Below are 72089 nucleotides of genomic sequence, written 5' to 3'. Positions count from 1 at the left end.
TCCTTGCAACTCACAGATATTCTTACTATTTAGTGGAATTTGCACTCTATAAGGCAATTCCATAAAAATCAAGGCATCCACGAAGATCCTCAGAAGTCACACACCTGCATTTCTGTGTGTACGGATGTGGCTGTTCTGACAGAAACAATGGGGGGAAGCCCACTTCTTGCTTTACACCCTATAATACTTTTTGATTTTTACTCCAAGTCAACATGCTACCTATTCAAATGAAATTTATTTTTAAAGAAAGGAGAAGAGCTAGGCATTTTGGTAACATAGTAGAAGAGCTCAAAAAGGAGCTCCCATTTACATTTCCTTCTTTGTTTAGTCACCCTGGAGAGGTCTTGTGGAGACCTCCGGCTCTGGTCATTCTCACCCCTAGAAACAAGGATTTCAGCCTCAGGGCCTCTCATGCCCTGGGTGTGTGCCTAAAGTCTTAGCTTCAGGGCAATGTAGTGCCCCAACCATTGCACACGTTTTCCTGCTGTCCTCTCGGTGCCTGCTGTCCACCTCTGTAGACTTGGATTGTGGTGACCGATAGTCAACACAAAGCTAAGATTCCTCGGATGCCTGTCCGAGCCTGGCCCAAAGTGCCAGCCCTGGGTCCTGGTCCCCAGGAAGTACGCAGGGATGATCCTCTTTGGAGACCTTGGGTAATGGGCATAGGAGAAACAAATGAGAAAGAAAGAGGTGTCTTTTCCCTATAGTTACTGCTGAAATGTTCCAAACAAGAAACAGACAAGAAAAACGATGGAACTGGAACAGAGAGTCTAGAAATGATCTGGCCGAAATCTTTTAGATGAGAAAACAGGCCTAGGGTTTGGAAATGACTTGCTGAAGACACATAGCTGGGAACGGAGGGCCTAAGACCCCTGTGAGATTATCCTGCATCTGGTCCCACACTCTTTGCACACCACTGGAGCTCCTAGTTCAGCTGTGTGTGGCTTGGCACATCCAAAGCCTTTGCTCAGTGTGCTTTTAATCCTTTGAGGATCACTTGAAGAGGCACAGACCTGTCTGCAGTTGCAAGTAACGTGGCAGGAGCTCACATTTTTGCAGGAACAATGCAATTATGCTCCCTCAACAAAGAAGAGTAAGTCATCTCCAGTAACAGCCAAGCCAGTCTCTCTCACCATGCTGGAGGAAAAGACGCCACACATCAAAACCGTATCTTCAGGAAATAGCTGAGTGGTGCTGTGGGAAGAGCCCTGGCCCTGTTCTGAGCTCCCAGGGCTCCCTCTTTGGGCCCCAGATATTCCATCAGTGTTACTCCAAATGGCCAATTGTCTCTCACCAGGAGGTCTGGTGGCACTGAGGAAGCTTTCACCAATCAAGGTGCAGCTTAGTAAATGGCAAAGGTTCACAAGCCAAGAACAAGCCACGCCTTCTCACTGAGGGAGAGTAAAGCAGGAGGAAGGCCATGGCAGAGAAGGAGAGCTGTCTAGCAAAACATTCTTCTACCTGGATAGGATTTGGATAGGGGCTGGACACGTGGCTGCCCAGTTGGATACTGCATTCACCAGCCTTCCTTGCAGCTAAGTGTGGCCATGTGACTACATGTAGGCCAATGAGATATGAATGGAAATGCTATATGCAACTTCTGGATCACCTTCAATTTAAAAGAAGATGTCCTGGAACATTTTCCCCTTTCCCCTTCCCTTGACCTGTGACATGAATGTCCTTGTGATCGAGTCTTGACCATGCAGACAAGGATAATGCCCTTGGTGATGGCAGAGAAATAGGGTGGAAGGAACCTGGATTTCTGAATGGTGCATGGAGTAAAACCACTCACCAACTGGACCTCTGGGCCATTAGTGACAGGGAAACAAATCTCCATTTCTTTTAAACTCTATTTTTGGGGTCTTTTGGCTATAGAAGCTTATGCTCTGATTTAATGGGGAGAACACAATAAGAAGTGGGTGATATTTTGTGTAACCCTAGAAGGTCTCTAGGCCATAACAGTCAGAAGTCCCATTGTTTTGTAATATTACTGGACTGGGCAAGGAGTTTCTCTATAAAGCTATTTACCATCTCTTCCTTTTCTGACAACTTCCTAAATAAATAAACGAATCAGCTTTCTCATATAACCCTTATAACAGCCCTGTCAACAGCATTTACTCTCCTTTTATAGTTGAGGAGACAGACCCAGAATGGAGAGGTAATCTGCCCAAGATCACATACTTAATAAATGATGGGGCTGTGATTTGAACTCAGGCCTCTGTAACTCCAGGGTCCAGGCTCTTTGCTCTGTGGCATGCTGCTCTTACCAGTAAGCCAGAAAATGTTTCTGAAAATTGGTGCTTGCTAGGCCTTGGTGATTTAAAAATCTTAATATCATAAATAGAAAGGACTTGGTTGTTTCATACAGGTAGAGGCTGACAGAAAGCTGTAATTTCAGGCTGTACCCATTTGTAAATGACCAGTGATCTGACAACTCATTTACATTCTTGTTATTTAGAACTCAGATGATATGTTTCCACAGAGCCAATGTGATTCGTGGTGGCACATGCTCAGGCTAGCTCCCAGATACCTCTGTGGTCATGGTGTGACTTCTGGATCTAGGCAGCAAGGAAAGAGTCATAATAGAGATTTTGATTCTCCAGTGACCAGATGCCTCATGCCTGTCTGCCCTGTGCTTCTGGCCTGCCTTGCCTCCAAATTGCTACCTTGTCTACATTTCAACCAAACCCCCATGACTCAGTCTAGCTCAGTTCACATAGGAATAAATAAGGAAGCAATCTGATTAAACTAACTTCACTAACATGATTGTTATCTAAGAAAATCTATGCCATTCAGTATGGTGGACTTAGAAAAATATGCTTTCTATTCAGTGCATTTTATTATAGTGCAATTGTGGTCTACAAACATGCATGGATCAGGCCAGGAATTGGTTATTTTATTAACCACATTTAATTCTTGCAACAGAAGGCATAAGTAGTATCTTAAAAAGAATAAGGTGGGGAAACAATTTCAAAAGCCGATGAGATGCATAGCTATCTAGTTCAGTTACTAGAAGACTGGGTTGCATTTATGGAGTTTGGAAAGCAAAGGAATGATCTGGAGACATGAGAACTGTGTCATAAGTCTTCTGTTGCATATCAGTATCTGGTATCCATTCTGAATATTTTAAATAGGAATAGATTTTAACACATGAAATCTTACCAAATTTTGCTTACCCAAATCATGCTGAGTGCTGGGGGAACTTGCTCTGCTTGTGGGCCTCTAGGTGTGCAGAACACTACAGAAATGACCCGCCAGGAAAAGCTGCCACCTCTTAAGCCCCTTGAAACTATTGAGTTCAACAAGCCATCACTGTAGCTTGGACCTGGGATAATCAGAAGCAAGAGTCATGAAGCTGCTGCCACGGGTGACAAGGCCAGTGCCAGGGCCACCACTGCCTCTGACGTGTCGGAAGCTGGACAGATGCTGGCGCACTGCTGCAGAACGTCCTGACATCCTTACGGTCATGCTTTCCTTATTTTTGCCTCACCAAACACTCATACAAGCATATTGAATTGAACTAATTGGTAAACAATATTTGCATCCAGAACCTGCAAAGGAGAGTAGGAGCTTCAGTTTTAGCTTTCTAACCTCTGCCATGCAGGAAGGCACTCTAGATTTACATTGTCCTCGATCTCTCTGTGATGAGGGAAATGTTCTCTGTCTACACTGTCCAGTAGAGTAGCTTCTAGCCATGTGTGGCAATTTAACACTTGAAATGTAGCTAGTCAGTTGAGGAACTAAATTTTAAATTTTATTTAATTTTAATTATTTGAATTCAATTTTTAATAGGCACTGTGGCTAGTAGTTAGGGTATGGATTAGTGCAGTTCCAGAAGGAGGGTGGACTGAGCCAATCCGTCGCATCCATTACCCTGATTATAATCCTTGAGAATTATGATGGAGGACAATCCTCATGCTTCTATTTCTGCACCTGTAAAATGAAGTAACTACTTAAAGGATAATGTTACAATAAAGTAGTAGCAGGGCAACAGCTCATGGTTAGCAATAAATTCAGGTCCGTAAATACCAAGGGTCTGGGATTAAGATGTGGTAGGAAAGATTGTCCCAAAGGATAGAGATTAATAACCTCTGAAATTAGGGTCTGGCACAGTGCTCTGGACAGCCCTCAGGCTTTACAAAGTGTGCCTTTCTAAGGAGAAAGTTGCGGGTATGTGCTTGTCTGAACTTGGCTTTTCTCTAGTCCAGACCCCTCTCCTGAACTCCATATCCACAAAGCTATCTACTGGATGGCTTCATCTGGATGCCCAGAAGTCACCTCAAATGTAACACATGTATTCATCTATCCAAACATACACAAACCTGTATTATATGCACACCTCTCCCTTGAAATTTACAGTTTGATAGGAAGTACAGAGAAATAGCAGGCAGTGAGCTAAGTGGAAATGCAGGGTGTGATGGGGTACCTTGGAGCACCACGCCTACACCTGGAGCGGCCGAGGCTGTGGGAGAGAGGTCTTCCTGGAGGGGCAGAAGAGTTGATTCAGCCAAAATCGGCAAAGGAGAACAACAAAAGCAGAGGCTCAGAGGTAAGGAACGCAGTGCATCCTGGGAACCAGAGATGGTCAGTGTGAGGGAGTGGCGTAAGACAGGGTGGGGAGGTAGGTAGAGATAGGTGATGCAGGATCTGGAAGGCCAGGCTAATCAGCCTTTATCCCAAAAGCAGAGGGGAACCATACAAAGATTTTAGGCAAGATATTTGTTTTTTTGGGAAAAAGCTCTGATGTGGACTTAATTGTTTCCCTCCCCCACATTTGTATCTTGAAACCCTAGCGCCTAATTTGGAGATGAGGCCTTTGGGAGGTAATTAGGGCTGGGGGAAGCGGTGCGGGTGGGGCCCTCGTGTCGGGCCCTTATGAGGAGAGACCCTGGAGAGCTTGCTGTCGCTCCCTCTCCCCACCGTGTGAGGACACAGCAAGAAGGCGGTCTACAGATCAGGAGGAGCGTTCTCGCTGAGACCGGCCATGCGGGCACCTCAAACTCCCAGTCTCAAGAACTCCAAGGAGCAAAGTTCTGCTACGTAAACCACCCAGTCTGTGGTATTTTATTATAGTAGCCTGAGCTAATATAAGCCCTCTGTTTGCAACGTGAATAAACTCTAGGAAAACGAATCTGGAGATAGGGAGGCCTTTGGGGGCGGGAAGCTGCCGCCGCACTTCAGCTACACGAGGGTAGTAGCCATGGGGAAGGAGAAAAGAGTACAGGTTATGGAGATGAGTAAATTTCTGACTTGGGCAATGGGTGAGTATTGGGAACACTAGAATGAAAGGTGGTTTTGAGATGGGTAGATAAGTTCAGTTTTAATATGATAATATACAATTTGTTGACCCTTTATTACACTGTGTCCAGTAACAACTTCATTTGATCAACAAGCTTTCCTAGTGGTCTTTTAGATGAGTGGGTGGCTGGGAAGATTAATAACAACTAATGTTTTTGAAGGTTTTGAGAAATAGACCTTGTGATATGCAGAATAATGTTTCCCCCAAAGATGTCCACTCCCTAATTCCAGGAATCTGTGAAGTGTCACCTCATGTGGCAAGGGAGATTTACAGATGTGATTAAGAGATGGGGAGATTATCCTGGATTAATTGGCTGGGCCCAGTCTAACCACAGAGTCATAAAAATGGGGAACGTTTCCTAGCTGAGTTAAGGAGATAAGATGGAAGAAGAGAGAAGGGCTCAACCCCACTGCTGGCTTTGCAGGTGGGTGAAGGGGGCCACAAGCCAAGGAATGTGGTAGCCTCTGGAACCTGGGAATGGTTTTCATTTGATACCAGCAAGGCAGTGGGATCCCAGTACTATAATGGAAGGAGCTGGTTTCTGCCAGCAACCCAGTGAACAGGAAATAGATTCTTGCCTAAAGCTCCCAGAAAGAAATATAGCCTGAGGACACCTTGATTAGTCTAGTGAGACCCAAGCTGGACTCCTGACCTACAGATCTGTAAGGTAACACGTTTGTGTTTTAAGTCACTACATGGGTGGTAATTTGTTAGGGCAGAATGTCACATGAACACAGGCCCTCACATGCATGGTCGGTAGGCACATAAATCTGGGTCCAGTCAGGAGTTCAAACCACAATGGTAATTTGAATAAATTTATTATAAAAATTATGAAGTAGTAAAGGATGACTAACAAAAAAGAGTAAAAGGGAACTCTAATGAACATAGGAATAGCAAATGTATGGACTACTTCTAGGGCAGAGAGAAAGTATCCAGGGAAGGAACAACCTTGGTTAGATGATTTTTAAGGAGGTCTTGCAAGGTGGGAAATTTGTTGGGGTACTTAGAGTTGATGACATAATCGCTTCGGATTGGTAGGCGCAGCAAAGCATAGGCCTTGATGTCAGCCTTGATGAGCAGTGGTTAGTTCTGATGAGCACATTTGTTTTGCACTGTAAACTTGCAAGAGTAGAGCATTTTCTGGTACATAGCTACATCAGTTTTACTTGTTCTCAGTATCATTTAACATAGGGATAGAAAAATATGCAGCTCCCAGTATTATTTTAATATTGGTACAGAAAATTATGTTTTAAATTCTTATCTTTGCTATTCTGATTGGAGGGAAAGATACCCATATTGTTGCTTATGTGTTATAAGAGAATTGAAGAGCTTTTCATATATAACTGAATGAACTCCTGTGAATTAATATTTTTGGTTTGTAGAATTGTTGCATAATAGGGGTATTAGTTCCTTATCATTTGAGTTCCAATTTTTCCCAGTTTGCCATCTGTTTTGATTTTGTTTTTACCTTTTATGTTAATATGGAGATATTAAATGTTGGTATTGTTCTGTGAATCAGTCTTTTCTGCTGAAGATCCCTGGGTCTCAGGTCATGCTGTAAAATGCCCTTCCCTACCCATGAAATTCTTCACTGTGCTTACCTCCAGGCAGTGGGAGTGTGTGTAGGGGAGAGGGTTGGGGAGAATGCTTACACTTTGGGATTTATACGTTTGTGTTTGAATTTATTATAAAAGGCATGCTCTACTGTTATACTTTTAAAATATTTTTAAAACATAGAAATGCTTTTCCCACTCCAAGATGATAATCTAGAGCTTTTAATGTTTTTTAAAATATGCTTCTGTAAGGAGTGAGTTTTATCCAGTTTTTCTTCCCAAATGTCTATGTAATTGCCCAACTTTGTTGAATATTCCATCTTTTCTCCCTGATTTTGCTATGCCACCCATACAAGATGCTAAATTTCCATACACATTTGTGACAATTTATGGACTCTATTCACATCCACATTCCTGTATATTCCTGTGCTGAAATCATACTGGTTTACTTATTGCAACTTTACTAAAAAATTTTAGTACCTCACTAAAAAAAATTAGTCCTAAAAATTTAGTACTTCCCTACTATTTTATTTTTCAGAATTTCTCTGACTGTAGTCCTATGTTTTTTCTTTTTAATTTTGGTATCCCCACAAATCACATTATTTTCATTATAATTGTAATGATTTATAGATTTAGGGAAAATTGCCATCTTTGTAAATGTTTTATCTTTCCATCCTAGAAGGTGTATGTTGACTCTAAAACAAGTTTTCTGTCCAGTTTTAAGTCCCTAGATAGAATTCTAGAAACTTGTGATTTTTTTTTTCACTTAGCTACTTTATTATTTAATTGTTCCATAAGTTTTCTTGGCCCTTCTAATTGTTCTAAGTCACTGTTTTAGGCATGTAGTTTATAGACAGTAGGGAGTATGGTTTCATTTTTGGAATGAAAAATATTCATCATTTTCATTTGCTGAGGATTTTTTCTCATTCTCACTTAGTGCTCAACAAATGTTTGTTCTATTTCTGTATTTTTATTTCAAATAGTCTGTATTAGTCTGCTCAGGCTGCTATAACAAAAGTTCCATAGACTGGGTGGCCTAAACTTTTCTCACAGTTCTAGAGGCTGGAAAGTCCACACTCAGGGTGCCGGCAGATTTGGTGTCTCATGAGAGTCAGCTTCCTAGCTCCTAGATGGCTGTGTTCTTGCTGTGTCCTTACTAGTGGTGGGAAAGACACACAGGAGCAAGGGCACCAATCCCACTCATGAGGGCCCCCCCATGATGTCATCTGATCCTAATCATCTCCCAGAGGCTCCATCTCCTAATATTGTCACACTGGTGGGGAGAGGTCTGACATGAATTTTGAGGGGACACACACATTCAATCCATAGCAGTCTCTTTTGAGTCCCTATTTCTTTCTTTTTTTGTCAATCTGCCTCACTACTGCCATCCAAATGTGTAGGGTTTTTTTTTTTTGTTCTAATACTTAAAATAGTTACTTTTATATCTCTTCAGATATAGGTTTTTGCTTAGAACTTCTGAGCATGGTCTCAAACTATTATTATACATTATTACTACTTCTACATTATGTAGAAGGGTAGAAGGATTTTTTTAATTTAAAGGATTTTTTAAAAGTCACTAGAGTTGGGTGACAAGTTGGTCTGAAATTTCAAAGTACCGCTGATCTCTTAAGATAAAGTACTGAATAGCTCTCATATTTTGAGTACTTACTATGGACCAGGCATTTCACATATGTTATTTAATCCAGAGAATATATCAGAGACAGGTTTGATTCTCATTTTCATGCAAAGAAATCAAGCCTCAAAAAGTGTAGGAAATGCCCAAGTTCAAACAGTAGTGGATTTGAACCACAGTCTCTTTTGACAATGTTTCTGCTCTTGTCTGCTCCTCACATTCCTTCTACATCTTGAGGAAATAAAAGCTAGGTCATCCTCCCCACGATATTCTTGTCTAGGAATCAAATGAAAGTGTTGGAAGTGAGACTTCTCTAGTATATTTACTTTTGACTTTTGAATTATGTAAATGTTTTACACTTTGTGAAAAATAAAACCAACAGGGAAAATAAAGGTAACCCCCAAACTGAAAACAAAAGGAAACTAATAAACTTAATGCTTTATCAAATTGGTTACATAACCACACAGAGAAAAGAATTATTTCAAGTGACTTTGGAATATGTCTGGTATAAATTCTGGCATACATTCTGGCATACTCTAAGGAAAGAGAATTGCAAGTAATTTCAAACTTCAGTCAGTAGTTTTATTATTAGGAGGAATATTTGCATCATAATTTTGAAAGGACTTTGTATATTAGGTTAGGACAAATAACATTAATGTTATTTGGATCTAAATTTTTCATTGTGAGAAAAACGAGACACATATACAATCAAAACCCTAGGTTAAATGTGACATGTTAATACGAACTCATGATGTAAATTTTTACTGTCTCTATTTACTGACAAGATCTAAAAGCAGCAATGTCCCTGTAGCAATGTTAACAGAGAATCTATCCCTCATACCTGATGCTTTTGCTGCCAATTCTGGGTAAGCTTCCCCACATAGGTGAGAGGATTGCATGCCCTGGGCCAAGACTCTTTCAGGTAAGGAAATAATTCAGTGCTTACTTCAGCAGCCAGGGATTTCCCAGTTGTTGACCAGGGGTGTGGTCTGCTCCTGGTCTTCTCCATCATCTTTAAATGCCTTTTGTAAAGGCTACATTGCTAACTAATGCTTTTATGTGAAAATGGACTTTTTTGGGTGAATGTAAAGAAAGGGTTGTGTCCATGTCTGTGTTGATGCAAGGCATTGAGAATAGAAAATCATGAGAATGTAAATCTCTGGGAATTAGCAAAAATTCCTGGAAGAACTTCAGATTTTCAAAGGCTATATGACTGGTAGGATCAAAGCTGATGTGACTAAGGAGGGGTGATCCAGCTAAAATCTGGGATCTATGAAGGATAAATAGAAAATAGCACTACAGTGTGTCTACAATAGGAAGAAAGGATAGAATTGGAAAAATACTAAGGCCCAGGGAAGCAAGGAAGGATCTAGAAGGCCCAGGGAGGGACCTACTAGGCTGGAAGCTGTGGGGAGGGATTAAGGGCTCACTTTCCTCTTATCAGCCCTCTCTTACCCTCAAGAATACTGTCACTGATCCCCAGCTCCGTGAGGGGGGCCCAGAAGTCCAGTCCACAGTGCACATTACAATCATCTGTTGTCCAATGCTGCATGTCACAAAAACTCTATCAGATGCCTCTCAGTGAATCTTGGAGCACTAGTTCCATTTTATATATTCTATGTATTATGGGGTTCCTTTTTCCATTCTTCTACTATTTATAGAGGAATAAAAATTTACCAACATTTAGGAAAAACAGCCCTATCAGTTTGGCAAAGGAACATTAAGATCAGCTCCCAGCAGATAAGAACTTTTTCATCTTTCTCTTACTACTTTTCTAAAAAGAATCATGTTGACACAGAGAGCCACCTGAGATGGAAATGTGCGGGAAAGATTAGAATGTCACTGAGGGGAACAGGGCAGTGGTAGGAGAGGGAACTAGTGTGATAAGGTTTATATTTGAAGTTCACAGGCCCTCTATCTAGGCATGGTAGAGGGCTCCAGGACCGAACCCTTACCACAGTGAGTCACTGGCCACGGACTGGATTATTGAGAGAGTTCAGGATACCTGCAGGAGGACAGAGTCTCCCAACACCATCCCAAGTCAGGTGTCTCTGGGCCATTGCTCTCCTTTGTGCTGGGGCTGCTGGCAAGAACAATGCTCCGAGCCTCTGAAAGCCTCAGATCAGATGCTGGGACCCAAGTTCTGTCATTAGCGTCAAGTCCTGTGCGGAGTACACATATGCCTGCAGTTCTGGGAATCTGTGTCCATCTGGAGAGGACAGGGACTGAAAAAAATCAATTGAGCATGACATACAGAAAACCCTTCTTGAAATTTTCAAAGGAAAAATGGACAATATTTTTATCCCCTTTAAAGTGAATAACAGGGATGGATCATAGAGCTCTATTAATTCAATATAGAAAATCAGATTAACCGTGAATTGTGGGTGTCTGCAGCTTGCCTAGAGGGAGGAGAGTGAAAATTCAGTCGTAGCTACCCTCTCTCCTCATCTCTTAAGATCAGTGCAGAGTCAAAAAGAGGAACAAAGGTGTAGGTTAAAAGGCAAGGTTTTGTCTAGTCAACGCTTGACTACCCAAAATTTAACCTTAATCTCACCTTTCCACGAGGGTCCAGGTCCACAATCTCAGAATATCAACTGATCCCTATTAGAAGACAGAGCCCTCAGCAGGGGCTCAGAGTCCCTGTTCTGCCCAACCACCTGAATAGAAGGATGGTGGAGCTGGGCATGGGTCTCGCCCACTGGTGGCAGCGTGAGGTCTGCTGGGACCACTGCTGGCGTTGCAGGCACTCCCAGGCCCTGATCCTGGACGGGCTGTTTAACTGCCTCAAGGCTCAGGTTCCTTGGCCGCTGCGCCATACGTCGCGGGGTTACTGTGAGGATCACAGGAGCTAATGTCTGAGAAAGGTTTTACTATTATTGTCATGGACTCTTTTATCTTGAAGACCAATTCTGTTGACTTTAGAGCCTCAGTGTCCCCCAAAGGGTCATTCCCCTCAGCCTCCTACCACATCACTTTGCTCCTCCCTTCACAAGAACCGGTGCTTTTGGATTCTCATACTGGAGAGGCTGCCTGAAAGAATCTGATGTAGCACACAGGATGGGCTTCCCTGGCGAACAGATTAGTTCCCCCAGCCCCCATCCCTCTTCCCAGGATGGCTGACGCAGCCTCAGCGCCTGATGCTGCCTGGTGCTGGCGCTGCAGGGGAAGCCAGTGGGGAAAGGCACGTGAATGACACCTTGGTGTGAGGAGTACGACAAGCACTGTGAAGTCTGGGATGTGGGGGAATATAGTGTTTCCTGCTCTGCAGGCCCCCATCCCAGCTCTCTTGAGTTTAGCTTATTCCTCTTGTCTTCTATGGCCACTCGGACAAGCTCTCCCACAGACAATTCCTGATAGCCTTTCAGTCAAGATCCCTGCTGTGCTCTGTGTGATGTAGGGGCCACGGAAGCTGGCATTCTGCTGTCTGGGGAGCCTGCGGGAGATGCTGCCTCCAGTCCCTGCTCCCACTGCTCCTTGGAGCGGGTGCACTCAGCCTCTGCTTTCAGCCTCTCGTTGACCTCAGAAGAGCCATAACTAGCCCCTGTACCTCTGGTTTCCACTTATCACTGGATTCTCCAGAGGCCCAAGTTCCAGACCGTTAATGGACTCTATAACACTGGCTTCCATCTTCTCTGTGGACTCTCCAGAGGTACATTTACCTCTGTCACCTCTTTGCTCGAGTTCCCTGTGGGGCCCGTCTTCCCCCATTGAACCCTTACGGTCTCCTTTCATCTGTGTTCTATTTTCTCAAAACACCTCCTTGTCACTCCTTTCCCCTCCATCGAATTTCCAACCAAAAGGTTTCTGAGCATTGTTTTGTTTAGGATCCACACCTTCCTTTCTGTAGATCACTTGATAGGGGGATTAAGAATTCTGGTTATTTGGCCCATTAAGCTATTTTTCATCACCACATCACTTCTTGGTTGAGTCTTATCACCTAGGAAATCAGCTGATTAATTCCATGAAATTGATAGCAAAGGAAGTTGGGCAGCAGCACTCAGAGGAAAGTAAGTGCAAACCCAGCAGACAGAATAATTGAATGTTGTAGCCGAATTATGAGCAAATGGCCACCTGATGTTGGACTCATACCAAGGAATGACTAAGGTTAAAAAAAAAACAGCATTAAAGATAAAAACCTTAGAGGTATCATAGAAATAGAAAAGAATTGTCAACAATTTAAACATTAACTTTGCAGAGAGGAAAGAACAAAGAAAAAGAGCACAAGCAGATGCAGGTTGAAGCCTGGCCCTCTGTGGCTCCGGTGGCCTTGTCTGGTTGGGGACATTCTTGGGGGAAGGTGGCACTTCTTGCAGTGGCCAGCATGGTCCTGATAGTGTTGGGTAGAAGGTGCCACTTCCTGTAGTCATCTGTTTTGGAATGATTCCTCTGATTCATCTGTTGGAGGTCTCAGGACAGCCTTCCAGTGACTTCATGTGACGCCAATGTCTTTTAACCTGGGAGGCATGGGTTTACTGTTGTGTTAGTTAACAGTATCTGGTAAGGTCCTTCTCATTGAGGTTTGACTTCAGTCTTTCCTTGAGGTCTAATCTAGAAACTTCGAAAATAAGGAAATTTGTGTTATTATTCAAGAGAATAAAGGACAGAGAGTTAACAGAATATTTTGGTGATTCAAAAGAAAACTCTGTTATCTAGGCACAAAATAATTTGATCATTTAATGGAAAGAAAACTCAAAATTTTACTCTTTTTTTATATTACCTATATTACAATTTCTAATAAAAGATTTATAAGACTTTTTCTGTGAATACGTCCATTTACATGGAATCCATTAATTGAAGGGACTATATTGTTGAATTTATCTTTTTGTCATTTATAGAATTAAAGTTTATTAATATTCCTTTATATGTATATGTAGACATACATGTATGCATAAAGTATATATCATAGTTAATTTTAGTTTTAAGATAATTTCTCTTAGCATATTAAAACAAATACATGTATTACATTGAATTGCCATTTAATAAACAATTCCTTCACAGACATACTATATTCATTTTCTTATATACACTTTCATATTTTTCTGAAATTATTTATACTCAGAATATTCTTAACAATTTTTATTAACCACCATATTTAACCAAGGTAACCAATTTTTGTTTTCTCCAGGCACAGGGAAAACTAAAAGGCAAGAAACCCAAAACTGCCTAACTAAATTTTTATGAGCATGCATTTTAAATTACCTTTTACATTTTCAGAAGTCAAATAAAACACATCATCCAAAGGCATTTTCACATTCTATTTATCTATAGCTCTTATATAATGTATATGAATAAGGATAAATTAAAACTACATATATAGAGATATTTTTTTTAGCTTAGAAGCTCTTCAGTATCCAAATATTACATATCAAGTAACTCAACATTTCCTAAAATCTTAATATTTTAGCTAATTATTTGGAAATCACTAATTTAGCTAAAGCATTAAGTCTTCATGATTTGTAGTATTGTAAGAATTTATAAGATCAAAACCCTTTAAAAGACATGTGTCCTATGATTTTGCTTAAACATAATTTTATATTTTGTAATCTTAAAAAATATGTTCCAATGATTCTTTTCTTGTCCCATAAAACCAATATGCAAAATTTATAAAGTTAAAATCTTAAGAATTTTTATCTTAGGTATTATGTAAACTAGAATATTGTCTTAGCATTAATTTTACATAATAAAATCATAACAATCTAGACATAGTTTTTAACAAATATGATTAACTCATTCCAATTTGTCCAAAGTTTGTTTATCAGAAATATTACTGGATACTTTAAGGGATATACTTTATAAACTTTGTATTCATGGGCAAAATTTAAATAATCTTAAAATCATATTTAAAAGCTCTTATATTGAAACTATATATTTTCTTTTCTTATAGCTATAGTAGTGAAGGTTATTATTTAAATACATTTCTCTATATTCCATAATGCAAAAATAGTTTCTTGACTTTTTTTCTTAGACATTTCCAACTATTGTATGCAAAATGATGGCAATGATCTTTATCTTTAAAATTTCTCAAGTGAGGGAAAAACAAGAGGGATAGAACAACAAAAATATAAGAAGTGAGAGCAGCTTTAGACAAATATGAAATTATCACTGTAAAAAGTTGCCCTCTTTCTGTGAGGAGAAGGGAGAAAGTTGAGATGCAGGAAAACCTTTTTTATATATACACATAGATACGTAAGAGAAAGCCATTAGAAGTTTAAATAGTAACTCAAACCCTTGACAATTTTATCAAGCCATACAATTAAAAGCCAGTGCTTATTAATCCCTACAAAATGGAAGTGGAGGGGAAATCTCCCACATTAATCACAGTCATCTTTCTCTTTTAGACAGAACAGTTGTACAGTCTCCTGAGAGTTGCTTTTCCCTTTTTGCCCCAGGCATTTCTCAAGTCAACATTCTTGTTTATGTCGAAGTTCCCCAAGTGGCCACTATAATTCCAATTTATGCTCCATGAAGTGATGCCAGGAGGTAGCACAAATTTATCAGCAGACAAGCCCAGGAGAGATTGACTGTTGATCAAAGATGAAGTATCACCTGTGTTTCTGGTCCTCAACCCCAAAGCTGCTTCTACTTGCTGACCTGAGAAACCAGCAGTCAGCTGGCCTGCAGAATGTATGGAGCTCTTTCCCGAAGCCAATTTCTCATACTCAGAGAAGACTGGGGAAAGTCCTCATAGAGAGACAGAAGACGGACAAACAGAAGGCAGGAGATAGTATTAAAAGCCAAATTTCACCAGGGGACACCAAAGGCTGATCAGAAACCCAAAATTCCAGGAGGTAAATAATAAACTGATATTGAAGGACCAAAGAGACAACCAAAGTCTCAATTCAGTGCCACACAAAGAAAGAGACCTTGAATGTCTTGAGACTTAAGGAGTCTTCGATATGCACATTATTACTGAGTCAAGAGGGCCAATCCTTAGTAGGCAGGGTTTTGACCAAACACCAAGAGAAGCTCCAAATGCCCTAATCAGGACACTGGGAGCGAGTTGTTGTCTGACACAGTCTATTGGCTCCTTGCAGCGAGGAAGGTGACACGCCAGAGGAACCACGGCTTGTGGGAAGGGAGGCATTAGGTGAAAGTCATATGAAACAGTATTTTGGTAAATTAAAGCAGGGCTGTGTGTAAAGGGGCAACATCAGGTCTGGATGGGGAAGTGGACACAGGGTCTCCTTTCCTTAGAAACTACAAATTGAGATACACATGGAATGTTATACCCTAAACCCCTTTATCTGAATCTGTGCCTGGGTTGGAAATCAAGGTGGCTGCCCTGTGTCAAAATTAATTAGATCCTGCAGGTAAGAATGGGATGTTTTTTCCTACTGAAATACTTCAGAAGCAAAGTTTCTGATAAACTTTGATTTTAGAGAACAAAATTTCTAAGTAACAATAGTCATAGGAGTAAATAACATACTACTGAGTGTCATTACGACACTTAACAGCTGCAGTGTTTCATTGGGAGAAATAATTTTCTGCTAACTTTGCAGCTGGCTTTATCCGTGTTTTGTGTCTGCTTTCCCAGCTTGTGAATGGCATGGCAGGTTTTCATTTTCTCAGGCCAAACTAATTTTCACTTTCTCAGCAGGTAACCTAGTCTCTTGTTTCACCAGCTTGTGGAAGTTGCCAGAAAGAAGCTGCTGTGGCATGGGACATCTGGGAGAGTGATAATTTCTTCCCTTCTTTTCTGTTTTCCTCTTCCTAGCATGGGCTATGTAACTTTAGGGCCAGTGCAGCCTGGGGTTATTCCTGAGGGAGGAACCCACAGGGAAGAGAAGAAGGCAAGCGTTGGGAAGAGGTATAAAAGGAATACAGGTTCTCCCCTGGTATCCAAAAGTAGAGCATTCCTATGGAAACATTTTTAAGCCGAAATAGTGTGAAGTGAAGCAATTAACATTAATTTATATGGAAAAACTTTCGAGCTTCCCAGATCCAAAAAATAACCTCTCCAAGGCTTTTCTGATGCCTTAGGACACACCTTGCAAACAGATGCACAAAATAAAGCACAGTTCACAGCTCTGGCGGCTTGACGCTTGAGAGGCCGGGTGTGGCTCCCAGGAAGGAGCTGCGTGGGGCCGCTCTAGCTGCCTGGGTGCACACTACCTCTATAAATGCTCACTGCCCTTCAGACACTCTGAATGCTGTTTTCACTTTTTGCCTCTTGTCATACAAAGCAAAAATCAATTTCAGATTTCTTTCAGTTAGCGAAAACAATACTAATGTACGTCTTTCGTAAAAGTGAAGTGGTGTAATGCTAACTTTCAAAAAGCCAGGGATACCTGTATTATGAAGTCTAAGATACAGGGGAATGGGATGGAGCAACATGCTTCAGGTGCCCCTACTCTGGCCAGACCCTCTTGTTCTTATTCTGTTCCTGGCTGCACCTTACAGCCTCTTGCAGTTTTGGTAACTGCTGGTCAAGCTCTGTGCAGGAGGGTTGGGAGAGCATCATTGTGGAGGATGACTTTTTGCTTTGAAGAGGCCTGTGAAAGATGCTGTTCCCCATGTCCCCACTGGTTCCCACAGTTTCTCCGCATGGGCATTCTTTAACTCTGGCCTTCACTCTTTCACCAGCGGTTTTGTCAGATCCACTTGTGGCCAGTTTTTCAGCTTCTCTTCCCAGGACCTTATGGTCTCATCAACCCTTGCTGCCCCCTAGCCCGTGTGTGACTCCACTCCTGCGTGGTCTGGTTTCTTCCCACTGCGCCGCCCTTCACAACGGGCCCCGCTCCATCATTCCTTTTACCTCCATTACTGGCCACCCCTCTGCCACTAGAGGCCCTGCCACTGGCTCCCGCATTCTCACTCATTCCTTTTCCACTCCCATGGTGGCTTTATCTCATCTGCCTGGGAGTCCTTCTTGCCTTGGGCTTCCCTGATCTTTCACGTCTTCCTTCACCTCCACTACTGGTTTTTTCATCTTTTGCACTGAGGGCGTCTCTGACAGCACTCCGTCCTCGAGGGGCCCTTTTTCAGTCTGAACACTGGGCACCGGGTCCCTTTACGCCTCTGGAGCTGCAGTCTTCATGGACCATCTTCTCCCCCTTCATTTGCCCTTCCTCTTCCTCTCCCCTAGAACACATTCAGATACCTGACTCCTCTTCCCCAACCAGGTCCCACCTCGTTACGTGATCCTACACTTTTTATAAGGATCTCAACCACTCATCTTCCACCAACATCTCACTTACTCCATGAATCCACTGATTCATTCGTGGGTTACTCCGCCCCCCCCCCCCCAACCATCTCTACTCCGCCACTGACAGACTCTACTTTAGCAATGACTTAATTTCACTTGATTTCAATCCTACTGAACACCATCTCAGAGAGCTCATTGTCAGAAATCCCCCTTTTGTCTGGCTTCTTTTGCAAGAAGCTCAGGCATTGACTGCTCAAAAAATGTGGCCATTTCAACATTCTCTGGGCAGGTGTCTGCTGAAGACTTGTTTCTTCCTACCTTATCATACAGTGATTTCCATCAGGAGCTTTGTTTCTCTGTCCATTGGGTTCTGTCTCTGGGGAGACCCTGCAACCCGACACGTTGGAAGCAGGTGGACACTCCTTCTTCAGCCCTACTGTCCAGAAGCTGCTGGAGGTAAAAGTCACAAAGAATGTGGGTGTCCAGACTTTGGAGGAGAAAAACGGATAATTTCTAAAACAACAGAGGGCATACTACCAACTCCATTGTTTTGCAACTCCCTTAGGCTTATTTGCTGTTGAGCACTACACCACAGCCTTCTGTCCCTTCTGGAAAGGCCCACCAGAGTAACTGCATAGGCTATAGGAACTTCCAAATCCCAAACCCTTGGGAGACTCTGTAGCAGAAATGTAGTTAACTCTTCAGAGGTGTCCCCTCTCTGCACAGTGAGGCCTTGCTGGCTACCCTCCTGTTCTTTGATAGGTATCCCCCAACCAGTCTTTCTCTTCTTCAATCTTTAATGCCCTCCTTCACAATCCAAATGCAGATAACTCATCCCAAGACCTTGCTACCATCTTGAAGCCTAGGCCCAGACCATGGGGGAAAGTTTTGGAGGGAAGGAACTCACTGGAGATGAAGAGTATCTTCTCTAAATTCAGTTTCCACTTTAGCAATATAATGGAGATGAATTTAGGAATTCTTTCAAGGGTTAAACAGTTGAGGGGGATAGTCAAGGCCAAGGGATTCCCAGCTCTTGAGCATCTTGGGCCAGCAAAAGCCCCATGTCCATAACCTTCAAACCCCAAGGAAAAGCCAGAAAAAGAATATAACCCCACAGGATGAGAGGACCTTATGAGAGCAAAGCAAAAATGCAGCAAAGAGGGGGCTTAGGATTAAAGACCTACCAAGCCTGACACTCACCCTCGCAGACCAGGGACTTAGGCGACATCCTAGTGAATCAGAACCCTAGTTTTTGTCCCAGATGGAATAGATTTCTATAAAATGTCACTTGGGGAAAAGGATGAGATGCTTGTTTCAGTGGCTTTGTCCCAGGACACAAGCCTAAGGGCGAGAAGGTCACTTGCCCAGAACTGTATCAATCGTGCATTGTCTAAATGCAGTTGAAACCAGAGTAGTGTTTGAAGTAGCATAGTCACTGTTGCGAGCATTAGTTGCACATCAGTAAGAAAAAGAAAGCTCCCCGCCCTTTTGGAGTTTACACCCTTAGCGCTTCAATCAGCTCCCTCTCATCCTACTCAAAACTTTATCAAACCTCCATTTTCTTCAAGCTTCTACCCCTCCTGCCCCAACTGATTTGCCGTAGGACCCACTTCCGAAAGGAACTCGAAGCCTTGAGATGTGAACTTTTCATCGTCAAATCTTCAAAACCAGTTGTATCCCACACTCCCCTCGCCCTTCCGTACTGCTGTGTGAAAGAGGAATCCTCCTGGGAGAGCTTCCTGGACGCCCGCCAGAAGGGATTCGTGCCCTCATTTTCCCCATCAGAACTCTTGTTACACTATTTTGTAATTGTGGGCAACTTTCTAGCTTTCCTGAGGCCGGGAACCTTCTCTATTTCCCTCACTACTGGCCTGCTGTTTGGCACCAAGTTAACGTCAATAACCGTTTAACGGGATTAACGAGCCAGTGTTGGACTCTATTGTCTCCGGGTGGGGCCATTCCGGGAGGCAGTCAGAGCCTGGGGGCGGGGCCAACCGGGAAGAGGGCGTGGCCTGGGCGGAGGCGGGGCCACATCCCCGGGCTGCAGCCTCAGGGCGGGGCCCGCGGTGGGTTCGCCTCCCACGTTCTGGTGGCTGGGCTTCCCTGGGAATTGAGTCTGGAGGGAAGTGTTGGAGATTCACCCTCCCAGAGGAGGTTATGACGAACCTTTCTGGCAGCCTCCGGCGCTCCACCATTTGGCCTTTCACCTCAGGGCATCAAGTTTCGGCCGCTCCCTGCAGGCCGCGGTCTCCCCTCCAAAGGCCCAGAGAGGCCTGGGGAAGCCTTGAGTGCAGACCCTTCTCTGCCTGAACTCAACCGAAGTCACGTTCTTCGTCATGCCAGTAACACTGAGCGCTGCCTGTCGAGGCCTCCCCGGCTGCGCAGGGCAAGTGCCCGGGCTTCAGTCGCAGATGTCCTTGCACCGGGCAGGAACAGTGACGTACACCTACCTAGTGAGGTTGCTGCAGCCGCGCGAGGAAACTAAAGTCTCTGCGCAGCGCTAGGGCTCAGGGCTGGCCCCTGAGCTGCTGGGCTGGCGCGGTCAATGTCTCACACAGTTCCTGCAGGACCGGTATCCAAGTTATGGAGGGTGCTTGCCACCTGCTGGGAATTGTTCAGGACGCTTCCAGGAAGGCCCAGGTGCTGTCGGCGAGGCCGGCGGGGGGAATGTTTTGCGGGAGCCCCCTGGGAAAGGCCCATCAGGGCAATATGACAGTGGAGATGTTCCTCTGTCCTGAGGGACCGAGACACGATGCTGTGCAGACCGCACGATGGCACCTCCCTCTGTGTGCCTAGGCCTCCTGATGACCAGGTGGAGCTGTAAGGCAGAAACTCTGCAGCTGCCTTCACAACTCAGGTATTGATAAAGCCATGTTTTTATTGAGCCCCCCACCCCAAGTCTCAGCACCTGTGTTAGGAACTAGAAATGGAAAGAAATGCTACATTTCTTTCTTTTTTCTTGAACAGGTTTTATTTTTCTTGCATGAATATTACATACTGAATTTGCAAGCTACAGAATAGTAGATCACTCCTCCTAATAGTACTCCTACCCTCAAAACATTTAATACTGATACTTACTATTTCTTTTCAGATTTTGCTATGTATATTTTTAGTGTTCAAGTTACATATATATATATATATATATATACACACACACACATATGTATATACACATATTTTTAAAAGGAAAGAAACATTTAGCATTTTTCCTAAGCAATTTCTGCATTATTGTATACTCTTTCTAAACATTTTAATGCCTTTCATATTAACCATTCTGTTTCTCTTTGTTTGTTCAAAGTTTTGATATTATAAGACATTATTTAACATGTCTGTGCTTAATTGTACTTGCTTATGAGGTGCCTTATTCCAAAAAATCACAGAGCTTTTCCTGAACTTCAGATTATTTTCTAATCTACAGTAACACTACGCTTGAGTCATTTCTCTTCTTTTTCTATAGTCTCCTTAGATGAGATATCTACCGGTGTAGTAAGTTATTTCAGTACTAACCTCTCCACATTGCTTCAAATTTATACATCCAGATGTTTGTTAAACATTCCTAACTTTGATTTCCCATAGATACCACAAACCTAAAATCTGTAAATGTAGTTCATCATCTTCCTCTCCTAGTCCCAGTGCCTATTAATAGCACCTGGCCCCAAAGACAGAAACATGAGTCTTTTTATTTTCCTTCTCCATCCTTTCCGTCCTTAGTCAGTCACCAAGTTCTGCTGATTCTATCTGCAATATTTTTCAACCTTTGAATTCTCACTGCCACCATGGCAATTCATGTCTTCATCAACTCCCACCAAACTATGCAGTAGCCTCTTAACTAATTTCTAATCCTCTACTTGATGATCTTTCTCCACTACATTAGTGTCTTCTGCTACTCTCTGCTCTGCCCTTTTTTACTCAATGCCTCTTTTGTTAATTGCTTCCACGTCTTCACTCATCATGATTTCTCTACCTGGAGTTCTTTAGGCAGAGAAACACTGGAGTTCTCACAGTCGGCTATAGTAGGTCAGGGGTACTCTTTTATTCAAGAAATTGGTGCATTTTATCCAAGTTGTTGGCTTTATTGGCATAGTTGTTTATAATATTTTCTTATTACTGTTTTAATGTTAGTAGAGCCAGTGATGTCCCCTCTTTCATCCTTGATACTGGTAATTTGTGTCTTCTCCTTCTTGATCAGTATGACCAGAGGTTTGTCTATTTTGGAAATAAAAAGGACTTTTGGTTTTATTGATTTTCTTTATTATTTTATGGATTTTATTTTATTAACTTCTGTTCATAGTTTTAGTGTGTTCTTCTATTTGCTTTGGTTTTATATTGCCTTTCTTTTTCCAGTTTCTTAAAGGTGAATACTTACTAGATCATTGATTTGAGACCATTCTTAATATAAACCTTTTTTGATGTACATATAACTTGAGGATATTATTGCTTTTAAATAAAAGATACAGCTCAGAACTGGATCATTTGGCTTTTTCTCTTGTTATCTCTTCCCATTGCAAAATGCTTGCATCTCCTAACAGCCAGGATTCTTTTAAATCTATAGTTTGGTTCAATGCAGTCAAGCCTTAGCACAAGCCTCTTTGTAATTTTAGCCATTTTCTGGAAAACTGCTTAGTCTGCTCACTATAGCCACTCTGCTTGCTGTTAACATGCTTCTCCTGGACACATGAGAATCCTTGCCTGTCTTACACTTTTGTAATTTTGTGGGATTGGGGCTTGCCATACTTACAGAAAGTATTGTGGGTTTTAGGAACATTGACTGTGTTTGTGGGGGTGGTATTGTTATAACATTCTTATTTATTTGTTTTATAAATTGAATTATAATTGATATACAATATTACATTGATTTCAAGTCTGCAACATATGATTCAAGTTATATATATTATTAAATCCTCACCCCAACTAGTGCAGCTACTATGCCAAAACAGGAAGATGTTACAGAGCTATTGACTATATTCACTATGCTGTACTTTCATCCCCTAATTTTTGATTGAGATTTTGTGTATCTTTATCCCCTTCATCTGTTTCACCCACCCACCCCATAGTAATCACCAGTCACTTTTCAGTGTCTATGAGTCTACTGCTATTCTGTTCATTTTGTTTTTGTCTTTTTTGACTCCACATATAAGTGAAATCATATGGTATTTGTCTTTCTCCATTTGACTTATTTCACTTAATCCTGATACCCTCTAGGTCTGTCCATATTGTCGCAAATGGCAAGATTTCTTCCTTTTTTATGGCTAAGTAATATTCCATTCTGTATATGTACCACATCTTCATCCATTCATCTGTTGATGGATACAGGTTGCTTCCATATCTTGGTATTGTAAATGTGGCAGTAAACATATGTGGCAGGGGTACATATATCTTTTTGAATCAGAGAATTTTTTTTTCTTCAGGTAAATTCCTAGAAGAGTTACTGGGTTGTATGGTATTTTTATTTTTAGCTTTTTGAGGAACCTCCATACTGCTTTCCACAGTGGCTGCACCAATTTTCATTCCTACCGACAGTGTAGGGGGTTTCTCTTTTCTCCACATGCTTGCCAATACTTGTTATTTTTTGTCTTTTGGGTAGTGGCCATTCTGACTGTGAGGTGATATTTCAGTGTGGTTTTGATTTGCAGTTCCTTGATGATTAGTGATGTGGAGTATCTTTTTATGTTTCTGTTGACAATTTGTATTTCTTTGGAAAATGTCTGTTCAGGTCCTCCACCCATTTTTTAGTTTGGTTATTTGTTTTTTTGGTGTTGAGTCATATGAGCCCTTTATATATTTTGCATGTTAATCCTTTATCAGATAAATTGCCTTTATGAATATGTTCTCCCATAGTGTACATTGCCTTTTTGTTTTGTTGATAGGTTCCTTTGTTGTATAGAAGTTTTTTAGTTTGTTGTAATCCCACTTGTTCATTTTTTATTTTGTTTCCCTTGCCTGGGGAGATGTGTCCAGAAAAAAATTAGTCATACTTATGTTCCAGAGATTTTTGCCTATGTTTTCTTCTAAGAGTTTTATGATTTCATGTCTTACATTTAGGTTTAATTCATAATGAATTTACTTTTGTGTATGGAGTTAGACCGAACAGAAATTTAGTTTTATTCTCTTGTATGTAGCTGTCCAGTTGTCCCAATACCATTTATTGATGAGACTGTCTTTTTCCCATGTATATTCATGGCTCATTTATCATATATAAACTGACCATACATACATAGGTTTATTTCTGGGCTCTCTATTCTGTTCCATTGATCTGTGGGTCTGTCCTTGTGCCAGTACCATACTATTTTGATTACTGTAGTTTTGTAGTATGGCTTGAAGTCATTATAATATCCCCAGCTTTGTTCTTTCTCAAGATTGCTTTGGATATTTGGGGTCTTTTGTGGTTCCATATGAATTTTAGGATTATTTGCTTTAATCTAAATGCCATTGGCATTCTGATAGGGATTGCATCGAATCTGTAAATTGCTTTGGGCAGGATGGCCATTTTGACAATATTAATTTTTCCTATACATGATCATGGGATAGATAACCATTTATTTGTGTTGTCTTCAACTTCTTTCATCAGTATCTCCTAGTTTTCAGAGTACTGGTCTTTCACCTCCTTGGTCAGGTTAATTCCTAGGTATTTTGTTCTTTCTGATGCAATTGTAAATGTAATTGTTATCTTGATTTCTCTTTTTTTTAGTTCTCTGTTAGGATATAGGAATGCAACATATTTCTGTATATTGTCTTTGTACCCTGCGATTTTGCTGAATGTAGCTATTAGTTTTGATAGTTTTTTTGGCAGAGTCATTTGGGTTTTTTACATATAGTATCGTGTCATCTGCAAATAGTGACAGTTTTACTTCTTCCTTACAATTTAGATGCCATTTACCAGTTTTTCTTGTCTGATTGCTTTGGCTAGGACTTCCAGTATTATGTTGAATAATAGTAGTGAAAGTGGGCATCCTTGTCTTGTTTCTGATATTAGAAGAAAAGCTTTCACCTTTCTGCATTGAGTGTGATGTTAGCTGTGGATTTGTTGTATATGGCCTTTATTATGTTGAGGTATGTTCCCTCTATAACCATTTTGTTGAGAGTTTTGTCTATACATTTTAAATACTGTGAATTACCCTGTAAACACTGACTTATCAAATTCTATAAATTTTGATATGTTATGCTTTCATTTTCAATTCAAATTATTTTATAACTTTTCATCTGACTTTTCTTTGAGTTATTTAGAAGTATGTTTTTGAAGTATGTTTTTAATTTCCAAATATTGGGGAATTTTCCAAATATCATTCTATTCTTGATTTCTGATTTAAGTCTGTTGTGGTGGTAGAACATACTTTGAACAGTTTCAGTTTTTTAAACTTTGTTGAGATTTGTTTTATGACCCAATATGAGTTCTGTCTTGGTGACTTATTTCATGTATACTTAAATGTGTATTCTTGTATCTGTTCTCTGTAAATATTAATTAGGTCAAGTTGGTTTATAGTGTTGTTCAGGTCTTTTATGTCCTTTCTAATTTTTTTTCTGCTTCTTTTATTACCAAGAGAGGATTGTTAGTGTTTGACTATCATAGAGTTGTCCATTTTTCCTCTGAGTTCTATCAGTTTTTGCATCATGCATTTTGAAACTCTGCTGTTGGATATATATATATACATTTAAGATTCTTACATCTTGTTGGTAATTGTCCCATTTATCATCATCTAATGATTCTTTTTATCTCTGGTAATATTTCTGTTTTAGAGTCCACTTTGGCTGGTATTCATAAAGGCTCCCCAGCTTTCTTTTGATTAGTGTTTGCATGGTATATCTTTTTGTCTCCCTTTAATTTTAAACCTATTTTTGACTTTATATTGAAGGTGAGTTTCTTTTAGGTAGCATATGGTGGTGGTTTGCCTTTTTACCCAATTTGACAATCTCTGCCTTTTAATTGGGATGTGTAGACCATCTACATTGTTATTATTGACATGGTTATATTTAAATCTACCATTTTGTTGGTTTTTTTCTATCTGTTCTATCTGTACTTTTCCTTCCACTCTCCCTGCTTTTTGCCAACTTGCTTTTTGAGTATTTTTTATGATTCTATTGTCCCTTCACTCATGTCTTATTTGTTAAATCTCTACTAATAATTTTTTTCCTATGCATGTTGTAGGAATTAAACTACTCATCTTTGATTTACATATTTTAAAATTATCATCTTTAAATAATAATATACTGCTTCACGTATAGTGTAAGGACCTTCCAACAGCTATTTTCCCTTTTCCCTATCCTTTGTGCTGTTGTCATATACATAGGGGCTGCATTTTTCAAGTGAATCTTAAGTAATATAGGATTCTTTGAGTAAAAATGTTAAGCATTTCACATAGCCCAAAGTCCCTTTGACCATCCCTTCCTTGGAGGTGACATTACCAGTTTATAATAAATTGTTGCAAACATTTGCTGTACATGTGCATAACATGTGTATCATTTATATATACATAAAATATGTGTAGTTTATCTTCTTACCTGAAAGGTAACATAGTGTGCACACCAGCTGATGGCACACTTCTTTTACTGAACAATATATCTTGTCAATCTACCCATGTTAGTATTTATAGCTCTGTCTCATTCTTTTGAACTGCTGCATAATATTCCATTAAATGAGTTTCCCAGGGTTTTTTTTTTTTTTAACTTGATAGACATTCATTACGATAAACAAGCCCTCAGTGAGTATCCTTCCATATGCCTAACTGTGGACATTTGCAAGTGCTTCCCTAGAGCACCTACCTAGAAATGGAATTACATTTCTAATAGACCCCTCTCACAAGAAATAAAGGAGAGAAGAGAGGCTGCAATTAAACCTAGAAGGTTCTAGGCTTGCACTGGGGTGCGTGCATGTGGTGGTGGGGGTGATGGGATGTGATAGAGATTTAAAACCTTGGAAAGTCTTATACAGTGATGGCATTATCTTTGTAACTCAGTGACCTCTGAGGGAACATGGGTTGTTTACTCTCTTAATGCATTGGGTGTAAAGAAGAAATTTTTTTACTTCATCGGAGATAGAAAAAAAGAGTACAGTGACTCATTTTGATGGTCCATCAGAGGGATTAAATAACTTGTCCAAAGCCACATGGCTAGTAAAGTGTTTGTTTTCTGGTTATCTCACAGTGAAAAGAGTGACAGCACAGTGGGCTTATAAAAAGTAATTGAATTTAGAGTTCATCTGGTTATACACCTTCACTGTTCACATGGGAAGCTGGGTGTTGAGAGGGAACGAGACTTGGTCAAGTTCCCACATTGAGTCAGTGTTAAAGCTGGAGCTCCAGCCCTAAATAAATGCTGAGATGTTTTGGTCTGGTTGTAGGAGGCAGAAAAGCAGAAACAGGAAGGAGATAGCTTAGTTCAGCTAGGGGAAGCGGTCGGTGGTGGGGGCCGAGGAGACAAGAAGCAAACAACATTGCCGCCTCCTCTGTCCCCCTGCAGCCCACTCTCTTCCTTTCTCCAGATTCCTGCGGACTTCTTTCTTCAGCAGCATCAAAGGAGTCCAAAAAGGAAAACTAAACAATCCAAATTATAGGATAGAGAAAAAGACCATTTCCTTCTAAATGTTACCATTCTGTAGCAAAACACACATGGCGGAAGTAAGGAGGCTTTGGTTTGGATCTGCAGTGTGGAAGATGGGCATAAATAGTGGGGCCAGTAAGTGGAACCTCAGTAATTCTCAGTAATCCTGGATGGGAGAGGGATGGGTGCTGGTCACACTACCCATACACAGCTATTCAAAAAGTGGGCTAGATACTCTTGCAATAATCATTAATTTCAGGCAAAAAAAAAAACATGGGTCATTAAAATAAAAAACTGGGCACTTATAAGACATTTCACAGCTGGAAAGTTGTGGAGGTGTGATTTGAAACTGTTGAGCGCTTGCCCACTTTTGTAACAGAGGTCCTCAAACTGACCTGCCTATGAGCAGGCTAAGGGTACCTTTTGAGAAGTGTATATATTGGGTTGCTGTCTTCTGAATACTTGGGAACAGCATGTTCTTCCAGTTCAGAACTGTTCCAGGGGAGTCCCCCCTAGAGCAGTCTCTGCCTTGGGATATCTGGGATGCCTTTTAAAACGACAAATTCCTGAACTACTGCATCCCAGCTCCAGTAGTGAATCTAGGGGTAGGTCTAGGCATCCTCATATTAAACAATCATACAGGTGATTTTTGTGTCTACCTGCTGATTTTTAGCCCAGGATGGGCTTGTCCAATCATTTTGCAGTGATAAAAGAACTGTCTTTTTGAAGACCTCCATCAACTATGTTGAATCCCATCAATTTGCTATTTAAATTTTTTTATAAGTCAAAAAAATGATCAAATATTGGTAATTTCATGCAGTGCAACCTAGTATCTTTGTTTCTTTAAATTTCAACTGAGCGCTAGAAAATGAGTTTTCTAGATCTTTGCTTGGACACATTTAGGGTGAAGAGAATTTCCCAGGGTGTGAACAGATGACCTAGGGCAGAGGTTTCCATATTGGTAAGTTTGGAATCCATTTTGAGGGCACTTTAGAATTCTTGTTTCTGTTTGGAGCCATGAATACTCAAACATGTATTTTATGAGGTAGCAGATCCTCAGGTTTTAAAGGTAGTTTCATTGCTATTTGTGTTTCAGACCTACTCCCCTTTTCAGAATCTCTACAAGCACACTGGGAGGGGTTTCTCCCCATATTGAAGATAAGGATTTCAGATGTTAAACCCCCTCTGGAATAAGGCAGGGCCTCAGCCCATCAATCAATCAAAACAAAACTCCCAATGGTGAATTGACAGGGCCAGGAACACAGACATAGCAACTAAGAGAATTAGACTTTGAACCTAAGTTTTTGGGAAACAACTTGGAGTTGTAAAGAATATGAATTAGTTAGGATCACCACGTACTAGTTAGTTATGTGATCCTGGTCAAATCGAGTAATCTCCTGGGGCAGTCTCCATCTCCAAGACAAGGAGATGACATCTTGCAGAGCAGGTGGAGGTAAGAGATGCTGTCCTTGGGGAAGGACTGTGAGACCTTCAGTGAGCTCCTGCCCATAGGAGGTCTTTAGTAATGGGTATGATGAGTGAATTCTAGGCTGAAAGTTTTTTTTTCACAGATGAACAGCAACCTTTCCAGTAAGGAGTCTTTTAGTGGCTTTTAGACTATCTGCAGCTCTTCTCCTCCTGCCCCTACCATCTCCTTTACACATACAGCTGCCCCAGGGCATTTACTCTCCAGGGGATAAATCCCTGATGTGAAGCTGGCACATCTGTTGTGGGCACCAGCAGGTGCCAGCATCGGCTAAGCTTTCAAAAGGGCTGCTTCACGGATTTTATCTTTCTTTCATTCCTCAGTGTGACTCATGAAACCCCAGACTTCCTTTCCCTTCATCCAGAGTGATTTCTGTCTCTCATAGCCTTTTTTACATGCTACTCTAAGCCTGGGAGAAAATGCTTAAGGCTGCACTGTCAAATATTAATGAAAAAGAAAGATCTCCTGTTTAGGGGATCCTTGTAACAAAACTAATGAGCACCCTGTCCATTAGTTCATTTAATATTTGCAAGGCGGTGTGATGGTTAAGGACTGGTCTCTGGAGCCTGCAAATTGCTCTCCAATTTCCATCTTCTCTTCCCAGCTAAATTATCTTGGGAAAGCAACTTAGCATCTCTGAACCCCATAAACTTAAGTGGTAATTACTTAGAATGTCATATGAGCTCAGTAATTGTTAGCTGTTGTTTTTGTCCTGCCCATTTTACCAAGTAAGTTCAAGTTTTTCCATAACCTAACCGTTTTCCTTAACCTGACAGGTCAAGCCTCTCTTTCTTCATTTTTACACCCTCATACTTTCGCCCAGTCCCCTGCCTCCACATCCTCCTCAGCCTCGCTCCTCCTTGACGTATAGCCTACACTGACTTTTCCTTCTCTTGCGCAGTGTAGGCTGTCTCAGGCCTTTGATGTTCTATCCTCTCTGTCCGGAGCCTGTTTCCTGAGTCCTGGTAAATACCTACCCATCTGTCAAGTAGACTGATTCCCTCTTATCTCTATGCTCCCACTTTGCTTTCTGCACACCTTGGTTACAACAGTTAAGTGGACAGAGATTGTTTCTTTCCCTGTCTATCATCTCATCAGACTGAGTGCCCCTTGGGGACAGGGGCCATATTTTCTCACTTTTGTAACTCCCGTGGCCAGTATCTATGAGGTCCAACTAAATGTTGGTTTGAATGAACAAATGCTGTAGAATCCTTCAACCAGCTAAAATTATCTTAGGTAAGTGTTCAAGTCTTTGTGCCCAGAGGCTGTGGGGCCAGTGCTGGTACCCAGGCTCCAGGTCCCAGTCTCCAAGCTCCCTGGGCACTCTCCAGGCTGCCTCTTACTGTGGCTTCCTGACATTGCTGCATGTTTTTTCTGACCAAGCTGGACACAGACAAAAATATGATAATAAAGCACTAGACTTTTTATTTACAGACCCAGTAGCAGGCTGTAAGTGACACCAAGCAGCCAGTGTGCAAAGGCCTGCTTTTACTGTATTAGAAAAGACAGAATTACAGTATGCCTGCCTTTGATGTGCTGTCTGTTTCGTCTTCGTGCATAAAAGGGAAACCTGGCTCTAGGTTAATTTTCAGTTGCAAAAATAGACTAAATTCCAACACTTAAATTATCAAAACTGTCACATACTTGACAAGCAGCTAAGCAGAGAGCAGAAACTACAAAGTTAGTAATTAAACAGAGCTTAAGTCAAATTAACAGAGACAGATATTCTTGTCTGGTGGTCAGAACAGAGGCCTGGAGAGCCATGGATGTGGTCCTGGTGCCTGCATGTGTCAGAGTCAAGTCCCCATGTGCAGCCACAGTTGCCAAGGAGAGACCCCATGGGTTGTATCCACCTCCATCTTTCTTCCTGGAAGGGCTTCTAGGGTGGGCAGGGGGGTTTGTTCCTGTTGAGAGATGAGATGGGGGAAGGGTAGGTCTGAACAAGGAGTCAGGAGGCAGCTGAGGGGCCCCAGCTCCTCTCCATTTCAGAATTTGTTTCCAGATATTACAATGGACAATGGGAGCTTTAGGAAAAAAAAAATATATATATACATACATATATATATAAAATGATAGGTTACGAGCTCTTATATGTACTTTAATATATAAGTTACTTACTCAAAAAATATTGAGTTCCTACAACAGTGGACCAAGCACAGTTCTAGCCTTGAATCACTGACACGCTGGTAGGGGAAGGCAGACAATAAAAAAGCAAATAAATGTGTAATGTTTCAGGAGGCTCTAAGTGATGTGGTGGAAGTCTAAGTGACATAGTGGAGGCTCTAGAGGGAAGAGAGGAAGATAGGGAGTTCAGGCATAGGGGAGAAGGGAGGGATGGGGTTGTTATTTATGTTAGGGAGTTAGGGGAGGCTTTTCTGATAAGGTGATATTTGAGCAGAAACCTAAAAGCAGAAGAGAATTCCAGGCAGAAGGAACAGCAAGTGTAAAGGTCTTGAGTTGGAAGAGTGTTTAGCATGTTTGAGGAGATGCAAGGAGCTCAGGTGGCCAGGTCAGGGCAAACAAGGTGGGAATGGGAGATGAGATTTGAAAAAGATTAGGGGCTCGATCATGTAGGTATTTGAAGACCATTTGCTTTTATTCTAAGTTAAAAGTGCAGGCATATACCCTTCTTTTTCATGGCTGAATAATATCCCATTGTGTATATGTATCACATCTTTTATCTGAAAAATGGTTAAGGCATTGAAGGATCTTGAGCAGATATTACATGTCTTATAAAGGTCTTTGGCTGCTATCTTGAGAGTAGAATGTAGAGAGACAAGTAGAAACAGGAAGCCTTATTATAAAGCTATTGCAGTAATACAGGAGAGAGAAAATTGTGACTTAGATCAGATGGTGGTAAAAGGTAGTTAGATTCAGAATAATCTCCAAAAGTAGAGCTTGTAGGATTTGCTGATAGTTTGGAACTAGGATGTACAAAGAAGAAAGTTATTTATGGATGACTTTAAGGATTTTGGCCTAAGTGGAATAATGGGGTTCCTATTTAATGGATGGAGAAGACTGTGGAAAGACTAATCTTGGAGATGGAAATAAAGAATTAGTCTTTGAGTATGATAATTCTCATACTTGGTTTGAGAGGCCTGTTATACCACTATTAACAGGTACTGTGATAATACATTAAGTAATATAGCAGATATTGTGAAGAAGCACAGCTCCAGGAAGCAATTGGAATGCAAATTGATTTTTGTCTCCTAATGTCCCTTTACCATTTATTTGGTGGAGGAACAGTTTTCTCTGCAGTTGGGTAAAAACTGGCAGGCATCATGGTTTTTATGGTGCTCTTAGGTATCACACAGAAAGGGGCACAGTTCTCTTTAAACAGGTAATCAGAGTCTTGATTCAGAAATAAAAATGTCCAGTTCAGTTTATTAATGATTACTTAACATTCATTAAAAGGTCTGCTTCTGACTTCCACTACCTTTAAACCTCTCAAGCTAGTGCCTGAAGCAGGTTAGGTCACCCCCACTGGGGAAGAATTTATGGCTTTTTTCTCTTTCTTGCCCATGTTTTCCTCATTAGCTATGGTTTTAACCATTCTAGAGTGGGAGACCTTGGAGGGGAGAGGGGAAATAGATCAGAGAACTGTAACTTGGCTAGGACTGTCCTAGTCTGATTTCACTTTCTTTGGGCTTGGCTGATATTTAAAGCTGTGTCTTCCTTGGTTCTTTTGTGGATTCTGGGGCTGCTTCCCTGCTGTAGCTTCTCTTTTAGCAAAATTGCTGACGTGGGTGATGTATCATATTCCTCCAACTGCCACTGGCTTTCCTACAGCTTACACAGCACAGACTTTTTGTTTACAGTTCCATCGTAAAACCAAGTAGAACACTTGAGCAAGAATGATAAAGCTCCCTGCTGACTGCATGGCCCACCTTTTGTCCACAGGAAACACACACCCTGTGCCTTGGCTGGTCCCCAGGGGAATATATCTTCTCTCCTTTAGCACTGCTTCAGCATCTCTCCCCTTTAGATCTCTGGGAGTGGGGGGGAATTAGACTCTAGTTAATCAAATAGCTCCCTAACCCACCATTCTCCAAACTGCAAGGAGCACATACCAGCTTTCCAAGTCATGCCTTATCACTAAATCTGAACTTTTATTCTGTGAAAAAGGTTCATTGCAGAGAGGGAAACTGAGGGCCAAAGAATTTTAAGAGGCTTTCCTAAGGTTCAAGAACTAAAAGGCAGTAGGTGGGTTTGAATTTGGGTCTTTGGCTCCTGTTCCTGAGCTCTTTTTTGCACAGCTGCCTTGGAGACACTGATGAAAATAAGTATTTTGTTTATAGGTTTTGGTAAAGTAGACTGTTTACTAAATGGATGGCAAAGGTTTCAGCTCATATGCCAGCTTCCTTGCATTAATCAAGGTTACTTATAAAGCTGTGTTGGGAAAGATTGTGAGGAGTAATGAAGTTTGGCAGGGAAGAGTAGCTCGATTGATTGTTTATGACTGCCATTGGTGTAGTAGGAGTTCTAGTGGCTTACATTGCATGCATTTGGCGCCACTGATTTAATTATTTCCTGTGTGTGTGTGTGCGTGCATGCGTGTGTGTGTGTGTGTGTGTGTGTGTTGTTCCTGTAGTTTCTCAGAACATATTCAAACAATGGGAAAAAGAAGAAAGAACAGTCTAAACCCATACTGGATTACTAGAGATGACAACATTGTGTTACATGCAGTCTGAGGATACAGATTTGTTAAGATGTGACATGAGCAAAGGAAACAGCCTAAACTCAGAGCAGCCTAACAAGTAAACTAGCCACTGTTCCCCAGCAGTTTTATCCCCCAATTTTTATTTTGAGAAATTGTGAGCCAACAGAACAAACAGTGAAAAGACTGGTACAACGAATGCCCATATATCATTTTCCTAGATTCATCGATAGTTAACATTCTCTGTTACATGGAAAGCCGTTGGAGAGTTGAGGGCAGAGGCATGGCAGAATCTGATCTAGTTTTTAAAATCATGCTGGCTGCTGTTTGGAGAACAGAGTATACAGGGGTGTAATTGGAAGCAGCAGCCAGTTAGGAGGCTCTTGTTTTCTGGGTGGATGGGTGATGGTTTAGGCTAGGATGGTATGGTACCTGTTGGTAGAGGAGGTGAGAGATAGTTGGAAAATTTAGAATATATATTAACGGTGGAATAATCAGAACTTGCTGTTGGATTGTATATGGGATGTGAAAAAAAATGATCCCCGACTCCCTTGTAGCTAGAGTCCTGGATGAAATTCAGCTTCCGCCTATCAGGTGCACTCATGTGAGATTCGCAAGGCAAAATTAAGGTAGGTATCTTGCCTTTTTATTTCTGACTTCACTGCAGTTGGAGGGAAGGCAGAGTGTATGGGTCTAGCTATAGGGAAGATGGTGGATCTGGTGGTGGCGTCCTTGTGAAGCTGTTTTCTGGTGCTTCACTTTTCTCATGACCTGAGATGCAAGGACATCAAAGGAAGTTGGGGTGTGTGTGGGAGGAGGGACTTGGATTTTATTTCTCATGTGTTACTTGCTCCTGTGCCCAGAATCTGCATACCGCCTAGCCCCCTAGAAGATCGTTTGCTGTTAAAACTGAATAATTCTCTACTTTGACAGTGCAGTAAACTAGAGATTCTCACTGCTAAAAGGAGTGACCCTTTTTATATTTGAATATCAGGTTTCAAACAATAGTTGTCTTTCAAAGTCTTGCTAGATTTAGAAATGTTTCTTGATTCTAATCTATTCCTAAACGGTTCTGTACCTTTTTAAAAAATGACTCAATCTCTCGTGGAGCTGATAATGTTTCTTTAGGGACAAATAGCCAGCTATATTTGAAAATGCTTGAGAAACCTCTGGCATATTTTCTGACAGTCTTAAGAAGTACTTGGTAAATCAGCTTTAAAACTGTGTGATAAAACTGATCATTCCTCTCATGGTCAGTATTTCTTTTTTAGAGCATGTTGAGCCTCTTTCATTTTTTTGCCAACCATCTTTTGCTATGTTGACTCCTAATTTCTGGATTCAAATTTCTTTTCTTTACTTTCTCAGGTTGGAATTGAATATTTAGATTTTACATAAGGCATCTGTGGTACCAATAGTGGAACAAGTATTTCATTTGGAGCTGGCAAATACGGTTTTGGTCCTTCCTCTGCAGTGTCCTGGCTGTGTGACTTCGGATTATTAAATTCCTGAGACTGAATTTCTTTATTATAAAACAAGGATACCTACCTCATATAGTTATAGTAATAATGACAACTAACATCTCTATAACTTTTTCAATAATTTTTCCATACATAATATTATTCGATCCTCAGATCAACCCCATGAATTTGGTGGAGCATATAATATCAATCCCTTGTTACATACATGTACAAGGGCAAAGAGACTGAGGCTGGGCATGCTAATGTGAAAGGTCAAGTAGGAGATATCAGAGCTGGAATCTGAACTCAAATATTTTTCCTATCAAAGTCCACATTACCATCCACCATACTCCATTGGTTTTACAGCATTTTATAAATCTCAAAGCATTCTGCAAAAGCAGAGCATTGTTATTCTGTTATGTTACTGTCTATTTGAGTGGACATTCAGAACTGTGGTGAAAACAGCCAGACCTACAGTCTGATTATCTAACACTGTGCTGTTCATTATGGGAGCCTTTAGCCACATGTGGCTCCTAAGTATTTGAAGTGCATCTGATTACCAAGGAATGGAATTTTAAAATTTTGTTTAATTTTTATGAACTTAAATTTAGAAACAGATACTGAGTTCAGTTACTGGAAAACTTCTAAGTATATTTGAAACAGTTTTAAGTATGTGAATCTATTTTTTCAGTTGTATATTTTATGATTCAAATACAGATTAGCATTTTCAGTGAAAATTAAGTATTCATATTGATGTTCTGGAAGTGTAACAATTCAGCAGATCTTGAAGATTTAGTATGACAAATGTAATAATGTAAAATATCTCAGTAATCATTTTTATATTACATTTTCAAATGGTTACTACTTTGGATATATTGGGTTAAATAAAATATATTGTTAAAATCACGTTCTTTTGTTTCTTTTTACTTTTAAATATGGCTACTAGAAAATTTATAACTATTTATGTGGCTTGCATTGTATTTCTCTTGGGTAGCAGTGCTCTAGAATTAGCTATGAAACTACATTTATGTTTTCTTAACTAGGGATTTCTAGACCAGACCAGCGCAAATTATGATGTCAGGGAATTTCTGGAGCAACCTACTCTGTATATTAGGCACTAGTTGCTGTTACTCCAGAACTAGTGGGGACTCTTGTGGATGCTCACTGAGATTGTTTAGACCTCCTGTGAAGAGACTTCCTAGACTTCCTCCGTACTTTGTCCCAGCAGCTGGTCTGACAGGAGTGGCCTCCTAACTCTCCTGCCCACCCTCTGGCTTCCTAGATATGTGGACTTGGGCCCCGCTTTGACCTGGCCTCTTGCTCATTCTGTCTGACTCTACTTATGCTTGGTTTTGGTGCTTCTGGGTGAACCTCCACTGGGTCCCTGCTGGCTTGGCTATTTCCTTGGAGTGTCCCACTGTGCAGGACATGATTGGACAAAGCTATGGAAGAAGCCAGATTGAAGGTGGTCCCTTACTTTTGTGGATATCCACACTCCTGAAAGCTTATGTGAAAGTTCAACACACCTAAAAATAGAGGTGTGTTAGTAGCTATAAGGTGAGGACTGTCAGTTCAACAGCTAAAATATATGTCTCAAATAATACCTTGTCATTTATTTTATTTTGATTCAATATTTGTATATATTGTGAAATGATCACTATAGTAAGTCTAGTTAATATTTGTCACCATACATAGTTACAAGAATTTTTTGTGATGAGAACTCTTAAGATTTACCCTCAGCAACTTTCAAATATGCAATAGTATTATTAACTATAGCCACCATGCTGTACATTACATCTCCATGACTTACTTATTTTATACCTGGAAGTTTGTACCTTTTCACCCTTCACCCATTTTGCCCATGCCACACCCCCTGCCTCTGGCAACTGCCACCAACATGTTCTTTGTGCCTGGGTTTTTTTTTTTTTTTAATTCCACATATAAATGAGATCATATGGTATTTGTCTTTCTCTGTCTTATTTCACTTAGCATAATGCCCCCAAGGTCTATCTTGTCACAAATGGCAAGATTTCCTCCTTTTTTATGACTGAATAATATTCATATATATAATATATTCATATATTATATATATATATTTTATATATATCACATTTTTTAAATCCATTCATCTACTGATGGACACTTAGGTTGTTTCCATATCTTGGCTTTTGTAAATAATGCTGCAGTGAATATGGGAGTGAATCTTTTTGAGTTAATGTGCTCATTTTCTTCAGCTGTATATCCAGAAGTTAAATTGCTAGATCAGATGGTAGTTCTATTTTTAAGTTTCTGAGGAATTTGCATACCATTTTTCATAGTGGGTGCACCAGGTTACATTCCCACCAACAGAGCATGAAGGTTCCCTTTTCTCCATATCCTCACCAGCACTTGTTATTTCTTACCTTTTTGAGAATAGCCATTCTAACAGGTGTGAGGTGATAGCTCACTGTGGCTTTGATTTGCATTTCCCTGATGATTAGAGATGTGGAGCCCCTTTTCATGTGCCTGTTGGCCATCAGTATGTCTTCTTTGGAAAAATGTCTATTCAGATCCTCTGCCCATTTTTTAATTGAATTGTTGTATTTTTTTCCTATTGAGTTGTGTGAGTTCTTTATTTATTTTTGGATATTAGTCCCTTATCAGATGCATGATTTGCAAATATGTTCTGCCATTCTGTGGATGCCTTTTCATGTTGTGGGTGGTTTCCTGTGCTGTGCAGATGCTTTCTAGTTTGCATGGTCCCCCTTGTTCGTTTTGCTTTTGTTGACTTTGCTCTTGGCGTCAGATCTAGACAGGCATCACCAAGGGGCTTACTGCTTGTTTTCTTCTAGGAGTTTTCTCACTTCATGTCTTACATTCAAGTCTTTAATCTACTGTGACCATCTGTGTATGGGGCAAGGTTGTTTCATTCTTTCGTTTGTGGCTGTCCAGTTTTCCCAACACCATTTATTGAAGAATCTGTCCTTTTCCCACTGTATGTTATACCTTGTCTTTTAGCCGTAATCTTTGATGCTATCTTTCCAATATTTTATGTATGTTCTTTAATTTTGTGAGTGTATTCACAGTTGAAAACATAATTAACCAGCTAAATGCACCACTAGGAGAGATTTGACACTTTTAACACCCCTAATAAGTACCCTAATTTCTTTCCAAAATGTGAAGTTTGTGAGTCCCACACTTCTTATCAATACTATTAATATTTTTGTTTTTTCCAACTGTCCTTTTTCAAAATAAGCATAAAAATCTGCTTTTCAAGAACTTTTAGTTGTGGGTTTTTACCTTTTTTTCAAGTGAAACTTTGTGTGCAAGCCCAAGAAGGAGAGCAGAGCCCCGCAGGGCGCTGCTGCTGGGGCAGGGAATGCGCATGTGTATGGGGCTGGGAGAGGGGCAGGCATATTGTTGCCAACTCAACATGTAAAAAAAATCGCTAAATCACTGAAAGAAACTATTCAAACAAGGCAAAAATCTGCCTTTTGGGGCAAAGAAGGTGATGCTGCTGAGCCCTGTTCGCTGCTAGGTGGTGCCACCAGGTATCACCAGGCTGATATACATAGACCTGAAACTGGCAGTTGAGTGTTGGCTTAGGATTGTCAGAGTGGGAGTTGTTCACTTGAGGCTTGATTGGTCCCTGCTGGATTCTTGAATCCCATGCTGGGCATCCCTGGAAGGAAACTGTGTGTGTTTTCCTATGAGAACGTGCCTGTAATTTGGGAGTAGAGGAGGGAACTCCAGATAAAGACACTTTACTCTGCTTAACAATCTGGTTTTATTCCCTCATCATCCATTTCCCTGAAGATCATGATTGATTTTTCTGGCCAACTTTTCCTCACAAACCAAAGCAATGAAGTATATGGGACACTTGCCAAAGACATAAAAACAGACTAGAAAGCTCTGAGTGCCCTCTTTCCCCTCTCCTCACTCTCTGGTCCCCACTTGGCGTCTTTAGCGTGGTGTTGGGGAAGAAACAGTTCCAGCATCTCAGATGGGCATGAGTGACACCATGTTAATAAATGAGTTTAATGGTAAAGAAATGTTCACTTTTCTAAGGAAAATCTGCTTTCAGTGTGAGGGCGAAACTAAGATTTCGTGCAAGTGAATCATTTATTGCTGTGAGTGAAAGCAGGTAAAGAGTGGATCAGGTCTCTCCTTCTCGGCATTCAACCTCTTTGGCTCTGCACAATGACTTTACTTTGCAAAAAAACATGAGAATAAGATGAGGAGGGGGATGCGAGGTTTAGATTATTCACTGTATCTCGCTGAAACCCCATAGTAGTTCTGTGAGGTGAGATTTATTTTCCCATTCAAGTATGAGAAAACCCAGGCTCAGAGTGGTAGAGCATTTGCTGAAAGTCACATAGCTGGTAAGTAGGCATCCTTGTAAACCCATTTGCTTATGTAACATTAGGAAAACACCTTCAACATTTGAATGAATAATTCCCGCTTACTATCCCTATAGCCTTTTGTACACAGTAGAAGATAGCATGCTCATGACTCTTTTTATGCCCACCTCAGCCTTCCTCACTGTGTGGAGGTTACCTGATGCCAGGGGCTGAGGCAGATACTTTGGTTCTCCTCCCATCAGCCACTTCTTTCTTCTTCTTTGCCAGTAGGACTTATCTTATTGCCCAGAATATAGTCACTTGGCCATGTGCTTAGCTGTAAAGAAAGCTGGAAAATACAGTCGTTTAAGTAGAACATTTCTGCCCTTAATAAAAATTGGGTTTTATTGATAAAAAGGAGGTGAGTTTGGATATGGGGTAAGAAGTTTTAGATATCGGGTATTATAAGATACAAGGTACTTTAAAAAAATATATATTTAAATACCTTTAGGAAGGGCACATTCTCCAGCCTCCTTTCTCCTTTTTCTCTTTAACCTGGCCCAATTCACACGTTTGTCTTTCCTGTAGGCACTGAATTTAGAACCTGACAAAAACCTCTGGGAGGCAGCATCCTCCTTTCTTCTTCTGACAGTTCCCTCTTTGGGGGTAAGAGTGGGTTCTACTCACTTTGCACCTGCAGGGGGCTCGCAACCACTGCTGAAGATCTGGAAATGAAGCTCTAAGCTCTGGAAAGTGGTCCCCTTAAATCTGTGCTTGCCCCATCCTCCTTGCTTTCTAAAGCATTTCTCTATCTTACCAGGTTCCTCTCACATGTTTAAAACATGCTTCAATGTGATTTTTCACTTCATTTGCCGGAAAATGCCTATTGAGAAAGGTAGGGTAGAGGTGCTTGCATGCCTATTGCATTTGCCTGGAAACTCTAAGTGACTTAATGTTTTACTTCAAATAGAAATGCATAAAACCCCCATGGGTGCGGTGTCTGCTGTTACCTAGCTGCAGGTGATCAAGCAACTACAGATGGAAGCTAGCTTCAGTCTCCACTTCCTTCAGGGTGAACTGACTTGGGTCTTTGTTTTAGGTGGTGTGGTTTTTGATAGGATTAGTCCATTTGCAGAGGAGATCCATGCAATCTGAGCAAGTTGTTAGTTTAAAACTATTCTTGAAAAATATTTTTATTACCTATTTGTTTTAACTTTTCCCAGTGGTTTCTCTGATTCTTGGGAAGGCTTTCACTAAATGCAGGGATTTAGTGAAATCTGGACAATTTTCAAAGACTTTTCCAGTTGTTTTCACAGGAAATGTAAGAACAAATATTTAATTTTGTTATTTTCAAGTATTTAAGGAAAACACGTATGGTGTGGAAATAGGGAAGAAAGTTCAAGTGAATGAATGAATGAATGAATAAATAAATAAATAAGTGAAGATTAAAAAAATCAGAAAATGAGTCATTTCTTGTTGTTTTACTGGAACCCAGTTAATACCAGCCATGCTTGCCATTTATTATTTGAAGTTTAACTTTCTCTTGGTGGCAGGATTGCTTGATAGGCTGGCACTTAGGGCAGGCCTTTTAGTGACTAGCACAGAGGTAAAAACAACCAGGGGTCCAGGGCATATGCATTGAATCGAATATATATCAGCAGTAGAAAGAATTTCACTAATGGGCCTAATTGATTGATGTCTTAAAACTTTGAGGGGAACATCATAGACTTCTGGCCATTCTGTGGTGGGAGTCAGTTTACAAGTTAATGGGCCTCACAAGTATTATTGTGATAGATTCTAATTGTTTATGAGCTTTAAGCAGATGGTTTTGCTTTGAATGAGCATGCTTGTCTTTTCTGCACTCTGTCTATGTCTCTATCGTGTATGTTAGAGCAGGATCCAAGGTTGATAAATTATTTTGACACAGAATTGTAATCAGGAACTTTCGACTGAAGTGGTTCTCTACAACGGTAGTATATAAAATTTTGAATTTGTGAATTAGTGAAATCCCCTTGTCATTTTCTGGGGGATGGCAGTGTCTTTTGTTTTAATGAGGTGCCCTGTTGGCCTCTGGATGGTCATTGGGAAGATCAAGTCATGGTTAGAAGTTTGGACTTCTCAGCTCCCCCTCCCATTTTCCAGAGAGAGAAGAGGGACTAGAAATGAAGTTAACGATCAATCATGCCTAGGTGATGGAGCCTCTGCAAATGTCTGGGGTTCCCATATACTGTGAAGATGATAGCCCCCAAGTCTGTGGGAACAGAAGCTCCTGTGCTCCCAGTCCTGGCCCTGTGTATCTCTTCATCTGTATCCTTACTGTACCTTTATTATATAGTAAACTGGTAAGTGTTTCCCTGGGTCCTATGAGCTGTTCTAACAAATAATTGAACCTGAGAGAAGGTCGCTGTAGTGACCTCCATTTTATAGCCTATTGGTTGGAAGCACAGGTAGCCACCTGGACTTGTGATTGGCATCTGAAGTGGGCATGGGGGGCAGTCCTGTGGGACTGAGCCCTGACCTTGGGGCTGATACTATCTCCAGGCTGTAGTGTCAGAGTTGAGTTAAATTGAACACCCAGCTGGTGTCCCAGAGAATCTGGTGTCAGAAGTGCTGCGAGTGTGGCAGTAGTGTGAGACTAAAGGAGAGACACGGGAGGACTGCAGGTGATCTGGATAGTAGTCTGTCACCATAGAGATGTTTGCCACGTATTTGAAAACTTCTTTACCAAAATAAAATTACATATAGAAAAATATAAAAATCATAAGTGTACAGCTCAAAATTTTACAAATGGAAGCCACTCAGGTTATTAACACTCAGATTAAGAAACAGAATGTTATCAGTACCCTAGAAAATTCACTCCTGCCCCTCACAGTCTGCCACTGTTTTTATTTTATTTTATTTTTTTGATAGACACAGAAGTATACCTTTTTCTTTAGAAGGAAAGGCAATCCTTCTTTATTTTCATTCTTAATACTATCTAAAAGCAAAGCCATTCTTTGAATTATTCTTGAAATATTAATAATCTGTTTAAAAGTAGTTTTATAATTTTATTTACATTATTTTATAAGCCATTTTTAAATTTATTTTCTCATTTAATTTTCACAACTACCACTGAGGTAGAGATTATCTTCACCACTTTATACATGAAGTATAGGTATACATTGCTTAGGGAGCTCACCCAGGCAGCCTGCAAGGGGTCCCAGGACTGAGGGGTTCCAGGGCAGGGTCTCTGCTGCTCTACCAGCAATAGAAGAAATGTATGATCCTTCACTGACCAGAGTGTATTATGGCCTCAAAGACCTTGAAAATCCCTAGTTTATGTGACTCACAAAAGGAGATGTCTTCATTTTCATTCAGAGACATTCTAAGTATGCAGATAATTCCGAACAGGGTTGGGGGAGAGTTGCCATCCATTTATTCATTTATTCATTCTTGATTACTCTTTGCCAGCCACTAGGGATACAGCATGGAATAAGATAGATATTGTCCTTGTTCTCTCTGGTGCTTATATTCTAGAGGAGGAGAGAGAAAATAAATAAGTAAACATAAAGATAGACAAGTTAATTTGAAATAGTTATAGTGCCATGAAGACAATAAATAAGGCTGACATGAGTGAGGCGGTGGAGAGCATGGCTTGGTCAGGAGAGGGTTCTCTGAGGAGGTGACTTGTTTTGTAAAACAAACTTTTCCATTTAAGTATAACATACAAAAAGTGCACAAGTTATAAGTGTACAGCTTGATGAATTTCTGCCAAGTGGACACACCCATGTAATCCCTACCCAGGCCAAGAAGTAGAACCAGAGGTACCCCCATGCCCTGAGGAGGTGACACTGAATTGAGACCTCCATGCTAAATGCGCAGCTGTGCAAAGACCTGTGTTCAGACTGTCCTAGTTAAAGAGGACAACCATTGAGAAGGCAGGGGGAAGGACTTGGCATGTTTGGGGAACAGAAAGAAAGCCAATTTGTACCAGTCTGTTGATTTAGCACAGCAATTTTGAGTTACGTGTTTGTAATATGACTCTTTGCATGGGACTGGAAGGGAAGCCACACTTTGATTATAACTGCCATTCATAATTAGTTAGGCTCTTAGGATCCCAGAGTAACTGGGAACAGAGAGTCTTGGCTGGAGATTTTATTGATCACAGTCTCCACCACATCCAAGGAGGGCAATATCCCCATCCATGCCCAGATACAGAGACTTTAACAAAGATTTTATAACTCTCACATGACAGTAATTCTAGATTCCTGTCAATTCCATTGACCTGCTTTCACCACGGTGACCCATTCAACAAAAGAGCTCCTCTTGGCTCTGGTCTTCGATTTGGGATTTCAGGATTTCATCATGACCGTGTGCTTGAAAATCCCATAACTGAAATCTGAATATAGGTCGGGGTGATTCCTAAGAAGGGATGTAGGGGAATAACAGAAGTATTGGAAGGCACTTACATAGCCAGGGACAGTAGGAATACTGGGAAGACCATTTCACAGAAGTCTGCCACTCAAAGCAATTATGCTCAGAGGCCATAATGTCAAATTGCAGCAGAGCAGGCAGTCTTAGGTCTGCCTGCCCTAGTTAAACTGTGATTCTGTTTTAACATTAGATTGTCCCACAAATATTATTATTTCCTTGAATGAACAGTACTTACTCAGAACTTGACAAATGAGGACTTGGGTGAGGAGGTCCTGCTTTCACGTTGGGACACAAGTTAACCTACTTCCATCCTCTTACTGTCTATGCAGGTGCTGCATCTGGGCCCCCAGCTACTCATTAAGGTGCCTTTCCCATGATCGCAGCGTGTGTCCACGGCTAGCATGTCCATGCCATGGCACCGTGGGGGGCCTTGCAGGATGGGTCTGTTCCTGTGTGGGCACCACTGCTGTAACTGGGAGGCATGCGCAGGGACCCTGCTCTGAGCCAGTCTGTGAGTGCACGTGACTTCTGCGGTTCCTCAGTGGTTGCCACCCCAGCGCTCAGGTGCCCGAGGTGTGTGAAGGGCCGTCTCCTCCACATTTGCCACACTCTGTTAGAGGGGCCTTAAAGCAGGGCTGCCCGAGCTCCAAGGTATTTCCATCGTTACTTACAGCCTTTTGCTCAACAGTCGAGTCTGGCATGAACCTAATGGGAGCTGAGTGGAGACAAATTGGAGGGGCACTTGGCTGAACTTAGAATTTTCCCATCCTTAGGGCTTTCTTGTAGCCTAAAAGGATCTTCCTTCCCTAACGAGGTTCCTTAGCTGCCCTGCATCCAGGCATTTGTCAAGCCACTTCCCATCTGCCAAATGGGCCCAGGCACCCTGATCGCCCAGCCTGAACACAGCACTAGATCTTTCTGCAGGAGGCTCTGTAGCCCACTGATGGTTTACTGTAGAGGCTCAGGAATGCCTGAGTTTTCCAGCCTCTAGCTGGGGGCTCCTGTCACTTTTTTTAACAGTGCCCACTACTTTTTTCTTTTCTCAACCAGCAAAATCCTGCTCCTTGTTTTGACAAGTCATGTCCCAATAAGAGTAGGCAGTGCTTGCAGTCAAACTACCTTAACATGTAAATCTCCTGGAAAGTCGTATCATTTCTCTGGCTCAATCTTAGTGAGGAGAATGAGAGAAGGTGGTGGGCTCCCAACTGGTCACTCTGACCAAATCTCACCCTGTGTAATTTATCTGCTTGCTCAGGGCCATGTGAGAAATCTTTCTAAAAAGTACTGAGTCACACCGCTGCTTTCAAAACTGCTAATGCTTGTTCATCACTTCCAGGCCAAGTTCTTTACCATGACAGACAGGACCCTTCCTGATCCAGCAGCCACCTTACATCTCCTGCCTCAGTTTCCCCTGCTTCCCTCCACATGTCATACTCCCCAGTCACATCAGTCTACTCCAAACCTATAGCTTTGCTCATGCTGTCCCCTTTATGTGGCATACCACTGTGTACTCCTTTTTGCTACTCAGCAAGCTACTCATCCTTTAGGCCCAGATCACATGTTCCCCTGTAAGAAACCCTTCCCTCCTGATATCTTAGGGTGTCTCCTTACTGAAGAGAGAGTCCCCAGCAGGACTTGCAGGGCCTGGCTCACTGTGTTGAAGCAGAGTCGAAGTTCTACTTAGGGACTGCTTGTTCCTGAGGCCTGGTGTGCCTCTTTACAGGGTATGGATTTCTCCATTTGTGACATAAATGCACCTTTCTCCTTATGTGGCTCCTGGGGCCCTGAGTACCATCCAGGTATATAAGGGAGTTGCCTGTTCGTGCGAGATCATCAGCCCTTCTAATCCTCCTTTGTAACTGGATTATGTCAGACTTTCCCTTGCGCCTGGAGGCTTCCTCTGGGTCTAGTTTCAAAATAACAGACCAATGTCTTACCAACTACCTCCTCCAACCCCTGCAACAACATATTTGTTTTTGAAACAGTTTAATAGAATAATATCGAGGGAAGAAACTGAAGCAAGAGGGGAAAGAAAAACCCTCCCATACTTACAAGACAGCTAATGTACTGTGTCAGAGGGCTTTCAGCGACTCCAGGAGACGTGCACCAGAACCAAAAGGGGTCACTGTGCGGAGGGGTGAGTGCCGGTCTCCACTGGACAGCTGATGCCCTCTTGGACCACCCCTTATCAGTCCCTTTTAACCAAAGCCCAAGCAATTGTTAATTAACTAGGTATGAAAGCAGCAAGAGGCAGCTGCTGAGGGTGGCTGGCAGTGGGGTAGGGACAGGTGTGGTGTGGGTGAGGGGTGAGAGGGTTAAAGTCTTGGACAGTCAGAGCTGAGGCATTTAGAAATGAGCCAGGTCCTCTGGCCTGCGCTGTTCATGTCCCTCCTCGGCTCAAAAGCCTTTAGTGCTACCCTTTCATAGCCACTTTCCTTCCAACCCCCTTCCCGAGCCTCTGGCAACCACTAATCTATTTCCATCTCTATAATTTTGTCATTTCAAGAATTTTATGTAAGTGGAACAATACAATGTATGACCTTTTGAAAAGGGCCTTTTCACTCAGCCTAATTCCCTTGCGTGTGTATATCAGTTTATTCTCTTTTATTGCTGCGTAGTATTCCGTGGTATAGATGTACCACCATTTGTTTAACCATTCCACAGAAGGTTAGTATAAGGGATCCTTGTGATGGGAGTTATTCTGTATTTTGACTGTGGTGGTAGCCACATGAATCTATACATGTGATGAAATTGCATAGGACTAAGTACATGCACACACACAGATGAGTACTTGTAAAATTGGTGAAGTTTGAGTAAGGTGGGTGGATAGCATCAATGTCAATATCCTAGTTGTGGTACTATACTTATAGGTCTAGAAGATGTCAGCACTGGGGGAAACTGGATGAAGGGTATATTCGATCTATCTATATTGTTTCTTATAATTGCATATGAATCTCGAGTTATCTCAAAAAAAAAAACAACGCAATTGGTGACACTCCTTTTCTTGTGGTGCAAAGGATAAACCCCTTGGTCTGGAACTCCAGCCCCTTCCGTGTTCTGGCTCCAACCTCATTTTCCTTCAGTCTTCTCTCTCATGACTCCAGCCAGGCTGACTTTTCAATATTTCCCATCATACCAGACACTTTTCTTTAATGTAAAGTGTAACAGTCAAACAGAAAGGGGGTCATATCACAAAGGTCAGCTCAAAGAATTTTCACAATGTGAGCCCATCTGTATAACCAGAACCAGATCATAGAGAAGAACATTGCCAGGATCCCAGAAGGCCCCTTCTTCCTCCCATCCTTTTATTACCATCCAAAGGATAATTGCTATCTGATTTCCATCCCATATATGAGTTTTGCCTATTTTTGAACTTCATATAAATGAATTCATGGATTTTTTTTAACTGGCTTTTTGCTCAGCATATTGGTTAGATTTATTCATGTTGCAGGCAGTAGTAGTTTGTTCATGATCATTGCTGTGTAGTATTCATTCCATTGTGTGAAAAAACTATAGTTATGCAATTTATACATGATACTGTTGGTGATTATTGGGTTGTTTACAATTTTGGGTTATTTTAAATAGTCTTCCATGAGTGCTCTTTTATATGCTTTTTTGACTCACACATGTACTCACTTCACTTAGATAAATCCCTAGGAGTGGAATTGCTGGAAATAGGATATACATGTGTTTAGCTTTAGTAGGTACTGCCAAATAGTTTTCCAAAGTGGTTGCACCAATTTACTTTCTTACCAGGAGTGTATGAGAGTTCTTGTTCCACATCCTTGCCAATTCTTGGCTTCATCAGTCTTATTCATATTCATTTTAGTTATTCTGGCCTGGTGTGTAGTGGTAATTCATTACTGAGGACTGGTTATAGGGTGGTTTTTTGTTCTCCCCCACCAGCAGGAGAGTGCTGCTGCTTGCTACTCAGTGGAAGGGTTACCATGGGGGTAAGGAGCATCAATGTCATTGTTCCTACTTCTCTTTCCCCAGAGGTAGATGGCTGTTTCTACCCCTTCTGCAGGCGGAGGATCTTAGCCTGGCCCTTGGGAGTTGGAAGGTTGCCTACCTTTTCCCCTAGCAGCTTAAGGCTTTGGCTTCTTACAAGAGACAATTCTGTAAAATGGGCAGGGTTTTGTGTCTGCAGGTCAGTGAGGGCTGTCAGCTCTCCTACCTGCCCTAGTTTTTCTTCTAAGTCCCTAGGAGAGAATTGTGGAAGAGAACTTGGGAATGTGAACTCGCTTTGTGTCTGGGGCTCCCATGGATTCTTAACTGCATGCCAACCCACACTTGACTTTTAGGAATTTGTTAAAATGTTAGCCCATTTCTTCTTGCCATTTTCCTCCAAAGAGGCCCTGACAAAGGTGCAACAGTTGTTGTGTCCTGTCTCTCTTTGGCAGGGTTGGTACTCCGAGGAATTCTGATCTCCTGAGTGCCTTGTAACTTAGTTCCCTGATAATTCAAGGGAAGTTATGATTTCATAGATTGTTTGGCTTTCTCTCATTGTTGGGGTGGGAAGTACACTCTCTCATGGCATTCTACCTCTCACTGTGGTTTTTAATTTGAATTTGTCCAATGGCTAATGAGTATGAGCACCTTTAAATATAATAACCATATCTTGCATTTATGTGCCCCACTGTCTTTGTCTGAATGCCCTTTCCTTTTATCCCTGCCTATTCCTTCAAGGGTTCTTTTGTCTTTGCATTTGTCTCTAACCACATCTGTCTTCATCTGCCACTACCACCTAATCTTGCTCTCTCCTCCCCTCTCCTTCCCTGGCATCTTGTAATATTTGGATTAGGAAGCTGGGGGTTGGGGGAAAGATAGGATTTTTTCCCCTGGGTTTCCACTGTTTTTCCTTATGATCAGCTAGGAGAAACAGGTGGTGGCATAATAAACAGGCAGGTGGTATAAATGCCCAGGCTGGATTTTCCCTGGGACGTGGAGAGAGGAGTAGGGCACAGAGATGATAAGGCTGCACCTCATTTCCCCATGGGCAGTGTTTACAGTCTGGAAGTTTGTAGGAGGCTCACCTCACAAATGCCCAGAAGGCTTGCTCCTAGGTTTGGTTGTGTCTTTGTTTCCTGCCAGGCCCTTTTCCTGCCTAATTGAGCCCAAATGGCTGAAAATAAGCTTTCTCAGGGTTATCCTCATCCTGTTGGGTACCATCTTTCCCTAAAACCAAAATTGCTACTTAGTCTAGACCTGCACGTTTATTGTTCTATTTTGAGAGAAGCCCTGAATCCACACCAGAACAGCGGAGGTGGCCGCTCTACCTCACACTGCCTTTCCCTTTGGCATCTGCTGGGCTCTCACACAGATGTGATGAACCCTTTGTACAGAATCTGTCCCTGGTGGCTTTTGGGCCGACCTCGGCTGCTTTGCTATTGTCCAGGGCAGCAAGCGAGACAGATACAGCATTTCCACGTGAGAGAAGAGAAAAACAGGACGAGTCTCAGACGCAGTGAAACCAGCCCAAGTCCTGGGGGTGGTCGCAAAGATCACCTGTTGATTAAGCCGTGTCCAGGCAGTCAGGACAGTGCGTCCTTCAGTTCTTTTTCTCTGGCTCCATGGACTGCCTTTCGCTTTTAATTTTGCTTTTCTGCCTAGATTTCTTCGGTGAGTTGGTAAAGCACTTTAGTTTTCTGTGATTCTTTCTCACAGGGACCTGAGGACAGTGGTATCCTGGTAAATGTTTAACAAGCAGCGCTCCGGGAAAAGAAGCCCTGATTTCCAGTGTTTGCCATTTCCATAGTCTAAATACTCCCACCATAGCCAATTTTAAGCTCCCAGTGTGATATCACTGAGTGTGGAGTTGGAAAGAGATGTGCAATAGCACATAGTTATTTATAAAGTATCTCTACTTATAAGTGAAATAGATGTAAATAACCTTGATTGTAGATTGGTGATTGGCAAATTATGGCCTGTAGGCCAAATCTAATGCTGGCCTGTTATTGTGCAGATTGGTTTTATGAGCTAAGATTGGTTTATATATTTTTAAAGCATTGAGAAAGAAAAAGAGCAATATATGGCAGAGACTGTGACCCTTAAAGTCTCAAATAAAAATTATTTATTATTTGTCTCTTTATAGAAAAAGTTTGCCAACTCCTAGAATAGATAATAGTAAAATTTAGTAAAATAATTATGAATGATGAGTTTTGAGTATTTTTACTGTTAGGTTTTAATGTCACTTACTTAATTATCAAGGTATATAATTTAATTTTTTTATAACAGCTGGGTTTAACAACAGCTCACAAAATTCCCTGAAATATAACAGTTTGTTCTCATGACCCGGGAAGTACTGACTTCATCAGACCACTGCCTCATCCAGGGCACTGCTGCAGGGACCTCATAGGTTCTTTAGTCCAGTTTCTTTCCATTTTAAATGGGGAAACTGAGGCCCAAGGAAGAGAATGATTTACTCAAGGTCACTTGGCATATTAGTGGCAAAGCCAAGTTTCTTAACCCCCAGTTCTGTTATCTTTGCTTATTTGTTGCCATTAGCATTGGTTCCCTTTTTATTGCATTTACCTTTTTGCTCCCTGACTTCCTCTGAAGTCTGAGGTGGCCAGGATGGCACCGTGAGGTAGTCCCTGGTGCTGCCCAGCCTTGGGCCAGCATGCTGTGAGAACCGATACACCGACTTACCTGTGAGCCTCTTCAGCTTACTGACTGACTTGTTTTTCTTTTTACTTTGAGAATAAATATTCTTTTCCTCCCCCTTAAGTTGTTGTCCTGGGTGTTTCACCGACTCCTGACTTGTTACGCAGTCTCGGCTCTTCCGTCAGGACGGGCGTTCTTGTACGAGCCTCCTCGGCTACCCACCTCCCCTTGGAGGTGTGCACTGTGCGCTCTTCATGCTGAATCTTTGTCCTTGGCCCTGTCTATTGTGACAGACCTGATGTTTTCTGAGGGGATGGGCCTGGGTGGAGTAGGGAGCAGAGGAACCTGGGCCTGAGAGAGGAAAATTCTGGTGTCTGGGCTGGCTGGCTGGGGCTGTATATCCTAGGAGTTGTGTAAGGAGCAGGGTGTAGGCTGGGGAGAGATGGAGATGGAGATGGAGAAGAGAGAGAGAGAGTGACTGAGAGAAGGGAGGAAGGAAGGAAGGAAGGAAGAACCAAAGACATACCCTGGGTTCCATGGCTTCCTTAGTTCCACAAGGTCAGGCTAACTTCCTGGGCTTTGGGAGTAGTGCGGACATCTCCAGTAATTCGATAATCCTCTCCCACTCAATTTGAGCTAGTCTCAGTGGATTCCTTCTTTTTGTGAGCAAATAGTCTCCAATTAAACCACTGGAAATCTCAACATCTTTATAGACTGGGAGCAGCTGAGGCACTGAGAGACAGTGACCCTGTGAATGAGCAGGCAGGCCCCTCTTCTCCGGGGTCCCCTGGCTGCTTCCAAGCTGTGGCAAGGTCCCCATGCTTTCTGCTGCTTTTTCTTTCTCTTTCCCCAGAGTGCTTGAGTGCCAAACGGTTGTTGTTGTAGCACAATCAATGCAGTCAAAGCCAGGGGCAGCTACAGATATTGGCCTGATGTTGCTATATTCTGAAGTCCCAAAAGAGAAAGTGATGAATTATAAAAGATCTAAAATATGGAAGTAAAAAAATTTTAATTTGAAGAATATTTTCATTTTATGTATATTTCTGTGAAGCAAAACTAAATTTATTTGAATTGATAACTAGAACAGAACAGGAAAACACATGCATCTGGCATTAAAAAATCAGCAGGGATATTATAAATCTATTTATTGGTAAGACATCATGATGGCACTAAAAAACACTTGTAAAGAAAAATTTACCCAGAATTCTACTTCCCTGTATATAATGCTTTCATTTTTCCAGACTTCCTGTTCTTATTTACGTAGGTAAATTTTGCACAGTTGTGTTCATAACACACACACATTTTTCAGTTATGAAAAGTTTCTATGTTGCTGTAATTTACAAAGTTTTCATTTCTGATGGTTAAGTAATATGGGTTCTAGTGGATTTGCCGCAATTTATTTAATTCTTCTATAATTGGACATTTAGATTGCTTCCAACTTTTGGTCTCATTGTCAGCAATGCAGTGAATACTTTTCATTTCTTTTTAAAATTAAGGTTCAAAATTCATCAGCACAAATTCCATAGAGCAAGATTACTGGGTAACCTTGGAAGTCTGGTTCCATGGAAGGAACATTGGATTTAGGGTCAGAAACCTGGGATTGATCTTTGATCTACTATCTGTGTGACCTTGTGCAAATTAATGCATGTCACTGACCTACACTTTTTTTTACCTTTAAACTTGATTTATAATATATTTCATATCTCATAGGACTTTTTTTTTTTTTTAAATAATTATTTTTTATTGAAGGGTAGTTGATGCACAGTATTACATTACATTAGTTTCAAGTGTACAACACAGTGATAAAACATTTATATACATAATTCTAGGTTCCCGCTATCACCCTACCAGGCTGTTACAATATCTTGACTTTATTCCTTATGCTATACATTACATCCCGGTTACTTATTTATTTTACCATTGGAAGTCTGTCCCTTTTTTTTTTTTTTTTTTTTTTGTGAGGGCATCTCTCATATTTATTGATCAAATGGTTGTTAACGACAATAAAATTCTGTATAGGGGAGTCAATGCTCAATGCACAATCATTAATCCACCCCAAGCCTAATTTTCGTCAGTCTCCAATCTTCTGAGGCATAACAAACAAGTTCTTACATGGAGAACAAATTCTTGCATAATGAATAAGTTACATAGTGAACAGTACAAGGGCAGTCATCACAGAAACTTTCGGTTTTGCTCATGCATTATGAACTATAAACAGTCAGTTCAAATATGAATACTCATTTGGTTTTTATACTTGATTTATATGTGGATACCACATTTCTCTCTTTATTATTATTATTTTTAATAAAATGCTGAAGTGGTAGGTAGATACAAGATAAAGGTAGAAAACATAGTTTAGTGTTGTAAGAGAGCAAATGTAGATGATCAGGTGTGTGCCTGTAGACTATGTGTTAATCCAAGCTAGACAAGGGCAATAAAACATCCACGTATGCAGAAGATTTCTCTCAGAACAGGGGGGGTGAGGTTCTAAGCCTCACCTCTGTTGATCCCCAATTTCTCACCTGATGGCCCCTCTGCGACTGTGCCTGTCTTAGGTTGTTCCTCCCTTGAGGAATCTTACCCGTCTCTGGCTAACCAGTCATCTTCCGGGGCCATACAGGGATATGTTAAGTTGGTAAGTGAGAGAGAAGCCTTATTGTTTGAAAAGGTTAGCTTTTTACTTCTTTGCATATTTATGCCCTGTGGCTTCTATGCCCAGCATTTGTCTTGAGGTATCTTTACCACTTGGAAGAATTATGATACTCGGTAAATTCGATATGAGGCACAAATTCTATTTAAGGGTTGTAATTAGGAAGGAAGAAGAAAAGCTATAGAAGTAGCAGGCGGAAGAAAACATGGGAAGATTGATTATTTCTTTGACATATCTTCTTGTAGAGTAACTTCAGCATGTATAGGTTTTAAGCTACTACTTAAATTGCGCACACACATTAACATTATAGGAGTATAGTTACATAACCAAAGCATACCTGTAATTACCAGCCATCTCCAGTGAAGCCAAGAAAACCAGTTAGGCACCTTAGGCATTTGTGAAAACTTATCTATGATATGGTGGATATTGTCCAACTGAACTTGAACAGTCTGAGAGAAATTCATAGGACTTTAATGAGGATTAATGAGAAAGCATGTATGTATTAGCACATATCAGATAGACATTATTTTTCTTGATTCATTTGACCAAATCCCTTTTCAGAACATAGAACTCTCAGTGATATAATGAGTATATGCAGGTTTGAGGGCAAACTCAGCAGAATTAAATTTTATGATTTTAAAGGTTAGTATATAGATATAATATGTAAATATAAAAACAATACTTAGGGAAATTCTTAAGTATACTAAAGAAATGCTTAGATACTAAAAAGTAAAAAAATTACAGCAGCAGGCAAAGCACAGCATGGTATGAAATGACTGAAATAAGAGAAAGAATCAAAGAGACTGGGTAGGGGAAAAGGGCTGTGGCAGAGAGAGGCAGTACTTTTCTGACACATCTCTAGCCTTTATTAGGTTTGCTGATGGGCGGGCTGCCACGGAGCAGTCAGTATCTCTCTTTGCTCTAGATGCGCAGCCTACAGCTCTCCCCTGGGGCCCTGACAAGTGCTTCAGGCTCAGTTCTTCTTTGCTCTCATTCTTAGGGAAACAGATGTAGCACAGGGAGGGAACAATGCCCACATTATAAGCCCAGCTGTCACATGGAACTCCCTGCTCCCCTCCCCACTGCAGAGGCTGCCTGTCCCCCAACTCCCCCTACACTGCCAGAGCCTCCAGCCTGCCCCTCTGCCCACTCAGGCTCGGCTCTGCTAGACCCCAGGGGGTGAACAATGCCTAGTTGTTCTCAGGCACCATTTCCTTGCAGAGCAGCTCACCTCCCTTTGGAGAGCTGCCTTTGGCTCATCTCTGTTTCAGGCAGGCAGGGTTCACTCTGCTGCCTGGGCTGTTGACACTGGAAAAAGAGACGGTCATCTAAGTTCCAGGGGACCTTGTCGAAGTGACCTGGGTCTATGCCATCTTCTCATGAGGCTTAAATGGCCTGGACCACGTACAGTGATGGGGAAGTGAAGTACCAGAGCTATGAGAGCCCCATGCTGTAAACTACGCTTCTGGAAACATCCGTGGTCTTTACAACAATGGTCCTTACTGAATACCCACACGGTGGGCTGAAGAAAACAGCCATTTCTGCATCAGGCAGATGATTTAAACTTTAGTACAAAAACTTTCTGAGGTGGGAGAAGGAATTCATCTACTTTAATGGTACCTAATATTCATAAAAGCGCATTTAGAGGCAGGACTGTAAGTAGGGAAACTGCCACCCAGGGATGGAGAGTTGTCATAAGTGTGGGAACTTAAGAATCTAGGTCATCAGTCTGCTGGGCAAAATTGTGTTTTTTCTACCATATCACATTGAACTTAGTAAGGAGCCTGGAGAGAGCAGGAAATGAACAACTCCGGGGAAGTAGAGGAGATCCCTGGGGACGAGCTGGGAGGAGCGCCGTGGAGCTGCCTTGGGAAGAGCTTATGGAGTGGCAGCAACGCGGGACTCTCAAGATTTCCTGAGTTAGGTTTGCTCTGGAGCTCCTTTGTGGTTTCCTGTGATCGTCCCTCTCCCAGGGTTTCTTTGGCTTCTGGGAAGACTGAGAGCTGAGCATGTCCAGTGGCCCCTGGTGTGTGAGCATTTGTGAGAAGCCACGGACTGAGGGCAGCTGCCTAAAACTGGGTTGTAACAGCTGGTGTATCTCAGGTCACTGACAGTCGGTGTTTCTGCCTCCTAATGGACCCTTAGTATTTCTCCCTTCTAGGCTATACCCAACCCCTCATCAAGGGTGGTCATTTTCAAAGGAAAATCTCCCCACTCAGTGATTTTCCATGGCTCTCCATTCCTTCAGGAGAAGTTCAATCCTGCAAGATAATAATGTCCAAGGTCTTTGTGGGCCTGTGCTGGGCCCTAGCTCCCCACCCCTCTGCTTCCCCACTGCTTTTTCTCTGGCCCTCACCCCCACCCCATGTTCCTGTTATATAGAACTTTATTAGGTTTCCTAAATGCAGCATGCTGTTTCATGCTTCCCAGTTTTTCTCCATGCTGTGCCCTCTGCCTGGAATGCCTTTCCCATCTTATTCACCTGCACAGCTTCTGTTCATTCTTTAGACCCACCTCAGACAAGTCCTCCTTCAGTGGTGTGTCTGCCACCACTATCCTCTCGTTATGTTGTCTCTTCCTCTCTAGACCAAAAGCTCTTGGAAGACAGGGGTCAGGCCTGTTTCATTTTAGTGTCCTGGGCTCCAGCCAGGGGTCAGAAGACTTGCTGAGTGGTTGGTCAAGGAGTTTTCTTTTGGCTTCTGGTACATGTTGTCTCCCACTGGGCTGAGTCCATTTCCACACAGTAGCCAAAGTGTGCTAAAAACATAAATGGGGCCATATCGCTCAAGTGTTGAACTCCTTGGTGGTCTGCTGATGTACTCCTGATGTACAGAGTACCAGTTTTCGTTGTGGTGGTCCTTGGTTCCCTCTGACCTCACTGCTCATGTTACTGGAGCCAGACCGGGTCCCTGCAGTTCTTGTGACCTTCCTTCCTGCCTGAAGACCTTGGCAATGCCATTTCTCCTCTCTGGATTGCTGCTCCCTCACTTCTGCCGCACACAAGCCAGCCTGGCTTTATCAGCCCGCCTAGCTTATGAGGTGGCAACCCCTGGCTCTGGTGAAGGAACTCTAGGAGCCGTGCTGTGACTTACTGCCAAGGCTTACTCCTCAGTGCCCCTGACCCGCGTTGGTTATCTCCATTCTAAGGAAGGAAAAGAAGTGTTGAAGGGCCCTAAGGAGCAATGGCAGAGGAAAGAAAAAGAAGGAAGGAATCAAATCAATCGATCAGTCAGATTGGTTACCAGATTTTCAGATCTGAGTTCAAAGTCTAGCCCCACACTTACTAGTTTTAGGATTTTTTTTTTTGAGAGGGCATCTCGCATATTTATTGATCAAATGGTTGTTAACAACAATAAAATTCTGTATAGGGGAGTCAATGCTCAATGCACAATCATTAATCCACCCCAAGCCTAATTTTCATCAGTCTCCAAACTTCTGAAGCACAAAGAACAAGTTCTTACATGGAGAACAAATTCTTACATAGTGAATAAGTCACATAGTGAACAGTACAAGGGCAGTCATCACAGAAACTTTCGGTTTTGCTCATGCATTATGAACTATAAACAGTTCAAATATGAATACTCATTTGATTTTTATACTTGATTTATATGTGGATACCACATTTCTCTCTTTATTATTATTATTTTTAATAAAATGCTGAAGTGGTAGGTAGATACAAGATAAAGGTAGAAAACATAGTTTAGTGTTGTAAGAGAGCAAATGTAGATGATCAGGTGTGTGCCTGTAGACTATGTGTTAATCCAAGCTAGACAAGGGCAATAAAACATCCACGTATGCAGAAGATTTCTCTCAGAACGGGGGGGGTGAGGTTCTAAGCCTCACCTCTGTTGATCCCCAATTTCTCACCTGATGGCCCCCCTGCGACTGTGCCTGTCTTAGGTTGTTCCTCCCTTGAGGAATCTTACCCGTCTCTGGCTAACCAGTCATCTTCCGGGGCCATACAGGGAAATGTAAAGTTGGTAAGTGAGAGGGAAGCCTTATTGTTTGAAAAGGTTAACTTTTTACTTCTTTGCTGATTTATGCCCTGTGGCTTCTATGCCCAGCATTTGTCTTGAGGTATCTTTACCACTTGGAAGAATTATGATACTCGGTAAATTCGATATGAGGCACGAATTCTATTTAAGGGTTGTAATTAGGAAGGAAGAAGAAAAGCTATAGAAGTAGCAGGCGGAAGAAAACTTGGGAAGATTGATTATTTCTTTGACATATCTTCTTGTAGAGTAACTTCAGCATGTATAGGTTTTAAACTACTAATTAAATTGTGCACACACATTAACATAATAGGAGTATAGTTACATAACCAAAGCATACCTGTAATTACCAGCCATCTCCAGTGAAACCAAGAAAACCAGTTAGGCACCTTAGGCATTTGTGAAAACTTATCTATGATATGGTGGATATTGTCCAACTGAAATTGAACAGTCTGAGAGAAATCAGACAAATTAAAACCACCCATTCCTGGGGACTGTTCACATCCCATATGTTCTTTTAACAGTAGATGGTCTGTAGTTGTAAGATTTTGGAGCGCTACAATTTGCATTTCTCCTAATTCTTGGTTGAGTTCCAACAGTATAGATCCAGTCAAATTTGTTGTTTTACTGTATGCACAGGCCAGCTTAGATATCTCCTTCTTCATTCCCATGGCAAGTCCAGGAGCTGGTGGGATGAGTGCATCTACAGCTGTAGCAGTGCATGGATCTTTGTTGGGGTTTTTTGATGATCATCTTCTGTCATGAGTCTTCCTGAGAGTGCTGATGTTGGAAGTTATTTTTCATATCGTATCTTAGTTCATTTATGGGTTAGCCAAATTAGGCTTTGGTCCTCTGTATAAACACAAACAGACCCTTTGCCTACACTTTTATATGCCCTTTATACCACTGTGTAGAACTCACTGGAGGTCACCACACAGGAATTGCTTTTTTTTTTGTTATCATTAATCTACACTTACATGACGAATATTATGTTTACTAGGCTCTCCCCTATACCAGGTTCTCCCTATACACCCCTTTACAGTCACTGTCCATCAGCATAGCAAAATGTTGTAGAATCGCTACTTGTCTTCTCTGTGTTGTACAGCCCTCCCCTTTCTCCCACCCCCCCATGCTTGCCAATCTTAATAACCCCCTTCTTCTCCCCCCCCCTTATCCCTCCCTACCCACCCATCCTCCCCAGTCCCTTTCCCTTTGGTACCTGTTAGTCCATTCTTGGGTTCTCTGATTCCGCTGCTGTTTTGTTCCTTCAGTTTTTCCTTTGTTCTTACACTCCACAGATGAGTGAAATCATTTGGTATTTCTCTTTCTCTGCTTGGCTTGTTTCACTGAGCATAATACCCTCCAGCTCCATCCATGTTGCTGCAAATGGTAGGATTTGCCCTTTTCTTATGGCTGAGTAGTATTCCATTGTGTATATGTACCACATCTTCTTTATCCATTCATCTATCGATAGACATTTAGGTTGCTTCCAATTCTTGGCTATTGTAAATAGTGCTGCGATAAACATAGGGGTGCACTGATCTTTCTCATACTTGATTGCTGCATTCTTAGGGTAAATTCCTAGGAGTGCGATTCCTGGGTCAAATGGTAAGTCTGTTTTGAGCATTTTGATGTACCTCCATACTGCTTTCCACAATGGTTGAACAAGTTTACATTCCCACCAGCAGTGTAGGAGGGTTCCCCTTTCTCCACAGCCTCGCCAACATTTGTTGTTGTTTGTCTTTTGGATGGCAGCCATCCTTACTGGTGTGAGGTGATACCTCATTGTAGTTTTAATTTGCATTTCTCTGATCATTAGCGATGTGGAGCATCTTTTCATGTGTCTGTTGGCCATCTGTATTTCTTTTTTGGAGAACTGTCTGTTCAGTTCCTCTGCCCATTTTTTAATTGGGTTATTTGTTTTTTGTTTGTTGAGGCGTGAGAGCTCCTTATATATTCTGGACGTCAAGCCTTTATCGGATGTGTCATTTTCAAATATATTCTCCCATACTGTAGGGATCCTTCTTGTTCTATTGATGGTGTCTTTTGCTGTACAGAAGCTTTTCAGCTTAATATAGTCCCACTTACTCATTTTTGCTGTTGTTTTCCTTGCCCGGGGAGATATGTTCAAGAAGAGGTCACTCATGTTTATGTCTAAGAGGTTTTCGCCTATGTTTTCTTCCAAGAGTTTAATGGTTTCATGGCTTACATTCAGGTCTTTGATCCATTTTGAGTTTACTTTTGTATATGGGGTTAGACAATGGTCCAGTTTCATTCTCCTACATGTAGCTGTCCAGTTTTGCCAGCACCACCTGTTGAAGAGACTGTCATTTCGCCATTGTATGTCCATGGCTCCTTTATCAAATATTAATTGACCATATATGTCTGGGTTAATGTCTGGATTCTCTAGTCTGTTCCATTGGTCTGTGGCTCTGTTCTTGTGCCAGTACCAAATTGTCTTGATTACTATGGCTTTGTAGTAGAGCTTGAAGTTGGGGAGTGAGATCCCCCCTACTTTATTCTTCTTTCTCAGGATTGCTTTGGCTATTCGGGGTCTTTGGTGTTTCCATATGAGTTTTTGAATTATTTGTTCCAGTTCATTGAAGAATGTTGCTGGTAGTTTCATAGGGATTGCATCAAATCTGTATATTGCTTTGGGCAGGATGGCCGTTTTGATGATATTAATTCTTCAAGGATTTTGGAAAAGTTTCTTAATCTCTCTAACCTTAGTCTTCTCATTTTGTAAAATGGGGTTCATGATGGTTCTTGTCTCATGGTATTATCATGAAGTTCGAGTTAATGTGTGTAATGTAGTTTAGCACAGTGCCTGCTGCATATTAACTCTTCAACTTTATTTTTAGTTAATTATAAAACACTGTATATAAATAAACATTTATTTAAAATCGCTTCAGAATCTCCCCCCACTTCTTGTCTCTCCCCTTTATCTTTTTACTTCCTTCCCTCCCTCCCTTCCTTCCTTCCCTTTTTTACCTCCTCCCTCTTTATTTCTTTCCTTTTTTCTTTCCTCTAGCATTTCATAAAGTTTATTGGGTGCCTGCTGTGTGCCAGGTAATATCCCAGAGTCTGGGAAAAGATTTTGGCAAGAAGAATGTGTGCTTTGTTGCCTTTTCTTGCCCAAGTCCCTGAGTGAACTTTGAGTTTGTCTATATGACTTAGCCTCAAATGACAGGCCCAGCAAATCTGGGGAGGTGGGGGGCGGATAAAAAGACTCCAGGAGTGTAAAGGGCTTCAGCTGGGGGTGCCTCCCGCCCCAGATCTCTCCACTTCATCCCTGGCACAGCAGGAAGTCTCCACTTGTGATACGAAAATGCCCTTTCAACAGCACCAGTGTGGAAGCTCAGATGTTTGTAACAGTTGCCTAATTTTAGAAACAGGAATATATTTTGCCAAGTTGTCATCCCACTGGGCCTCTGAGCACTCTGAACTTGGAATGAAATCTAAACATGAAGTCTTAAACTCTTGAAACTGGAAAAAAAAGAAGTGATTTCCAGATTCAAAGAAAAAAGCTTCACCAGGCTCCTGGATGAAGGAGTTGATCCAAAAATAATATTATGAGGGTTTCTCTTAGAAAAATCAGAGACCTAAAATTTTCTTTGTAACTGAGAGATACAAAAAGGTAGAGTGTGGGGAAGTGGTTCTCCTTTCCGGAACATTCAATCAAGGGTTGTTTTGTGGTGTTCGCTGCTCAGAGAAATAAAGTGCTATTCTTTTTTGACTAGGAAAGATCTTCTATGGTTAATTGATTTGTAAGTTTGTATCCTCAGTTATATTGCCTACATTTTAAAGGTGCAGTCCGCAATTACCATCTCCCAAGGTGAAGAGGCCTTAAGATGAGTCAGAACAGAGACTGTTAGCATAGTTCAGAACAAATTTGCTGGGTCTTAAACAAACTGGGATTATGAAGGGTAGTAATGCTGACATTCTGTTTTCTACTTCTTCATGGTGCATCTCAGATTTTAGCTTCTCTGTGAAGTGTTCCTGTTCCTTTTCCTTTTAGCCTGTGTTCCCCGGCTTCCTCTGTCCTGTTTCCTTCCGTATTCCTGCCAGTTGCCTCCTGCTCCAGGTCGTGGCCTCCCCGGCAGACCTGTTGGTCATATCTGCTGCCCCAATTTGCTGCCTTCAGGACCTACCCCTTGGGCTTCTCACAAAGCCTAAAAGCTGCCATCACGGGTGTTGGGTAGGGAGTTCTGACTAGTCCAGAGTGATGGGTGTTTCCCTGTTGGACACCACTCTTGGGCCAACGGGTTTCTTAGTCCACGTGCCTGCTTGTGGGAGGCATGAGAGGAGGTATGGTCTCCACATAGGTTCTTGGGAGAGATTTGACAAGAGACCATAAGAGCTGCATACACAGAGCCTGTCCTGGGGATCAGACTCAGCTCAGCAGGCCTTATTGGTTCTCTAATGGAGAAAAGAGAAGAGCTTGCAGGAGACAGCCCTGCCGGCCCGAGTTGACTTGTACTACGGGTGGTGAAGCCTGGGCCTTAGGAAGTTCTCCTTGGGTGAGGAGCGGACTCAGCAAGGTGGGAGCTGTGAGCTCGTGGTTCAGGTGCTGTCGTGGCTGCTCCAGCAGTTGCGCCTGGGAACCTAGGGCAGTGGAAGAAGTTTTTGGAGGCCTAGGAACTGAAACCTTGGAACTTGTTGGTAGCAGGCTTAGAAGGTGGCAAGAGAGGGAGAAACTTGTATCTCTGAGGCAAGACTCTCTGCCTTGTGGCTCTGAATTCAAGAATCACAGTTAGCTTTAGGACAGGCCCATCGGTGGAGTCCTCGGCTCTCTCCTCCCGGAAGCCTGAAGGTTGGCTTGGGCTGAGAAGGAGAGGAGTGCACATTCCCTGGGCTAGGGTTTTTTGGTAATACCCAAATGTGGTGTTTTTAAAAAGTCTGTAGTTTCTTTGACACTCCATCCTTCAAAAGGTAGAGGCTGAACACCCCTTGAATATGCGCTGGCCTTTAGGTTTACTTCTAACTAGTAGGATGTGGCAGAAGGGATGCGACATGAGTTCTGAGGTTACATTTGAAAAGGTGGTACAGCTTCCTGGGACCCAAGCAGCCATGTGGTAGGGAGGCCCAGGCCACAGGGAGGCGCTGCATGTAGGTACTGGAGCTGACAGGGCCAGCTAAGGTCTTAGCCAACAGCCAGCTTTAATCGCCAGACATTGAGTGGGAGCTTTCAGATGACTCTACCCGGCTGTGCCACGTCCCACCTCCGAGCTCTGCCCAGATTGCACATTCATTAAAGAAATAAATGTTGCATTGTTTTAAGCCATTTAATTTGGGGTAGTTTGTTATATAGCAATAGGTAACTTAGAACACCACATCCCAGAGTTCTCTGACTTCTGTCACTTCTTTGGCACATAGGTCTGTTCTCATCTGTGCTCCAGCAGGAGAATGGTTCAGCAAATCATGGCCCAGTCAAAATGCAGAGAACAACACGCAGTCATTAGAAATGCTGTTTTTGGAGAACTTCTCATGACTTGAGAAAATTTTCTTTTTATAATGTTGAATAAAAAAATTTAAGTGAAACACCACATATATGATAGATTCCCAGTTTTGTTTTGAAAACATGTGCATAGGAAAAGAACTAAAAGGAAACACCTTATGATGAACTGATGAGATTATAAAAGATCTTTAATTTCTGTCAATTCCCAATTTTCTACAATGTGTATATCCTATTTTTATAATGAGAAAAATTGTTACATTTAAAGAGATGATCTTTGCCTTTCCTTTTTCTTACAAGGTGCCATTTTCTCATTCTTAATTTCTGGTTTCCAACTATGCATAGGAGGTACTTCATATTAATTCCAGGAAACAGTTCCAAATAGACAAGTAATTGAAAAACTGGCTTTATCAAAATGAATGTAGATTAAATGAGTTTTAGTCAGACTTTCAAAAAGTTAGTCCTTTCAGCCCTCCTTTCTCCTCTTCTCTCTCTTTCACTTACACAAGCTTGACTCTGAACCATATCATACCACTGAGTGTCAAAGGCTTCTCGAAACCTCACGCTTTCTGGAACAGCTCCTGGAGTTGCCCCCTTGTTCTGCTGTGATTCCCATTCCCAAACTTATGATTTCTTTCTTCCTTAGGAGAGAAAAGAAGTACCTTTCTGGAACTGGTCTCTAAAAGACACATACACTGTGCGAAGTCGAGCCTCCAGACAAAAGCTTTCTTTCTTTCTCCCTCTGTACAGTCCTAGTTCAACTTTGTAATCCAGGAGATAGTGAATGGAGTCCAAGAATGTTAGATTTGGAAGAAACCCCATAGATTATTCGATGCTACCACTTCCTTAAAAAAAGAAGGAAATTCAGGTTCAAAGTGTTTAAATGGCATTCTTAAGATCACACCACATGAATGATGACAAACCAGCATCAGGCCAAGTTTTCCTGACTGTTTGGAGGCAGCAGAGCCAGCTGGAAAGAGTAAGGGCGTTGGTACCAGACAACCTTGGGTTCAAGCCTCTGCTCTGCCATTATTGACTGTACAGTTGGACAAAGTTACTTGATCTCTCCAAGCCTCAATTTCCCCATCTGTAATACAAGGGGACTAGCATATACCTTGAAGAACTGCTGTGATATTAGAAATACTATATTTCATCTTCCTTTCAGATGATCAAAAGAAAAAGTTGCCCTTGCTGGGTTTTATTTGAGCACATAATTTCTTCAGAGGAATCAGTTCAAGGATCATTGATGCAAACAACTATATTCCCAAGGAACAAATAAAGACATTTTCAAGGTCCATAATTTTAAACACCTGAGTTAACAAGGATCTTTCCCAGGTCAACACCACCTTCTTTGCCATCTCTCCACCTCACCTCTTATCACTTGGTGGCTTGTCACTGCCCCTTTACCTTGTCTGTACCCCTGGCTGAACCCCTCCATTCTTCTCCCACTGCCTATGGTTTATTAATAATTCCCTTCCTTCTTTATCTTCCAACACATGTGAATTGCCTCAGGAAAATCTTCTTTTTATTGTATCCATAAATAAAAAAACTCGCCAAGTTGTGGAAGAAATGTATAATAATGCTTATGGTCACGATTCACTTGTGTGCAGGAAAATGAAACCCACATGCTTTTTTTAGTGTTATTAGAGTATAATAAAAACAAAAAATGAAATCACATTTTTCATCCATCATATTGGCGAGAATAGCATTCATTGATAAAGGTGAGGGGAAGTTTGTATTATATACTATTATGTCAATAATAATTATCAGAATATTATCAATACATAACATTATATATTATACACTTAATATTACTATTTATTTAATATCAACATATTTAAATATAAAATTATAAATTATTACTGATACAGCCTTTTTGGAGAACATTTTGGCTGTATCTGTTTAAAAACTGTATTTATCCTTTGTATGTGTAGGCCTGATATACTAGGGGCTGTTACTGAACATTACCACCATAAAGAGGCATTTCCTAGAATATTTACTAAAGCATTATTATAATTAAAAAAACTTAAATGTTTTTTGGGAGGGAAATGATTAAATGAATTATGGTTCATTCATTTCATGGAATACTCTGAAGCAGTTAGAAGTAATGTAATAGATCTATAACATGGAAGGTCTCTAAGAAATTGTGTAGGAAAAGAGCAAGTTGATGAGCAATATATATGGTATGCCATTATATAATATGAAATTATATTAAAAATATGTAGAAGGATATGCTTCAAATGGGTAAAGAGTTATTTTTGGAGAGGAAAGTGTTTTTATTTTTGAAAAAATTTTAAATAGGATGTTTTTACCTGTAAAATAAAAAAAAATTAACATTTTAAAATTATATTATGGCATAAAGAACAAAAAAATCCCATGTGGTTTTTGATGTCTATGCAGGTTTGGAGACTAAAATATGTAAGCTATTATTGTATAACAGATTAACCTCAAACTTTAGCAGCTTAATTGTTACATCACACTTTCTTTGGGCAGGAATCCATGCATAGCTTACCCAGCCCTTTGTGTTAGGATCGCTCATAAGGCTGCAATCAAGGTGTTTACTAGGGCTGTGGTCTCATTCCAGGGCTCTGTTGGGGAAGGATCATCTTCTAAAGTCTCTCATATAATTGTTGGAAGGAATCAGTCTCTCATGGACTGTTGGGTTGAGGGACTCAGTTCTTATGGCTGTAAGCCAGTTTATATTAAATTCCTTGCCATGTGAGTGTTCCCAAAGTACGCAAGCTGAGAAGGCAGTAGAGGGAGAATACCAGCAAGATGGAAGACAGGCTTTGCAACCTAATCATGGAAATGACAGCCCATTATTTTGCCATATTCTATTCATTAGAAGCAATTCATTAGGTCCAGCTAACACTCAAGGGGGAGAAGATTATACAATAGCACATTAATACCAGGAGGCGGATGGGGCACTGAGAGCTATGTCAGATGCTGCTTGCCGTAGAAACCACTGGCTTATATAACAAGAAAAAAAATCTAAAAATGAACTTGTTTTTGTCAAGCTTCATCATTCAAATTTTAAGTTTGCTTATTCAGTTGCACTTTCTACTTTAATTATAATAATTACTTATAATATAAACATTTTTACATCTTAATGTATTACTTCAATCAATATCTCAGATTGGTTAAATACACCTTTATGGACCAGCCTGGGAACTCAGTCATCATCTAGGTCAGAGTTTCTATGGGAAGATTCATTTTGAATACTGTGCAACACTACCACAGATTGTTGGAACATCACTCACAGGTAAACTGGCGGTGCACAGGGCCACTCAATCTAGAGATTAAAATGACTATTATATCTTCGCATTGCTGTCTCACTTCAGAATTTGCTTGCAATGGATGTCTGTTTCAGTTACGATCGCTGTGTAAATACCACCCCAAAACTTAATGGCTTAATGCAGGAACCATTTTATTACTGTTCATGAGCTGGTGGTGGGCTGGGCAGAGCTGCAGTCCACTGGCCAGCTGGCTGGAGCTGGATGGTCTGGGATGACCTCATTCACGTGTTGGGTGGTTGACAAACTGGTTGTTCAGCTGGGACAGCTCCTCTCTAGTCCATGTGGTCTCTTATTCCCCAGGAAGCTATCCTGGGCTTCTGCACATGGTGGTCTGAGGGCAAATCTCATTTGTTAAAGCAAGTTATGTGGCCAAACCTGGAATTCGTATGAAACAGGACTATCTAAATAAAACCTGATAGACTAGGGGCTGTTACTGAACATTACCGCCAGAGTGTCACAAAGCTTTCAAAATCCTTTGTCACTTTCCAATCTGATACTATTTTGTTAAACATAGCCACCAAAGGGTTTGAATCTTGGTGACCTGTAAAAGAGTAACTATGCTTTTGGGTCTCACCAGGGAATATATCTCAGTGAGGATGGATCCGGTCCTCGTTCACAGCTGGGCGAGGGCTGTTGCTGCTTGAGAAAGTAAGTTTGAGTGACATTTCATCCATTCTCCTCTGAACTCTAAGCTCTATTCTCTTAGCAATAAAAACCAGCCAGCATCAACATGCATACCTGGGCTGCATTAACTCAGCCACAGCAAGGAAAAGACATTACTGAGTAACAGTGTGTCATGCAATGTCCTTGACTTTTATTTATGGTCAATATGAGAATTGACCATGGGAGGAACTCTGTATATCTTTAGTAGCACCAATGTGGAGGATGTTATTGGGAATGATTTTTAGTATCTGTCATATGAAGTACCAGGTAATAAAGTCTTTACAGAAATTAGTATCAGGAAAATACCTGTCTATCTAACAAAGGATAATCAGTCTTCCTTTATAAGGCAGTAAGAATTGATAACTTTCTTTTTTTTTTTGGCTTTGCATGCCAGGAATAGCAAAGTTACATTCAGTATTTTATTATAGTAACTGTATTAGCCCTGTTAGCTGTAGTTTTATTTCCACCTCTCTTTACCAGATGACAATATCTTTCTATTTTAATGATCTTAATTTTGGGGAAGTGTTAGGGGGTTAAAATTACAAATACATGAAGAAACAGATGAACATATTAAGGGATCTCAGTTCTGCTAACAAGTGGAGTAATCATTAAAAAAACAATTATCTAAGTTGTATAATCATTAGAAGTAATTTTGTGAATAAGATGTTGAGATAAGATTAGACTAAATTGATCTCTAAAGTCCTTTTGGCTTTTAATAACTCCCAAACTGTTTCTCCTGTGACTCTTCCACTTGAACATTTTATATTTTTTGAGTTATTTCAGTTATTAAATGTCTTGAATGGTTTAGTAGAGAAAGATAAATTCAGGCCTGTTTCATTGTGGTTTAAGATTTTTCCAAGTGTTCTATTTGGCAAAAGGTGAAGGACATAGGCAAGCATTTGTCCCTTGTTGCTAAACCCCAGGTGGACAGTATTTCCAGGGAAATGTAAAACACGTGACACTGCTTCATAGAACAACTCCGCAGTGTTCATCAAAACTTATCTGACACCCAAGAAACCTTTATGGCTTGACATACAAAAAGCTTTAAGTTTGATTTGCTTTTAAAAATAACTTAGATGCTAAAAGTTACTAACAGGTAACCATTGACTCTTAAGTGTTCTCAGATTTAGCCAAACACTTTCCTAGTGGTAATTAGGGGATAATTTAGCTTTTAGGCATTTGTCTTGGATTCTGTTGTTTAGACTGCCTTATTTGTTTTAAAAACTTTTTAAAAAGAGACTTTGGATTGGAGTTTCATATGAAAGCCTGATACAAAATACAGTTGTCCTCATATGATTTATTAATTGGGGATGTCGAAGCATAGGAAGCATGACTATATAATGTGGATAGCCTAATGGTTAAGGGCTTATCTGTAGGTATCAGACCCCACCTTTGCCTCTCTCCTTGTGTGACCCTGTCAAGTTACTCTTCTAGGCTTAGTTCCCTAAGTTTTAAAAGGGTGGTCATAACTCTACCTGCATTGTAGAAGTGTAAGTAGGAAATGTAGGTAAGCCGGCTATCACAGTACCTGTCACTTACTACACACTTAACCATTAGTTATTATTAATTATTACTAATAATTATATAGGATTAGGCCCATTTTCCCCCTTTATCTCCCTCTTTATCTGAAAAGCTTTTATTGAGATTGAAATGAGCTGAGTGAACTTAGAATTGCTATTTGTTTAAATTGCTCATAGAGTTAAATTATCCCTTATCACACCCATTCAGTCACCAACATAGTATGCCTTTTCATGAATAAACAAGCAAAATTCTGATAGCAGATTTGTTCAGGATAATGGTCCTGATGATCCCACATGGGGCTATCAGATGGGAGGTATTTGGAAAAATTGGGATTGCTTTGATGGTCACAGTAAAGGGGGGTGTTGCTGGTAGTTTAAAAGGTGGGGGAAGAGATTCTATTGTCCTGTAGTGATGAGATAGTCCTGCAAAATGGAGAACAGTTTGGCCCCAATTCCAATGGCATTCATATTGAGAAATGCTGGGTTTGTGGAGTTAGAGAGGGACCTCTGGTTTGGAGTCATAAAGTTCCATCAAGGTGTGGTTTGTGGTGCCACCTCCTAGGAAACCAAGATGTTGTTTTATGGGTGTTTTTGTGGGTGCCACCTTTTCCGAGCTCTTGCTACTGGTATGGGTTCTCAGTAATATCCTTGAAGTGCCACGCAAGAATCACTAGCTTTCCTGCTGACATGATTTCCTGGCCTTCGATGCTGGCCATACTCCCCACACAGGGCCTTTGCCTTGGCTGCAGCCTTGGCCTAGAACACTTCCCTAGGCAGCGTTATCTCACTTTCCTCACATCTTTTCTTGAAGACACCTTCTCAATTAGGCCTATTCTGACCACCCTATTTAAAATTGCACCCCACCCAACACTGCTGATTCCCTTTACTCTGCCTTTTTCCCCCTGTAGTATTTAACATCTTCTGAAATACTATCTCACCTACCCTGATCATGTTTATTTCTTATTTTTTGTCTCCCTCAACTAGAATTTAAGTTCCACAAAGGCAGGTGTGTGTGTGTATGTGTGTGTTTTAATTTATGAATATATTCTAAGTTCTTTGTCCAATTCCTGGCACATTGACACAGGAATTGAATATTTTTGATTGATTGAATGACTGAATGACTACTAGTGAAAGACCTAGAAAATATAATGCCATAGAAGGTCCAGGTCTCAAACGCAGTAGTAATAGAAAACAATTAAAAAAAAAAAAGAATGAATTTGAGAAATATGCAGGGCCTGTGTGATGAGAACTATGTTACAGGAAGGTATGAAAGAAGACTGAAGAAAATGAGCTATTCTGTGATTCCTTGGTTGGGAGACTTTGTATTAAAAAGAAAGCTATAACTTTAATAAATTGTGGTTTAAAAATGTGAATTTGGCAAAAATGGCCCTCACATACTTGGGGAGAAAAATGTGAGAAAAGCTCAGAAACATGTAAAAAAAGGAGAGGAATGAGGAGAGGCACAGCCCAGCTTTATTGAGACCAATGGTAAAAGTAAAATAGTTAAAACAGTGTCTGACTGGTATGTGAGTAATCAGGCAGAGCAATGAAACTGAATAGAAAGCTCAGAAAAGACACAGGTGTATACACAGATCTGGAGTGAGATAAAGGTGGTATTTTGAATTAATAGGGGAAAAAGTACAAATAACTAACATTTGTTGAACATTATCCATTGTATGTTTAATTTACTTCTTGCAATACTCCTAGAAGGCATGCACTAGCATTTCTCTTTTATTCCAAACAAGGGAATGAAGTTTAGGTGCCATCATTGCCCAGCCTGCAGTCACCTGGTTAGCACATAGCTGAGTTGGGATTTGAACCCAGACTTAATACCAAAGTCCATACCCTTAACGTTTACCTTATATGAATAAGAGATGCTAAGATACTGGCTAAATAATTGGAAAAAAAAAGTCACACACAGATTTAAGTGTGGAAAATGAAAATGTAGCAATGACTTTAGCCTAAGGATTTTTACAAATTTTTTAATAATAATTTGAAGCCACATGAATTTAATTTTCTATTTTAAAATAATTTTATATTTTAAAATAAGGTGTATCTATAAATTGGAATTCTAGGTAGTTATCAAAAATGATGGCGAGGAATATTTAAGCAATATGAGAAATTCACAATATAGGTGGAGAAGCAGTTGGCAAAGTGTGTGCAGAATATGATGTTATTTCTACAAAAATTATTTATAACCATCAATAAAAGAAGAAAAGCCCCCTGTGATATAAGTTATGTGTATGTAAAGGAAGGCTAGTACCTGAAGAAATATGTGACCGTTTCTCTCTCTTGTGGGATGTTTTACTACCAGGGCCAGACAGAAAATGGCACTCTGGTATCTTGCAAAAATAGATGTCCTGCTCATCTTTGGCTACTGCCATTTCTTAACCTGTCACTCTTGTCAACAAGCTAACATAACAACCTGACTTTCTCTGTGCAAAGTTCCCCACAGGGCTCCAATCTTCCCTGACCTGACATGCCAAACCCTGTAAAAGACAAATTGGAAGCCTTGTTAAACTCTGTTTCGACTTTGCCTTGACTTGGAGTGTTTGAAGGTTGAGGCCGGTAAATGATGTCTGTTTTTACAGTTCCTAAACCGAGGGCCTCATTTCTTACCCAGGTGTCAGGCTGAGGGAAGTCTTTCTTCAAGCTGTGCCCACTAATGAGCAGAAGTTCACTCACCAGCCCCAGATCTACCTGGTCTCTGGTCAGGGACACCTAGGGTCGGGCAGGACTGGGATCCCTGAACATACGGACTCCACTCAGTCCTTACCTCCCTGCAAAGAGCATTTAGGACTCTGCATTCTGATTATTTCATATCAGTTGGACTGCCTAGGTCCAATTAATATGCAAACATAATAAGATCAAACAGCCCGACAAGGGCAGGATCTTAGTCATCTCTGTGTCCTCAGTACTTTTTACTCAGTGTGTTGTTGAGGAAGGAGCCCTGAACTGGGATTTCCCCAGATCTTGGTTGGAATCCTTACTAGCTCGGTAACTCTGGACAAGTGATTTAAGCTTTTTGAGCTTCTTCATTGCTCATAAAACGAGTCTGGTGATATTCACTTAATACGAGCATTAGTGACCCTAGGTATGTGAAAACACATATCCCGGAGCCCAGTATGTGGAAGGCTCTTAACTGAAGTCCACTGACCGTGTCCCTTTGAATCCTGGCCCGGGCTAATGGCTCCTAGTCGGTTGAGTTGTCCTCCCTGGGAGGAATCCAGCTCTGCCACTAGGAGGCGTGCAAGCTCCATGATTGATTTCTTCCCCATTTTTGTATTTGGAGCCAGTCTGCCATTCAACCTCTACTACTTTCCATTTATTATTTAAGAGTCAATGAATGCTCCTGTATTCCTTTTATGTTCAAATTATTGTCATTAAAATTAAGACAGTGTACCTGGCTAGTAAAACCTTGACTCCTTTTTGTTTGTTTTTCTGCTAATCTCTATTTGGGGTACTCATCCTGTTAGTTGGGCACCTAAAGTTCAGCCTTTATTTTGTTCTGTGTACACTTATTAATAATACCCTTGCCTGATGCTTTGTGTCTTAGTCTGAAAGTCTGGACTATCTGTGGGAAGGGAAGTGAAACTGGTCTCGATCCATTATCTTCTGTGTAACCAAGGAGAGCTGTCTGTGGCCCCAAATGTGCTGTGGTGTCCCTTTTCTGTTTTAGAAGAAGCATTCTCAGCTCCATCTTTGTGTATTGTCTCTGGACATGTTCTCTGAGCTCTAGTGGTGCACTTTGAGTCTGAAGAGCTAGAGTTTGAGCATTGGTGGGGCCTGTTAGCCTTCGTGGAAAAGCCTTCATGGAGAAATGAGCCCAACTGCCCTCAGATGGAGAGACTGAGGGTCAGAGTGGGGCCGAGACCTTGGGCTTCAGTTTCTTCATGGGAAAAACAAGAAATTTCAGCTGAGTATTTTCTAACACCCTTTCCACTTTCAAATCCAGAGGACATGCTTACAAGCCCAGATCTCCAACTCACCTGAGGTGTGTGAATCTGGTGATGAAGAGAAAAATGTTGTAAGCCTGAGTGTCATTGTGATTTATGAGTGTTCTGGCAGCCTAGCCCCTGGAGCCGTACTGGGGCCTTCTCAGCATAGACATTATGCCTCGGAACAAACTGTCCTGATGAGCAACGCAAGGTCACGTCAAAGACTCTAGCTCTCCTACTTGGTTTTGGGGCCCGTGGTTTTCCTTTTTATAGTCCTGTGACATGGGGCAGCATTCGTGTTTGCTTCTGTTTGCTAAGCATGAGAAGGAATGGTTATGAGTGATTCTCCCGGAAGGAAGGGCCAACCTCAGCGGAGAACTCAGGTTTCTGATACACTGCAACAGGAGTACAGAGGAGAGGCTGCAGCTTGCAACAGAGCCTGTGGGGTTCAAATCCCGCCTGCCACTACTTAT

Source organism: Manis pentadactyla, chromosome 3 (assembly GCF_030020395.1).
Source record: "Manis pentadactyla isolate mManPen7 chromosome 3, mManPen7.hap1, whole genome shotgun sequence".
Taxonomy (NCBI): Eukaryota; Metazoa; Chordata; class Mammalia; order Pholidota; family Manidae; genus Manis; species Manis pentadactyla.
The sequence above is the reverse complement of the archived record's forward strand: the minus strand, read 5'-3'. Positions refer to the sequence as shown.